Consider the following 72,089-nt stretch of genomic DNA (forward strand, 5'->3'; position numbering starts at 1 on the left):
ATCCCTTTTTATTTCCATGCTTCCACTTTTGAATGAGGATTTTCAAGTTTCAATTAGTCTGTGCAATGAGAGATGAGCACTGATGAATATACAGGTGTCTAGTTTAGCCCTACAAGGAGGAATAACTAAAGTTCAGCCCCTCATTTATTTGTGTGTGCCTGGGAGAAAATTGCTTCTCTGTCACAGTAGCAGCTGTTGAATTGGAGGGAAAGAGGATTAATAGAAAGTGGTACCCAAGAAATTTGAAGAGGATGGACAAAACCATGCAGCATTCAAGGGGAAATGATTCAGAATCGATCCACGGTCTCAAGCTTTGGGGCTGCAGGGAAGAGCAGTTGGAAGAAGCTGGTAAATAGTTAATACATTTTCCCTCTGAGGGGCAGACAATATCACTGGCAGGATAACAGCAGCGTGACGGGAGCTTTGCCATACGTGAGCGCGGTGGCTCATCGCAGCACGGCACGCTGCTTGCCATGTGCCAGACGGGACATCTGCTCTGGTTGGAGAGGAGGCAGAAACTTCTTGCTCCCATCCTTTGTGCTTGGGTTTCCTTTAGGTAAGATTTGCCTTCCCCCAGTTCCTCCAGGGCCTGAGGAAACTACAGGGAAAACAGAGCGAGGCACATCTGGAGCGATGCAGCAGCTGGGAAATGTCTAATGCTGCAGGGGACAGTGGTATCGTGCGGATGGCTGTGACCTTTTCAGTATTCCAGATTTTGATTGATTGGCCATTTCCCCTCTTTCTCAGGCTGTAAACAGGGGAGCAGTGAAATAGGTGGCCAAAATAAACATGGAGTTACGTAGGCTAATGCAAATTTATATTGAATTTATGAGAGATAAAATTTTGCTATCTCGTTCCACCCATAAAAATTATAAAGAGAAAAGAAAGTGACATAAAATCAATCCATTTCCATGACAAAGCTCATTATGAGAAGAGAAAATATAGTGCCATATTAACTTGTTCTCATTACTGTTCTAAGATTTATCATGTCAGGTGCAATGTGCAATGGAGGAAAGGAAAACCTTCCTTGCCCTTACCTTAAAAAAAATCAAACAGACAAAATAAGCCAAATTGTCCTCATCATGTTCAGTGAGCATATATTTTGCCAAGCCTCACAAGGGGCACGATTAACTCGAAAGGCATGACTTTGAGGAGCCCTTCCAGGCTGGATGCTCTGGGACAGGGCAGGTAGCCCTGCCCCAGCTGTCGCTATCAAACCAGCTCTTCCCTCGGTGTCGGTGAAAACTGGCACTCTGGGAGGAAGATGCTACCTGAGGGCTTCACAAGATGAAGGAAACCACTTTGAGTCTCTAACATCATACCTCTTCTAAAGGGTGGCAGGAAGTGCGTCACAGCTATTAAAATGCATGAAGTTTTTTAATACTTAGGAAGAAATAACATTAAAGCAGATAATGTGTTTCCTTTTTTGTGCTACTGCATTTATTCTGAGATGCTTGCCGAATGTAGCGGTTACCTGTTTTCTAGCAATTTACTGTAAATGTAGAAGTAGGGAAACTATAGAGGGCCATGGATGTCTCAAGGGTGCAAATTATTTGGCTTGCAAATATACTAGAAAAGTTTTAATTGGAGGAGCTGCTTGGCAAAGCACGGAGCTTTGTAGCTCCAGCTAAAACCCTGGCTCTGCTCCCATCACCATAGTCAGAGTCGGGTCAGCTCTTGATTGAAACAGCCATGAAATGATGTGTAAACAAGGTTCTTCACACTGCAAAAACTAGCCCAGATTCCCCCACAGGACTAACAGGGTAGCCCAAGTGCCCCTTCAGCCAGCTGACTCCAAATACAGCACAGACCAAGATCCTCTGGATTGCTTATCAGTGGTGGATGAGTTAGGACTGGTCCTTCCAACGTGTTTCCAGTAGCCTGTCAGGAGATGGCTGTCTTCCTTCTGGAGGAGCAGGACCATGGGGATGAGCAGCTGAGCTGGAAAGGCTGATGCACACTGTGTCTCTGAACTTCAGCTGAACTTGACCACCCACTGATGTGGCATGAGGCACCTGTGCAAATAGTTTGGAAAGCTCAGGTGGATAAGCCCCCCTTGTCTCAGAAGCCCAGCAAAGAAGTCATCTGCTCCAGCCAACAGGCAGAGCAAGGGGCTGCTGTAGGTTTAACGTGGAGTGTCTGGTAACACCACCTAGCTGGTGGGGAGCAGGATTTGGAGTAGGAAACAGCTGATGGAAAAATAAGAGCAGTCCCGAGTTGCTCAGAGCCAGGAAAGGGAATGAATTGCCACGCTCAGGCCAGCCCCAAGGTCAGTTATCTTGTCTGACTGCTGTATTTTACCTGCAGTTCTCATTCTCAACTCAGCTTAAGCAGAGCAACAAGTCCTAGGAGAGAAGTCCAAACCTCTCTTTGCAGATGGACTCATTGCTGCATTTGTAATGCAAGTCCACAGCCCTGGCTCAGAGGGGCCGTTTGAGACTCGAGTCTCATCCTCACATGCATTGCTCCTCGTGTACTGCTGAACAGATGCAGTTCATTTTGGAGCTGACATCTGGTGCTGTCAGAGTACATAACTGGTGCTGATTTGCAATGCAAGCTGAATACTCTGACCTTTTCCGTGCATTCATAAGAGATGATAGTCTGTATGCGCTATATAGATAAACTAGTCAGTGTGTGGTATGCGCGTTTGCAAGGATGACAAGGAAAAAGTAAATACACAAAATGAAGCCTGCCAAATTTGGCCAACATAAAGCCTCACTGGTCAGCTGAAGAAGAGATGACAGATAAATCGAGGGTAAAATGTCCTGATAAACACAGACATTGCCTCAAATCAGGATTACAAATGCTGCTTCTCAGTTCAATCAGCCTCCTCCTTACCCGTGCAATTAATGTTCCCAACCCTCTTACCTGACCTGCAGAGGATAGCACAGAAATACTGTGATGCTTTAACAGGATGGTTTCCTTCATCCTTCCAAAATCTGGGAGGGCAATATGAGGTATCACGGAGGCTGGGACAAAGAGAACCACATCAGGAATATCCGTGCTTCACAGCATAAAACGAATTGTGACCTATCCATGAAACCTAACCTAGCACTGACTTGAGTGGGAACTTTTATATCGGGCAACGCAACACCCTGTAGAAAGGGTAGCTCCAGTCTGGAAGTAAGGTCTCTCAGAACAGGCTAGGTTTGCTTTCCCATACGTGGCTCTGGGATTTATACTGTTGTATGGCTGGAATTGCTTGAGGTCTTTGCTCTACCCGTTTTGTCTCCGCTTTGTGGTGTGGCCTTTGAGTATCTCAGTCTTTCACGCATTTACCCCAATATGTCAGATTGGGACCTCGGGAATGCAGAGAGAGGCTCTTTAGGGAGAGGCTTTGCTTTACTTAGCCGTTAGCATCCAGCTGTCATGCACCCCAAAGCCTGTTGGCATGGGGAGATGTAAAGTCATGCAAGGGAGACCCTTAGCTGAGAAGGGCACTTCGTGCGCTTGTGAAGTGTGAAATGAAAAAGGGATAGTCGGAGCGAGGGGGGAGAGAGGCCAGGACCTCTCCTCTGCAGCCTCCTCTGCGAACCCTCACGAAGTCACACCCCGCTGGGAAGGAGACGTGCATCCCCAGCTGTGCTTTGAACTTGCCCTGCGTTTTGAATTGCATCAAGTGGTGGAAACCTGAGTGATCGCAGGGCTTGGCTGTAATGGCAGAGTAGCTTCGATAGTGTCAGTGCAGATAAAAGTGAGATACAAATGTTTATCTGCCAAGAAGCTTGGGCACTAAGTGACATATTTAAGGGAGAATTGAACAGAGCTATCCAAAGCCAAAAGTTAGAGCATCCTTCCTCCATATAAAATCAGGGTCCCATACCTGTCTAAAGACCAACGCATGCCCAATGAAGGGCAAGACTTCACGCTGCCAAGAGAGAGTTGCCTAGGTCTTTGAGCCTAGAAGAGCCACAGTACGCTGACCCCCGGCTTAGTAAATTATAGGATTTCCCTTGGCTCCACCAAAGGTTTGCCCCATTACAGAGATTAAGAATCTAGCTCAAAATCTTCCAGACACCTTTAGGACAGAGGGAAGCAATTTTCTTGTTTTTCTGAAGGCATCATGGGGACAGTCACAAAGGGACATCCTGGGTTCCCAAATTCATGGTAGAGGAGGGACTGCAGCTCTCCCTGGGGCCGGTCTCCCCTGTGAGCTCAAGGGGTGAAACTCCTCCCTGGGCTCCACAGGTTACAGAAAAGGTTTCACAGCCTGCACCTCTCCCGCCGTGTCATCTGCAGAGCTGGCTGTCGGCAATGAGCAGCCTAACAGATTATTGCAATGGCCTTGAGATCTGTGTGTAAAAGTCAGAAGTAAAAAAATTTCTCCTTAAAAAATTTGCTCAGAAAAGTTGAATTTTAAATGAGTAGTTCCTTCAGCAGTGGGACTAATAAAAGCTGATTCCTTACAGGTCTGTACTCTGTAGTTTGATTTTTCTGGTAGTCAGGAAGGGGCAGACTCCAGGTGAATATTTTCCTGGGTTTGGGGTACTGATACCATCTTTCCCCATGTGGACTCTTGCATGGCTGAGTAAGGATGAGGTCTGATTGCAGCCTTTCCACCACCGGGGACAGCAGCCATGTTTTCATGACAGCCAGAGGTTCTCATTTGCTTTTGAAACTGCTGTTCCCTTTCAAATTTGGTGCTGAAAGCCCCATGGATTCAGAAATTACTCGGGGAGAACAGACATAGATACATAGAGGTACATGGAGTATGATTGTGTGAACCTTGCTTGGGAAAATAGGCTAAAAAATAATAAAATGCAGAACCCTTGTTATTATCACAGCTGAACAGTCCTTTCTGACATATTCTATTAAGTCGCTTCTGTTTCACTCAGGTTTTGCATTACTGGCTCTCCTTTCCACGAATGACCTTTTCCATGCCAGGCTTTGTAAAACTATTGCCATTCTTCATTTAGAAATTTGCTAAAGTGTGTTTGCAGAAACGATAGGTTTTTTTCTGATGAATCATTCCTTTTGGGGGAAAGGAACAAAGAATTATGCTGCTGACCTTTCTTTATATTTAACAGAATCTTTTTGCAAGTTGAAAATCTTACCATTGACTCTAAGTAGGAACAGTTTTTCCTATCCTGTGTCAGTGCATTTATTCGACCATTTCTTAAGTACATCAGTAATGGTATTTATAGCACAACGTGTTTTGTGGGGAAACCTCACTTTCTTATTCCACATAAAACATAATTGAGAAACCGAGAGAATATTATTAAAACATGTACGGAGAGAAGGATAGGTTAATAGAGTGACGCACTTAGTGTCCTATATTTTGATGAGAGAGAACAAGACCTATCATTTATTAAGCCATATTTCAGTTGGTTTGCAGCTTTTGGGGTGTATTCAGGCTTCCTATCTCATGCACAGTGCAACCATGTCCCCACAGAGCAGGAGGGAGCAGGGCTCTGATGGCCAGCGGTGATGAATTAATTGAATGTCTTTCCGCTGTATTGCATTGCGCCCTGACAGGTGCCCACACCAGCATGGCCCTACAAGAGAACAGGAGGTGAACAAGATTTAACTTGACCTCCCCAGCTGTATGAAAGGTTTGTTTGACGGCTGCATGTACACAAAATACTTGTTCCGTGCAGTCTTATTGCCTGCTCTGGTAGTGTTACTTATTACTTAGGTCATGAGGACTTTGTTGGTGTAGAATTTTATTTGCTGCATGAAAAAGTTACTAAACATTCACCTTTACCACTAAACTAGTTATTCCAGCCGCTCTGTCGCTTATCCGAGATGTGTTACCCTTGCAATGTAGTACCTAAGCCTTGGTAATATATAACATCACCTGGTGCCCTGAGCAGTGACGCTCATTAGTGATTTGTGATCCCATGGTATGTGCTAAAGGTAGATGAATGAAATCACGCAACTCCACAGAGCTCATCCAGCAGCTCCTGTTCAACCCAAGCACATCCCCTTTGTGCACCTGTCGGGGGTCTACGAGAGCAAAGCTATGGGTTGGTGACTTCGGTCGTTCTGAGATGTCATGTTATAGAGCTAGCGAGGAGCTCATGCCCAGTTACAATTTGCTTCCTTCTTTAAAACCTGGCTCCTGCAAGTCTCCCCAGTTACACCTTGTCACAATCATGTCAGCCATCTCAGGGATTCACTGCTCCTGCTAGCTGTGCGTGGGGTTTGGAAAGATCACTGGTTGTCCCCATAAATCACCAGTTTCCATTCTGTCTGGCTGTATCCATAATGGGTTTTCATTCTGTCAGCATCTGGCTCGTGTCTCACAGCACTGAGCAGACCTCTGAGCTGGGGGACCCTGTGGCATCAGGTTCAGCTATTCAACCTAATATTCTGCTGTTAAATGTGTTTAGGAGAGGAATACCTTGTGCTGCAGCCCCTTCCCATGCCACGATTCCCACCGATTGCCAGGGCTGACTTGCAAAGCAGCCATTGTTGGTGCTACAATTAACCGAGGACTTTTTCTCAGCCAAGGAGCGGAGAAGTGGCACCGAGAAGTCCCATTAACTTCAGCAGCATATAGGTGCACAGAAGGACCGGTTCAGCCTGGGCTGCCAAGCCTCCCAGCTGATTCGAAACAAATCTCTTTTGTTCTCCCTCTTTGTTTGATGCAGTAAATAAAAATGAATCCCCCCAAGGACCAGAGCATTTAGGCTTAGTGTATTTTTGTTTGTTCAGAGCGTATCAGTCTGTTGTTCTTCCTGGCTAATCAGATAGAGCGGAAGCTAAAACAATCTCAATTTGTTGTTCCATTTTATTCTATACATAATCACTGTTTCTCGTCTGCCTCTAAATAGCTGCATAAATACACATTAAATGCAGTGACATCTCTTTTGGGACTCACTCCAGTGTTTCCTGGTTATTTTCTCTCTTTGAAAGAGATTAGGTTCTCAGATATGCCATGTTTCTTCTAAAAACCTCTGTACTGTGCACATGCAGGAATGGATATTATAATGCTGGCCCCATTCTTGTCCCCTGCAGACGTAAGGGGTTTCATGACACTAAATGACTGCATAAGAATAGCATGTGCCCACATACCATGTGTGAAAACAGAAAAAAGTTCTCAGTCTGGGTAGCCGTGAAGGTTATCTTGGAATGACACTTCTTGCCCTGTTCCCTCTTCTCTCAGCTTTCTTTCCTCCTACTCTGTCTCTGACTCTCAAGCTCCCGTCCCAGCTTACAGGGATCACTTTGGGTTGGTGGTTTGTGGTTCCTGCAGAATGGCTGACTTCTCTTTTGGTCTGGTTTCTACCACCCAGGAGACATGTGCTGTCACTTTTGGCTTTTCAGAGAGCCTCCCTGCTCATCACAAGTCTAATGTGTGGATATTAGCACTTTAGACTTTCAAGATTGAGGTAGATACAGGTGTCAGAATCTGAATTTCTGGCTGGCTGATAACTGTCCTTCTAGTACAAAAAGAGACATTTGATGCCATATACACTAACTGCTAGCTCTAGAAAACCGTGAGCAATAAAATCTCTGCAGAATTCATAAATTAATTTTGGCCATCTTCCTGTGCTTTCTGAAATTGTTTCCCAGAGATGGGCAGGAGGAGGAAAGTTCCAAGTGGCTTTCAAATTCACCCATTCAGGTAGTTGCACAGCGTCGTTCCCAGAGCAGCAGTGACCTCAGGCAGGCACGTTCCTCAGGGGCTGCCACATCTGGCCAGCCTAGAGCAGGAGGAGACTGAGCCCACATCTGTCCTCAGCATAAAACACAGTCACATTGTTCATTTTAGCTTTCATTTTCAGTTTGTTCATTTTAGCTGGAAAATCAGGAGAGCAGCTTTGTCAGTTTAAGCCAACCCATAGGTAGGTTTTTGGAGGGTGGCATAATGAGAACTGCTATATATTTTTCCAGAAGAGACTGTAGTTAACTAAAAATATTTATTGCAGGTTAACTATTTCACTCTAATAGTGAGGCAGGCACCCAAAACATATGCATATCATGGGAGATGCACATATGAACATAAATACGTGCATACGCAGGCATGCACATTAACTCTGGTGCTCTTCATTTAGGAAGACAATCCCAGCTATTTGGTAAAGCACTGGGACAAATCCTGAGGGTGAGCACAGTTTTGCCTGAGACAAACTCACAACTGAGGTCCTATAACACAAATGAAGTTGAAGCCCAGTTCGTGGTATTTTGCATCCTTTTGTATTCCACGTTACCCACATCTACGTGACAATTTGTCACGGCTGGTTATGTCGGCACATCATGCTCAATATATTTCCGAGGCGCAAAATGAGAGATGATGAGAGAAGTTCTGAAATATCGGAAACAGGGAAACTCTGAGCTTAATTGCAGCATTAAGCCTGAGTGTGGCACTAAGCAGGAGCTGGAAGAGCTCAGCTCCAGGGGAAGCATCTGCCGAGTCGCTTTGTATGAAGGGCCGCTGCACGCTGCTTTGCCACTTTGGTTATCGAGCGGTGTGATACCGCTGCCCCCAGTATCCCCAGTGCGTAACCGAAGTGGTGTGGGCACGGGACAGGCTGGAGGATGGATGCCCACCAGCCCTGCCCCGAGCATACAGGGTAGTGCTGGGCTTGTCATGCTGCCCGCTGCCTCCAATCTCAGAAAGGGCAGTGGGAATACCCTTGTAGAAAAGCAAAATATCCTTTTCCTTTGTCTGTTTTTATCCCCCCTCCCAGATTTGCATTTATCTAAGAAAGGAAAATGTCAGGCATAGCACTAACACAGTCATCTGACAGCAGATAGGAGTTGGGGGGGAACAAAACTCTAAAAGTTTATAACAGAGTATAGTATAAAAAAACAGCTAAACCAAAGCAGACAGCCTGAGGAAGGAGAGTTCGTTCTGCATTTCTGCTGCAGAGAAATGCACAAAATCTCTCTGCAAGAAAATCTATCTATTGTGCTGTCGGCTAATTAATAATACCCAAGTTGAAAGTGAGGAGGAAAAGCACAGGGGTATCTGAAAACGCACTGGAAAGAACATGCACATTCAAAAGAAGAAAAAAAAAAAAAGTCGGATGTGAAAAGCCAAAGGTCGGGCAAGGACTGAGCAAGCCAAAGGCAACTAAAGAGGTTTTTAGTGCGGTGCCCAAGAGCAGGGCAAGGCTGATCTCTAGCGGCTGCGGGCAAAGCAGCTGCTGGCGGCTGCTGCTTAAATGTTCCCACACCTCTGCTTTTTGGGAGGGGAGGGGTAGCTTTCGGGGGTGTCACTCACAGCACCTTGACCCAGAACAGGGTGAAAATTTGTCCAGATTTTTTTTTTTTCCACCTTTTAGTAATACACCAGAATGTATTTTCTCTTGCAAAGAAGCTGTTTCTGTAGCAGCACTACCATGTGTCTCTTGGAGCAGAGCTCTTTCTCCAGTATTGGGCTTCTAAATAAGAATTGTCTGGATAAAAAAGGTAAACATTGATTTTAGATCTTTCTAGAATTTTTTAGATTCTGTTTCAAAACAATTGTTTCTTTTCTATTCTCTGTTGAATACTTGGTTTCTTTTTACTTTCTCTGTGGTGTCCAATCTTGTTCCTGCTATGACTGATGGAAGGAGAACAGGTGGAAAAAGGAGAGGTAAAAGTCAGATGAGTAGTATTTTTCATTTGTGTGAAATAGTTTCCTTCCTAGTTCTAACAAAAAAATAGAAAAAGCGATGGCGTTTCATGCATAATATTTGCAGTGCTATTAACAAGAGAAACAAAAAGACATTGTTTCTTTGAAATAAAAAAGGATGGTTCCTCTCCAATAGGAAAATGCAACTCCTCACTAAGCAACGTGCACATTAATGCCATCAGCCAGACAGCAAAGCAGTTCTTGCTCAAATGTGCACCAGTCGATTAGCGCCTGGTTCATGTTTTCTGGTTTCTCAGTCAGAATCTCTGAAAGGGCAGTTGGGAAAATCAGATGCCTTTTAGTCACCACTCACAGGAACCAGGAGGAAAGAAGGAATCCAAAACACATTTCAAAATAGCCAGAAATGATGAGCACTGTATACTTTGGAGGACTATATAATATTGGATTTGTCAGGCAAGTCATGTCCCTCTGGGTTGTGCTGCACCACCTAAACCCACTAATTTGTTCTTAAGCTGCAAGACTAATAGTGACAATACTACTGCTTTTTCAGTCACTGTATGTATTTGTGTTCTACATGATGCTCACAAGGCACTGAAACAGAAACCACACATTCAGAGCATCACTTGCGTGATTATATATGTTCATACATCCTTAATGTAAGGGCTTCCTTTTATTAGCTGATAAAACACACAGCACTGCTGTATATTTCTCTATGTTCCATTAGCAGTTGTTGCTTAATAACATTTGCTGATGAACATTGCATAAGTCTAGGGAGAAAAGCCTACAAACTTTAGGAAATTATTTCATCCGTCGCTGTTCTTTGAAGCAGGCGGGTTTTTTTTCCAGATAAAATATTACCTTTCCTTAATTAAAGAAGATATGATTAAGAATACTTCAAATTGATCTAGCACAGTTCATTCAAGGGTGCTTTGCCTATCACATCCTTCCCACCCCGAGCTGTTTTCATTCTGCCCGTACAGCAGCTAACACCCTGTGATCTATTCCCTGGCTGGGTGTCTCACAACAACAGCTAATAATAGCATCACCAAAACCACAGTCACTTCAGGGAAAGACAGAAACACCTAATCAGCCCATAACCATAATGTAGTGGGAAGGAGCCAAGCTGAGGCATATAGGAGTTTATAGAAAGGGCAGGTTTGTTTTTTTTCTTTAAGTGTCCAACACTGGTCTAATTGTCCTCCCACTAAAGGCACTAGTAAGATCCCCTTTTTTAGGTGAGTGCAATCCCTCTGATGTTCCTCACATTTGAAAACCTTGGGAATTAGCATGTCTTAGGGCATCTCTCACTTGGTAGTGGAGCTTGGCCAGGGACAGGGGCTTGCTCTGTGCTCCTCACTGACCTCTGTGCTGCTGTAGTCGATGTCCATATTTTGGCTGGATAGGCGTATGCTCCTCAGATTGTGCTTTCAGCTCAGGGAATCTTTTTTTTTTCCTACCTCTTGCTGAAATCCTTCCTTTTTGGCAAAAGCAGGGCTGTTCCCTGCAGCAATGCCTCAGTAGCGACAAGTGCTTATGGGAAGAAGGAGACCTTGCTCCCCAAGAGAGGGGTGACAAGTCCCATCCATCCCTAAGCCAGGGCAGGTCTCAGCCTTTCCATCTGATGCCTGTGTCCTGAAATTTCCTTAATGTCTATAATGAAAGGATTTACTACAGGGCTTTGGGGGTTTTAATGTCAATTTGGTGTTAAAGGGAGGAAGGTGTGCAGGTCTTGCACAACGTAGTAGTTCATGCCACAAGTTGGTCAGGGCCGGAGGCTATTCCAGGAGGGCACGGCAAATAGTCACGCTCATGCCAGCATAAACTGAGAGCACAAACCTGTGCAGAGGAAGCTCCCCAATTTTGGCACCTTTCCTGCAGTTCCTTGGAGAGCGGTTAGGGTTTTGTTGGGGCAGACGCTTTCCCAGGCTCCTGCCATAGGGGCACTGTGAAAAATCAGGTATTCAGGGCTCACACCCCAACATTTCAAAGCAACCCTGAATGCTTTCTGCTGGCTTCAGAGCCGTTTTTTACATTTTGCTGCTGGCTGTCCTTCTCACAGCTCCGGCAGCCAGCACTGAAAGCATTTGTTGCCCTGTGATGAGGAGCTGCATGACAGCCAATGGGCAATAAAAGTCCTGCAGCAACCCGCTGCCGTCTGTACGGATCCTTAGGCTGATTCATGCCTCTCTCTCCAGCAGCACAGGCCTGACATATCCTGCTCTTTCTGGCGTTAAGGAGAAGCCAGTCAACAGCTTTGCGCTTGGAGGAAGCAGCCTGTAGAAAATGCCTCTCTCTGAGCCTTGCCGAGGAATCCTCCTCGTTTGACCATGCTGGCAACGAGCGGTCCCGGCTACAGAGGCCACGTGTCCATTCGGTGGGCTGTCCTGCACAGGCGGGTGTAAGGGAATAAAAGAATTGCCCTACTTCGATGCTGTTTGAGGCTCTTCCGTAGGAGGAGTGATGTTTCCCATGCAGGGTTTCCTTCCCCGCTCCCTGGCAGTGCAGGCAGGACAGGCTGTGCTCCACCTTGAAAGGGGCACCAAAGGGAGCGGTGGCTCTTTCTCCTCTGACCCCCATCCATGTAAGGCTACTGTACTCCCTCATTTGGAGGTCACAGTGATGGAAGACACACTTAAAAGCCTTCATACTTATATTTATATAGCTGCTACAAGAGCATTGAAGTATTCTTTGTTATGGGCTTCTGCTTTTCTAGGTTTTCCAGCTCATATTAAAGTCTTAATGCCCTGACTTGCATTTAAAGTAGGGTCTCTGGGAAGTGCAGATCATGATCTGTAGATAAGTGTACGATTTCCTATCAGCCTGACAGTCCCAAGTGGTGCTTTGCTGCTCCAGGAGCGTAGAGACACTGGGAGGGTAGGAGCCATCAGCCCAGCTGAGTGTGGGGCTCGTGGATGTGCAGAAAAGCCACAGCTGCTGAAAAGATAATGGCTAATAGAGAAGGACCCAGTGATACCTGAGCAACCCCAGGATGCTTTTAAGCCACTAGGAAGCCCTAGAAACAGCCTGCACAAGTATACATAGGACTATCACATGCATATGGTATCTTTTCTCTGCATGCAATGTGTGCACAGATAAGCATATGTGCAGTGCACAGAGTGCCTGGACACATCTGCACATCTGGATGTTCTTCACATTGGCCAGAATTTTCCTTCTGACTGGATGCTGGGGGCCTGGACTCATGGCTTAAAATAGCATTGGAGTAACAGCCATGAGCTGGTGCAGTTCATGTCCCTGGTGCTACCTCCAGCTGTCCAGCGGCTTTGTCCCCTTCTGCAAAGCCCCTTTGAACTTACACTCACATTTCTATACACATTATGCAAAAGAGGAGCATCTCCAGGAGCAAAGGCCTGCTGCTCTCATCAGTGCTTGCAAACTGTGTGTGTCAAGGGGAAAGCCCTGCTCAGCTTGTGTGCTCGCCGTCATTTCTCACAGGTAATGGTTCCTGCTAAATCAGCCCCCAAACATTTCTCCAAACAGTGCTTAACTGCTTACCTGCTTAGAAGTAAACCACATTTAGCTGCCTTTAACACTTTTCCATCTCTATTTTTATGCATTAAGATCAATTTCATGAAGTTTCCTAGGTAAGATGATTGCCATCAGCAGGAAGAATGTAGTAAATTAATTATAGATGTATGTTAAATTACTTTCATTACCACCCTTAGTTCTGGGAGAGAGTCATGTGAGCAGGATGACTGATGAAACAGTGTTTTTACATATTCCCCCGGTAATGGATATTTTTACTTGGCTGCCAGTGTTGTTTCTCAGCTCAGAGAAGCTGGAATTACACATTTCAGAAAATGGAGGTTCAGTCTAAAATTAACCTCCAGACATTGCCAGACAACTGTAGCTAAGACAGACTTGCTGGAATACAAGCTGTCTCTTCGGGGTCTTCTACTGGCAGCCCTCAGTGATTTACAAAGGTAAACTTTGGGAGGATTTGTCCTCTTAACATCAAGCACATCCAAATACAAGGGAGAGGGAGTCACTTGCATTTGGGGTGTTGTTTCTACGCACTGTCAAAGACGTAACAGACACGACAAAAGTCAACATGAGTGGAAAGTTATTTTCCATATTCACCTTATAACAACCTTGGTGCAGGGTATTTTCTAGGGATTAATGACCGGGCCAGTTTAATGGCTCTCTGCTGAACTTCAGGCTATCAACTTTTCACAGCCTATCATTAATCCCTGGAAAATATCTAGGTTCATGATAGATACGAGTGAAAAATAATACACAGTGTGAAGGTAAGTATATTGCTAGTGTTTCATCATGTACTGGCCCTAATTGCTAACTTCAGATGCACTTCAGAATACAAGTAAATTAGCTACAGCTTAGTTACACTGTAATTACAAAGCTGCTTCACTGCACTTCTATTTATGTAGTGTATAATTACTATCTTCTCTGGCTGAAAGCTGAAATCATGATATTATTGTCCCTCATACTGGAATGTACTACACAGTACTGTATTTTGAAGGATATCTGTAACAGGTAAGTCAGAGGACAAATTAATTCAATGTATTTCTAGGCAGTGCACTCACAATCTTTTTTGTTTAAAAAAAAAAAAAGAGCAGTGGTTTGCTAACAAAAAGGAAAAGAGAAAAAGATAAACCCAAACAGTCAGGCTATTTTCCAAAGCATTGAGCTTAGTGAGAAGGACACCAGCCTTCTGGATATTTGGGACTTTCTAAGCTAGTCCATTGATGGAAGTCTCCAAATGGAGGTTTATCTTTACAGAGGTGATGGTTCCTCCTTGTAGACCTCTGTCTAAATATCATAATACAGATGACATGTTTACGCTCCATGCAGGAGGAGCCCCACATGGCTGTAGCTCATCCTTTGAGCAGCAGAGAAGTTTTACTTCTGGTCTTAATTAATCAGCACAGTTATCTTTATTAACTTCTTGGATGAGATATGAGGACCCATTCGTCTTCCCCATATGAACCGACTAGCACTGTTGTCTGACAGACTTCCTGGAGAACACAACATCTCATGAAGGAGCACGTGTGCTCAAAAAATCTTTCCACATAAATACTCACAATGTTAGGGTTAAGTTGACTTTGGGGAGTAGCACTAAGAGATCTCAAAAAAAAGGAAGTCCAAAGAAATAAGAAATATGAATCATCATACCTCATGTCCCAGGTCATGAGCTGCGAACAGACTTTATTACCTGGGTTGTCCTGCCTGGAAGAGTGGAAAGGAGAGCCCAGCTATGGAGAGCAAGGTGTGCTGCCTCCTCAGTCCCTGGCTGTGGTCTGGGGTCGGGAGTCAGAGCTGGAAGGAGCTCCCTTCTTGTTTCACATTGCGACTGGCACCTGGCTAGGACCGACCCAGCACCATCAAAGATGCTTTGAGGATCCTTCCTGCCACCAGATTTGAGTGACTCGCAGTCTTTTAACGCATCAATCCTGACAGCACCGGGGAATGCAGCCCTCGCGTGCAAAGCTTTAGCTTGTGGATTTTTCCTCCGATGTGTTGGAGTGAAGCTGGGACGTGGGTTCATGCATGTGCACGCAAGGTAGGGACTACCTCGGAAGTCTGAAGCACATCAGAGAGATTTCCTTCCCCACGCTGCCTCTGCAGGAATAGGCCTGCTGTGGTTTCCATTAGACTTGTAGAAGTGCCAACCCCCCCCACCCCCGGTAGTCTGCTGGGAGAATAATTAGACTTGGCAAGTTTGCACAACAAGCACTTATTATACATAGTATTAATGGGTGATAGGTAGAGTCTGTGTTTTTTCCACTTAATAATGCATGGATCCTCCTAGATATCCTAAGGATCTCTCTCTGGAGTTGTGTTTTGTGATCAGATGGCATAACTAATGGCCAGGGCTGATTACATACTGATTAAAAACTACTTAAGAATCTCATCTGTCCAGGAAGGGAATGCCAAGCCCTGCAGTACGAGGGAAGTGCTTGTCCCTATTTCATTTCAGTTACACCAGTTCATCTGTTGCCAGCAGCAGGCACTGAACGACTCTGCTTTGCACATCAAAGGGAATCCAGGATACATAAGGAATCTGATGTGGCTGAGTTTAGCCAGAATTAGACCTTGAAGATGACATCTTTGGTGAATGGGTATCTTCACCTCCTCAGAAGCTGATTTGACCAGGAGAGCATAGAAGCACATTCTTGTGTGGTGCCTATCTGAAACTGCAGCGTTCCCACAGAAGGTGGGAATTTCCTCATGTGACACATTTTGGTGGGACACCTTTGCACTGAGCAGACAGAAGTCTAAAAAAGTCTGGAGAGCCTATGGGAAGGCTGTTTCTCTAGGTTTTTCTTCCCATGGATTTAGTCTGGTGTGAAAAATGACAAATTCATGGGCTGGGGAGTTGGTAGTGAAAAATGGACCATTCAGAGATGATCACGGTGGGATGATGGGCAGTACCATTAGGGCACACCATGGGTGTTTGCACCATTAGGACTGTGGGTTAGTTTGAAGTAGATCCAGACTTTGGCTCCTAAAGGCAAAGTGCAGGATTCTGTCCTGTGTGTGTACTGAGGGACACCCCCATCCTTTCCAGCATAAGATACTTCTTAGCTGCCTTCGTAGTAATAGACATATTTCCTTCTTATCCCTCCTAAAATCTGCTAGGCATGTATGCCTTAATAGGTAAGACATAAACCAGAGCTGCATTCACCAAAAAGCTTTAAACTATATGCTGGCCTGCTGGGACTGCCTCTAGCCTTTCCCACAGCATTGGCTAGGAAAAACTAATTCAGCTAAATGCAAGCTTCTGGTGTGATTTTAATAAGCCTTTGCAGAGAAGCAGTTTCTGCAGTGCTGAACATGCAGTCTCTGAAGAGAGGGTCCTTTGCTGTGTTCAGTTTACAAAAGATAGCTGACCGGGACAGCCTTGGACACTTAAGGCCAAATATCTGTCACTGAATTACCTGTGAATTCAGAGAAATCAAAATGTAAATGCATCTTTCGAACACTGGGAGGGACTGTTACATTTGGAGGGTAGAAACCTCAGTGTCTGTGCTAGACTCCCCCTGAATTGCCGTGTCCCTGCTGCAAGAGGCATGGTGTTGCTCTTTCCCTGTCTGGCTTGCACTGTAACAGGTTTCTTAGGCTGTCCAGCAAAATTGCAACTTGAATTTCTGACTAAAAGATGATCTACAACTCTTCAGTGACTTTGTAGTGTTTCAAGAATGTTGGCATAGGGGAAAACTGCTTTTAAAAAGTATAGAAACAGCACGCTATGACAGCGTTCGGTGTAAAGTTACTGTGTCTGAATAAGGTAGTTTAAAACGAGAAAAGAAAGGGAAGTCATTAGAGGAAGCATTTTCAGTCCAAATTCATCAGTAATACTAAAGTTGAAGAGATGTAGAGTATGTTTCAGAAAGTAGTAACATATAAACAAACAAATAAATACTAAAAAAAGAAAGACTATTTTTAAATAGCATCCAAATTTATGCCTTTTTGGAGTGAGAGGACATACATACAATTTTTCCGTTGCCTAAATATCCTCTCTGACTCTTTGATTGATGGGCTAAGGGCTTGGGTATCTCAAGCCATGTAGGACTGAGTTTGTCTAAGCCTGCGCTGTTGAACATGTGGAGATTCACCCTCTGCTGATACACTGGAGTTGCAGGCACAAATGTCATAGCAGGGTCACACCTTGAGAGGTTGTATGTTTTTTAAAAGGGAATTATATGATGCCGTTACCTGTGATAGCAGGGTCTTGACCGTGGTGACATAGACAATCCCATTTACCTATATATTGTCATTTTTTTGGTGTCAGAATGTAAATGAGCCCCTCTCCAAATACAAACAGAAGCACAGCAATACTTTAGCGAGCGCCAAAGCAGACGGCAAATCAAGTCTTCGCTTCTGAGCCGCACTGCCTTTATGGGAAGCTTTGCTGACAGTTATGAATGTCACTCATCATAGCACCCTCACACGGTTCTGATAAGCCTAAATAGTACTATTTTATAGTCAATGTCACTGTCGCCACAGAGGGCACGAAAGTCGTCTTTTAAATTCATTCCTCAGTGTAATCTGAATGCACCTGTATTGTCTACTAGGTGTTTTCTGAACGCAGCCAAATAAATTTGGCATCAGCTGCCACAGGAACTGTCCTTCTGAATAATGTCTTGTGTTGTCTAAAATGATTGCATATTTCAGACGTATAGGTTGGCACTTCATTTTTTTGTTTGCTTGCTTGCTTGTTTTTAACCCAGTTACTACCAAGTTACCTCTACTCATTCGTGGTTCTAGACTTCTCTGGTCTCCTCATGTCTTTTGCAATTTCTGGACATGGTTCATTCTTTTTATTAAAAGGAGGACAATTATATTTTGCTCTATTGCTGCACATATTGCCAGTGAACGTCCTTCCCCTTCGCGACCATGAGCTCCTCTGTGTGCCAAATGTGGAGGACTGCCCAGAGCAGTGTAAATACGCACCAGTGATGGTTACAAGACTGAAAACTGTAGCCTCCTGCGCTCCCTTAATGAGACAGCCTGGTTTTACACTCTTGGTCCTTAAGCGCTGGGTACTGGCGTCCTCTTGGCTATCACCCCACTGAAAGTTTTCATTTACAGTATAAAATAAAAACCACTAAAGCTCTTCCTTGTGATGAGCTCAAACCTACAGCTGACCTTGCAGAGCTGTGTCCTCCAGCCGTGCTCATCAGCCCTGGTCTCAGGCAGTCCGTGTTGCTTCTTTCCCAGGCCAAGACAACACTATGTGTGGCAAAGCAGCACCTGGCACAATGTGTGATGACAGAAAATGTCCCCTTCTAGTAGTGTGACACTGCACCATGTGGCACAGTCACTGCATTATCATTCTGTCAAAAAAAAGGAGGTAGGAAGGTATACAAATTTTGCCACTTCAGTGTAAGTAAGTGTTGAAATATTTGAATTTCTCCTACATGCCTTTAAATTTGGAAACCTAAATATAGGGAGGGAAAAAGTGAGGGGAACTATAATAAGAAATGAGTACGTGGGACAGATCTAAATCCAATCCACAGTACTTGTTGCATCTCCCCATCAAACACCACTCTTGCCTCAGCAGCAGAACGCGGCTGCAGGGAGTACTGTGCTGCTGCCTCGTCTGTTGGGTTCTTTTCTGGTTGTTGGGAATGATGGTTCAGCATCAAAATCAGGCTCTTATAGAAATTCATGCAACCCTGGAAACAATGGGCAATTGCTTCTAATAAGGTCACAAGCTAATGAAATATAAAAGACGTCTAATAATTGCACTCCAATGAAAGTGTTAGCAATCATCCTTGCATGGCTGATATCTCAAATATGCCCCTTGTGCCTAGTACATATGTTTACGGTACAACACTCAGACCTCTTGACTTCCCTACACAGGTGCTTTCCAGACTTAAGCATGCATGTAAATACGAATATTGCGTTCAATTTGCCACACAAATCACTAAATTAGATGCACAGGCAGCTTCTACTCCTTCACAAGAGGTTTTTCTAATAGATATTTCATATTGCACCAGTCATTTTTAATAACTGAAAATGTTCTTAGGAAAGTTAGTTTGAGAGTTTTCCAAACCTGGATTACAGCTTGAGCCTGCAAGGCATTAAATTCATGGGATTTGATTCAGTGAAGCATTTCTAGGGCTGCTCATGCGCTTAAAAGTACACAGTAACTTGGCATTGCTTTGCTGCATTGATTAGTGAGATGTTGTGATCAGCGGTTTGAACCTACGGTGGGGCAAGATGCAGGCTAACAGGGAAGAGGCAGGCCACCCACCACTGAAAACCAGCCGTAATCGCCAAAATTGTATTAAAATAGTCTGGCTTCCTACGTGATAGAAATAGTGCTGTAATCTTAAAGACGGTATATGTTTCTATGACAGGAGGTTGACTAGGTTAAATGAAGTAGCTGCTTAATGTTAGAAGACTTTAGAAGCCATAAAGAACTACTTATCCAGTGTAGCACTTTTTGCCCTCAGGGACAGGTTAACAAAGGCGTCTCTTTTCCAGAGGATTTTCACAGATAGCTGAACAGAAAGCCTTTTTATTGAAAATGTTATCTGTATTAACAAAGTTTTATGATCTAAAAAGCTTGCTTTGGGTTTCTGCTAGATAAAGAGCCTTAGCATCATCTCCTGCAGTAAGGACAGCTGGGAGTCTGGGTCATTGTTCTTCAAATTAATTGATATGACCTGATAGGAAGGTATGAAAATCACCTTGTCAGATCCTTGCCAGGTCATTCTCTGCTGCTTTCAGACTCATGGGCCCACACAGCTGGAGGTGTGAGTCAGGCTGGCCCAGATCACTGAAAATGTCAAAGAAACTGTGTGGCAAGGAGTTTGCGGTGGTGGTCCTGGAATAAGAGGCTACGACCAAGAGTTGTATTACCATGTGCATGTAGCCAGGACTGGAAACCCTATGAGGATAAATTCCTTAATGAATAGAAAGGCAGCATTACCCTACAGATCACAACGGGCAAATGTAAACTCATTTCATTTTTTAAAAAGAGTTTTATTAAGTATAGGAAAGCTTCCAGAAGGCATATTGGAAAATGTTCAGAACCATCTATCAAGGCCTTTTTTACTGAAATACCATAGATATATTTAACAGCAACAAAGAGTGTTAAAAACACAGCAACAAAAGCCTAAGCATATTGAACAGATTTGTTTTTTCAGAGAAAATACAAGATACTACATAAAGAAAAAATTTAAGTCCTACTGAATTCAATGACCACCTTTATTTATTAGTGGAACAAAAGATTTCACAGAAAAGGTTTTGCACAAGAAGAGAAGAGTGGTCTAAGTTTAAGAGTATACTGTATTTATGAAAGTATTTTTACAAGCCATTCTTCATAGTGTTTACACAAGTGATAATTAAATACAGTTTTTCAGTGACAAAGTCATGAAAAAATACTATCAGATCATGTAAGGGTACCATTGAAGCAAAAAAAAAAAGAGACCTAGCCTTTGGACTGGTGTTAGCTTCAGCTTTGAGCGATCTGCCTGAAAAGTCCTTGTTTTTATCTAGTCACGTGGAGCTAAAGCCACAAAAGGCTGATGGTTCAACTACATGATGCCATGCTCAGCATACATGGCTCTTGGGCAACAGCTGCTTATTGTAAAATACAACAGCGCTTGCTGTTAAAGTCCAGATCCTCCTAGCTCAAAATTATCACCACTGGGTGAGAGCCTCCTATGTAGCCTCAGCTCCAGCTCTGCATCACTGACCTGGGGAAACTTTATTTCATGCAACAGGATGCCATGAAGCCACCAGGTATTGCAGTGCTAGCAACAGAGAGGTGCCTAACCGGGCCCAAACAAGGAGGAGGCAGCTATATTTGGATTCCCTCCAAGATGGATGCAACTTAACCAGGTTAAAAAAATAAGGCACAAGGCCGCAGCTCTACGACAGCGTTTAAAATCATTAATCCTGAGTAGTAGGAAGCACAAAGTAAGCAGGCTGCACTGCAGAGACGGCTGTGGTTTAATGCATGAATATCTGTGGTATTTCCTATTTTCTAGCAGGGGGATACCTGCTCTCAGCAGGGCTTTCAGGTACCTAACTCAGGGCAGTGGATCCCATTTCGGCTCTGGCATGCCTAAGCTTTATTCACTGATGCAGTGATGCCCATAGCTCCTCTGTGCTTCAGCTCTTCATTTGTGCAATTAATTAATAGTAACAATACTTACTGCCTCACCAGGGTGTTGTAAAGAAAAAGCATGCTAAAAATGGTAAAGCACTCAGATATTGGATAATAAGGACTTTGTAACCTCCTAGGGAAAATTTTAAAGAATTGGCACTGTTCAAATGTAGATCAAAGTTTAAGCCTTTTAAGACTAAATTTCCGCCCCGCACAGACAAAGGACCTGGAAGAAGAGTCCTGTAGCACGTCGGCTTTGTGCTGGCCCCGTGTGTAATGTCACCTTTCTCAAGGCATTTTGCTAAAGGCAGAGGTCCCTGAGAAAGTCCTTGGTCGAGCCATGATGAACTGCCCCAAGTCAGTTCCTTCCTCGCATGCTCCGGCCACAAGGACAGGCTGCCTTGCTGCCACTTCATGCATGGGCACGTACTGCCCTTGTTCTCTTCAGGCAGCTCTCTCATGTTGTGTTTAAGATGAGTGTAGGGTCTATTTTACATTTCCATGAGACAGAGGTGCAAGTCACAGTGCAGCTGCTAGTGGAAGGCAGCACCAAATCCCTGGGATAAGTCTGATGCTGCAGTCAAGGAGAGTCAAAGAGTTTTGACCTCATGGTGAGAAGATCCATCCACCACAGTACTCAATGCAAAGCCCGTTCGGGCTGCTGGAAGGGCTCTGCATTGACTCTGATGGCCATTGGCCTTTTCACGGAGTAGAGCTGTAGTACAGGGAATAAAAGTAGGGGGTCAGTTACACCCTTACTCAGCCCCTCTGGGAAATGTCTAAAGAAAAATGTTGCGGGACCTTTGGTATGCAAATGGATACTGCACTGTGTCCCAGCACTTTATAAGAAACTAGACTTGATATGGTTCTAGTCTTCTCCTACAACAAAGAAGAGGATGCACATGGCAGAGCATAGAGCAAAATTTAAAAACCTAGTGTGATTTCACAGCTGGTGTCCACTTAAGCAACCCAGAAGTAATTTCCCATTCAGCCCATGAGAACAGGTTTAAAGTTCATTTGTGCCATTCACTTCCTTCTTTAGTCCTTCTTGTTCCTCTCTCAGAGGTTCCAGCTCAGGCCCATCCTGTGCGGTTTCTCTGTTCCAGTTATTTCTGCCTTCATTTTCTGTCCTTACAGATTTAAGATCCTCTTCTTTTGCCTTTCTTTCCTTCTCCTCCTTGGCAAGCATACGATAATTATAATAATTCATGATGAACAGGAAGGTTCCTGCCAGGACCATCACAGCTCCACATTTGATGAACATATATTTATAGTCCCCAAAGGTATCAATAAGAGTTCCTGTAAAACATATATTAAAAAAAAAAAAAAAGGGGTGAAACTTAGAGATGAAGGCAAGAATATTGTGTTTTCACATCCTAAATATAAAGGGACTTGGCTTTAGGATAAAATAATACATTCTCTGGACTTCTGATCTCTTCCACAAATACTCTGATCCTGCAAATACTACACACGTGTTCCACTATATAGCCTGTGGGTAGTTAACGTTGATATAGGTAACACTACCAATAATTTGTACAGTTAAATAGAAGGAGACAGAGAACCTATATTGCAAAGACTGGACTTTTCAGGCACACCTATTTTTTCCATGTAGAAACTAAGTCCTCTGATCACAGAGTCTGCTGACGGTCTTTCCATTGACTCCAGTGATCACCTACAAGGATGTCCATTTGACTTGGTAGTCCTCAGGCTGCCAACAAAAGCGGCAGCTTTCAGGAAGACCTTCGTGAGATGGCACTGGCCACTGGGTCTTGTCTCAGGCTCTTGACAAAGACCTTCCAATTTATTCTATCACGGGTCGTTCACCAGGATTAGAGGAGACTCAGCTTTTGGTCACAGCTGCCCTTTCTGCATATATATTCATGACCTAAAGATGAAAGGGCACTGCGTGGAACTGGAAAACATTAGTTCCAGGGAAAGCAAAGATGATGCTGTCAATGTCAGATAATTTCAATGCCAAGACAAATGTGACAGGTTCCTCTCAAAGGTTAATGCCTCTGCTACGGAGTTACAGAGTAATTGAAGGGAGATGGCTTAATTGAAATGTCAGTGTTCTCCATTATGTCAAAATGTAACACAAATCTTATTGGGATTATGATCCTGGCATTAATTCCCATTTACTGGTGCAACACAGACCATTCTTAACATCCCAAATCCTAATTAAAGTAAGACCCACTCCTAACCTGGCCTTCACAGTACAGATAGGCCTCCTTGAAACTGGCCCATCATCCATTAGCTCTCTGACTTTTTGGCATATGTTCTCCTTCTTAAAAAGAGGGACCTTTAATTACTTCCTGACTGACCCTTAATGTTGAAAAGCTGATGATTAATTACCCCACTGCATTACACTAACGGGGGATTTTATGGCCACCAGATAAGATTTCTTGATCACAAAAATAAAAATTTTTAACTGGTTTTGGTCAACGGTTCTTCCTGAATCTGGATGTCTCGGTACACCATTTTCAATGCACTGTGATTTTCATGTTACTGGTGAAACATCAACTAAATGCTAATTGCAACAGTTTTTCCTTTTCTGCTAATCAGGATGACCTAGAGGTCTCCTAAATAGGCTTCAATGAGAGTTTTAATGAGTAGAGTATTGGAAAATTCAGCAGTAGGATAGTCTTGCCTCTTTTCCTTTGAGAATAAGATAAAGTCATAAAACACACTGGGAACAATTTACTTAGTTCATTAAAGCAGAACCCTGCAGTAGGTTATTAAAATGCCAAAGAACCAATAAATTTGCTGCTTATTAAAATGGTGGGGAAAACCCTACAAAACTAATATTATTGATTATTACATAGAACTGTTTTAGCCTCATTAGCAGTCTCTGGTCATTAACTTAATCCTCCACACAGAAAATTATGTAATTCAGAAAACGGTCATTTTAAAATTGTATTTTCTTTTGTTTGTCATTAATTAAATAATGACTCTCTAAGACAGCAAGAGGATACAGCTGCTTCTGTCACACTGTCTGAGCTACATGGTAATATGAAGAATTAAATGGCTCTGCAAGATGTGTCATACAATTAGCCAGATCTCAGTTTTGAATCCAGGAAATGGGTTTGAACTGCCTTCTTCCTGTGCATTCTTTAAACTTACTATGATAATGTCATCTCAAAAGAATTAGCAGAGTTTAACTTTTGTACATCCATATACAGATAGCACACACAACCTAATTAAACATTTTAGCATACCTAAAGGTGACCTGTTTCCAAACCAGTTATTCAAGTTTGCATACAGGTGAAATGCAAATTGCAGGACAGGGCACATACATAGGATGGTACCTATACACTGAGAGGATGTCACCTGTAAAGTCATTTAATTCATAGCCAACTCAGGTTTGATAAGGACTGCACTTGAGCCAAATGCCAGACTCAAATACGGTATCTTCCAGACATGGTGTGTTCCTTGTAGAAAAAGAAGTGAGCGTGTGCTATAGAGGGAAAGAAGCGAAGGCTGTTAAAATCACAGGAGATCAGTGCGCCCACTTATCTTCAGATGACTGTAAGCCCTGCTGGAGGTTCAATGTTGTCAGCATGGACCTTTGAGGGTCTTTGCCTTTTGATATTTCAAACCATGCCATCCAAAATAAACCTATTTTTATTTTTGGAACCACCTTAAATCTATCAGATGCACTAAGATGATTGAAATCCATAAGTGGAAATACTCAGAGCCTTAGAGACAAATAGCAAGGCTTAGGTTTGAGTCAACAACAGGATTTCATAGAACTGTTGTGTTTTACTGTGCTTAAATTGTGGTGGCCTCCACCCTTTTGCAACAGGAGGAGTCTCCAGGAAGAATTGTCTGAAGTGCAAGGTTCTTGGTGCTGCAGGAAGTTTTGTTCTGCAAGTTCAGTTCGAGTATTTGAAGGGATCAGGGACTAAAAGATCACTCTCCAAAATGTTGACTTCAACTGGAGGACTACAGAGAAAGGAGTAAAGAGGAAATACTGGAGGAGATACCTAGGACCTGCCTTCCCTGGCCAATTACTAGTGGAAAAACGGTGGGTGGGACGCACTTCTTACAAACTGTGCTTGCAAGAGACTAAATATAAGTGACAACCCCATGGAAGCAGAGGAAGAAAATACACTCACCTCCAATAGGTGGTCCCAGCAATATCGTGCAGCACTCCGCAATGGTGACGAGGCCAACAGCACTTGTGAACCGGGCAGCTCCCACGAGGTCCATGAGCGTTTCAAAGAGCATGGCACAAACCATGCCGAAGGCCAAGCCGAAAAAGATGGAGTAGACGACGAGCCCCGTGTAGCCAGAAGCCAGCGGGCACAGAAGGTGGCAGGTGCCATTGAAAGCAATGGAGAAGCTGAAAAAGTATTGAATCCGCGGCCTCACCCACTTGCTATTTGCAATGATGCCAGTGGTAGGTCGGGCAATCATATCCACGATAGCAAGGATCGAAAGGAGGAAAGCAGCTGAATATTCATCAATGCCGATGTGCTTTGCATAGGGTGCCAGAAAAACAATGGGGGCAAAAAAACCCAGGAACATGAGCACATTTCCAATCAGGTAAATCAAGAACCCTCTGTGCTTAAAGAGAGAAAAATCGAGGTACTGATTGATTTTTTCACAACAGTCCTTTCCTCCTTCCTCTTCCGTTTTGTTCTCCATGGGGACATTTGTGGGACTACTCATTTCCATGGCCTCTTCAGTGACCTCTTTTTTGAGAGCATCCTTCCCTTCCTCAGTCACCTGGGGTTTGACTGAAGCTGGGACTGCCCTGATGGGTCTGAAGAGAGCTCCTGCTACACAGCAGTTCAATAAAATTGCCCCAAGAATTAAAAAGCTGCCCCTCCAGCCAAAATTGTCAAAAAGGAACTGGTTGAGAGGAGCCAGGGTGCACAGCATCACGGGGCTCCCTGCCATAGCAAGGCCATTCGCGATGGGTCTTCTCTTCAAAAAGTATTTCCCTATGATTATCACTGATGGCTGGAGGTTGAGAGCAAGGCCGAATCCTGGAACAGAGAAAAGTAGTTGAGATACACAAAGGAAAATTTGAGACCCATTTATCCTCAGCTCATTGTTTAAGGCAAATTCATGGACAGTTGGTCCACTGGTGGATCTTCAACATGATAGCCTGGATGTAAACTTTGCTCAAGATATCCCTGAGCTTCTGGCTGCCACATTTGGGTAACCAGACCCCCACAAAGACACCTTCTGTCAGAGAACGCCCCTTCCTCTTGCACTGCAGATCTCTTGGGTGGCAAACCTAGCACAAAGAGTTTGCTTCAGAATAAATTGAAACTATACCCTCAGTGAATGTTGGCTGGTTTTGTCCAGACACAACAGCCTTGTTGGAGGAGAGGATGGATCTATTAAAAAAAAAAAAAAAGACAACTCTCGGTTTGAGGAAGGTTGTTCTGGCTTGGATAGTGCTCTAACCACCAAAGCGCATCCTTGTCAAAGTGCAGCTGGGTCTGCCATCCCCTTCCATGGGCAGCGGGCACCCAACACTGCTGTCACGCAACAGGCCTGCACAGAAAATAACCTCATCCTTCTCAGCCGCTAGTAATTTGGTGGGGTGAGCAATTCAGGTCTGATGCAAAAGAATAAGAGGTCTGCAAGTACACAGCAAAACAGCTACTGAGGATGCTAATTAAACAGGACCCTAGGGTGTTTCTTTTAATTAAAATTTATTTTTATTCCATTTAGATATATAAATGGTATTATAAATCTGCATTGCTAATTCAGTTAGCCAGCTTCTCTTGCACAGGTGAAATCTGAAGGCAGAGATAGCAAATGCTGTGGCGATCTCAACTTTCTGTGGTTCTGTTTGAGAGCACTAGCATATAATACTCTCTTCTTTTCAAACATTTCTATGATGTGCAGTATTTCCTTAAAAATTTAAATTTTCAGAACTCCATCAAAATGGCATTTAAAAATCATGCCACATATTTTCCACCCTATCATCCAGGAAAGAATGAGCCACATTAGAACAAAGCAGAAATGTAATCCTTGAAGTGATTATATCAGAGAACATGAATCCTGAAAATAGGGTCATGCAGATTTTTTCTTGTTCATTAGTCTATATAATTAGTTTGTTTAACTGTGCAGTACATAATTAGGCATATTGCTTTACAGAAGAGAATTTAGAAAGGTCAAGGTCCTCAAAATTAATTAAGGAACACTATCATTAGTCGCTGATAGAGTAGAATCCAATTGATGCAGCAGAATTCAACTGATGTTGGATAGCTTTAGTTTGAAGGGGTTTACAAAATTATGATTTTTGCCAAGTCTGAGATTTTTTTTTTTTTTAATTACTTGGAAGTTTAGAACATTAAAAATAAATTGAAATGGCAACATATTAAAATTAATCTTGATATGAAACATTCACAGCATGAACTTTTCTAGATAGTCCCCATATTTGGTAGGGCATGTCTTTGGGAAGTACAGCCTGCTCATAATGCATAAGGGGCCAAATTCATCCCCAAGAGAGGGCTGACCTGAGAACTACAAAGGCAAAACACAGCCTTGGTTAGAGAATACCCTTGACAGTGCTCAGATATACAAATTCATCTTCTTTTACCTGAGAAAATGCAACACAGTGGATTAGAGTTTGCTTTAACTCTGTATTTCCCAGGCTGGTAGGTAAGGGCAGAAATTGAACCATTTCCACAAAATAATTTTTTGGTAGGGACCTACCACATGTCGTGTGGAGAAGGAAAATCAGACTGGATGCCAGCTACCCACTTAAACAATAATCAACTAAAATTTTTTATTATGTGAACATTAATTTGCCAGTCAGACAAATCTAATTTAATATTACCTCATGCTCTTCCCATTAATTAAATTTGGAGAGTTTCAAATTGACTGACTGGAATTTCAATTTACTTTAAGCTTTTGGCTGACTTTAGTTGGAAATATTTATATCCATTTTATTCCAGTTTTCAGAAACTACAGCAGCTTTTCCATGGCTGAAATTGTTACTCAAATAACCACATTTTCTCCCCAGGGATAGGACAGAGAGGCCTATCGGCGTTGCATGAACAGAAGCAAGCCCGTGCCAGAAGGAGCATCCCTCCCTAGATTAAATACATCATCTCCCTCATATTAGAAGGAAATAAGTGGCGCTACAGGAATGAGCTGTGTAGCTATTGATCTTGCTCTTACTTTATTAGCAAGGGAAGACCCCACCAGGTATTTCAATGCTCAACATTTATAGCTGAGGCAAAGACTCTAGTCTCATTAGTCAACATGGTTCACCCTCGATCCCATTTTATTTCATGGCAGTCTAATTGGTACAGATTGAACTAAACCGACCAGTCATTATTGCCTTGTACGTAGCTTCGAAATTTGCTGCTTCTACCTCAGACTTGAAGAAGAGGTTGCATGCCTAACCCCCTATTTAATGCATCCAGGCTGGCATCTATCCAGGCCGACAGCACTATGGGGAAATAAGTGAGGAAGAGAACGTGGGGTTTACAGCGTATGCAGAGCGCCTCGTGCAGCCCACAGCTCGGTGCCATCAAGGACAGAGCTGCTGCTTCAGAGCCGCCTCTGACAGCGGAGCCCGGTCCCTGCTCTGCATGCAAATGGAAAAAGACATAATCAAGAAAGCAATTGAGATTGCCATATCTAATCCCTGCACCGTAAACAGATACTTCCCGCTCTGCTCCTCTGAAAAGATTTCTATTAATATGCCAAAGGCACAGGACGGCAGCAGAGACCTCCTACTACCATCTTGTTTTTATCTCCATTCCTGCAAATTGCATGAACATAGTCTTTTACGTCAGTCTGTTTCCTTCTCAGGCTAGTAGGAAGGAGGCTAGAAAGAGTGTGATGTTTACAGGTTGCTTTGCAGTCACTGCAAATCGCCTTTAAAGAAGTCTCTCGCCTTGTACAGTAACGCTGTCTCACCTGCACGATGACCAGGCAGCTTCATAATTGCCCTTGAACGCTTCCATGTTAGGCCTGAGCAGTGAAAGCACTTCAAGCATAATTAGAGGCATCAAGCATGTTAGCAGGATTACAAGCATCTTCCCTTCTCTGTCAAATTAATATTCCTTCCCCAGCACACACACCATGCCTGGAAATGATGAGTTATTAGCTAAGACCTCATCCATACAGCTGCCCTCATTCAGCAAGCAGGAGGAAAAGATGTACACAACAAAAAATGTGCTTTGCTGTGAGGAGACATCTCAGGATTAAAGGCGAGGAGATACGGGGGCACTTTGCCCCTGTACCCTGTTGCTGGCACAAGGGTTACATGTGTGCATTGAGCACAGCTCGTACTATCAGCTCTCTGGGGTGGGCAGCGGACCAGGTTTGCCGTTATTATTCAGGGACCAAAAAAGAGCAGGGTCTTCATAAATCCATTGGGGGTTAGGCACAAAATTCCCTCCTGGCACGTTTTTAGACAAGTACCTTTGAAAATAGGAGTTGGTGCCTTCCTACAGAACTGTTCCTTGCCTGAGCCCTTCTGCTCACCAAAACGCATCTATTTTTAGCAAAGGATTTATGGTTTCTATGTGCTAATCCAGTGTTAGCCAATTTGCTAGAGGACATTTGTTTAGCAGGGAATGATGCAAGCTCATGCATCAATAAATACTGAATTTATCCATGGGAGACCTTGCTTATTTTTATTTCTCATTGCTTTGTTTCTGGAATCTCTTTCAAGGAATCTGCAAGAGTTATTCATTCAGCAATAACAGTTTCATCTAACTACAGTGACTCTCCTTAGAAAGAGTAAGGTTTAAGAGAGGAAATCCTACATGGAGATTTATTCACTACTGTACAGATTTAATAAAGCAATATTGGTGTAGGAGAAGAGGGTGACAAACTTGCTGTCCCAATTTACTTTGCTAGTGGCTGGTTTTATTGATTTTAAGTGTTGAGTTCGCACTTCTCATATTCGGAAAGCAGCAACACTTAATGCGGCTGCAGAGAGATAGGGAACATTCATTAAAACATACACCTTGCAACCTCAAAAGCCAATTTTGAGCTCATTGTGTCATGTTTTCAGGCAGGTGTCCTAGCTGCACTGGAAGAAACATTGGCTGTACTGTAGCCAAAATAATCAAAGAAAAATGCTTACAATTAAGTATCTATACTCACACAGGTGGAGAACTCACTCCAATCCATCTACCCTTAAAAGCAGTAACCCAGCAACTGCAGGCTTTAAAGATGCTGGACTGAGCCTATGCCTTCTCCTGTTTGAGTTTCCAATATGGAAATTCATATTTCAATACAGACAATTCAAATTGTAACTTCAATAAGGGAATATAGTTTTATATTTTTCTCACTAGGTAGAACATTGCATATTTTCAATCAACCCCAGTAGTTATTATTTTCAGGTAAAGGATCTCCCAACCTCACAAGCAGGCAAAGGGCAAGTAAACTAAAGCAAACCCCTGAAACCTCATTTCATACAGAGAGAAGATAATGCACAGTAATATAGGAACACAGGTGCTTTCTTCATAGTCACACTTGCATCTGGAAGGGCTTGCCTTGCCCAGGGGAGAGCGCAGTCAACCCGCATTCGCTTCAGCGGGAGCTGAGGGCACTGATGGCCATCCTCACCATCGCCTCTGGCCGAGAGCGCTCATCTGCAAAGGGCACATCCCCTGCTAAGATCCCGCACCCGATGCTCAGCCAGGAACGCAGCGCTTAAGCGAGGGATATGCTCTTTGCTAAAGTTCATCTGGAGCAGTTAATAAGCGAGGAGGGCCCTTGTCTCCTGGCTTTTTATCTCACCAGGTTCCCGCTGCGTTTGGCTGAGGTGCCCAAGTGTGGACACCCCAAGTGAACCTCAAGCGCGGGTGGAAAGGAGATGCTTCTTACCTGTAATGAAGCCCACGCAGATGTAGAGCTGCAGGATGCTGGTGCAGAAAGCGGCTGAGATCATCCCAATGCCACACAGCAGGCCTCCGAATATAACCACCGGTCGGCTGCCATAGCGGTTTACTAAAATACTGCTAATGGGACCTGGGGAAAGAGCGCAAAATGGTCCTTGAGGTAGGTATTGTCTGACAGAGGGCATGTTTGACCCAAAACAGGTAAAACTCTGCACTATCAGTGCCCCTGCCGGCTTCTAAGGTGACTTCAGGAAGAAAATGGGAAAAGAGAGAAGGATGATCCGCATTGCGTGGAGATGGCAGCATGTCCCATGCCACACGGTGGCTGTGTACTCCGTGACAGCTCCTGTCCCCAGGACTTTAAAGTGTCATCAGAGAAGGCAAACGGCAATAACAAATCAGGTGAACACATGATCCAAGCATAGGAGCTTCTTGATTTATTATGATGCTAAACCATACACACAAAGCAGTGGTTCATCTTATGAGGCTGATACCATGAATACTGTTGCATTTTTAATGCCTCTATTTAATGCAGTTCCAATACTGCTGACCAGGACTGAAGCTTCAGCAGAACATTTGTTAATTAAATCTTGATAGCAGTCTATGTAGGTAGAAACAGTTTGGGATGATGGATTAGCTGGAGCACAAATGAACCAGTTTGGTCTTGCATTTATGTAAAGAGGTGGTTCAGGAAAGTGCAAAATTATGAAAGAGGGAAATGGCTTAACAAAGACTCTGCACGCTGAAAGGAAGCACTTAAATCCGAGGAAGTGGAACATGCTTTGGGTGGAGGAGGAAAGAAAGGAGGTCTTGTGTACAGTAGTCTCAACCAGCTGGAGGACCAGTAACAATCAGAATCACAGAATAATATATGTCAGAGGGACTTTGAAAGTCTCAGGACCAACCTCCCACTCAAAGCAGAGCCAACTCTGAAGTTAGCTCAGGCTGAGAAGTCAGAACGAGAGAAAGCAAACTGAGCAGGAAAGAGTGGTCCAGAAGTCAAGCTATGAGCTGTAAGAAAAAGATTCCATATTACTCAAAAATCCTGAACCAAAATGCTGCAGAAATGATGCTGGAAATGAGAAAGGAGGATACAGGCAGCATTTAGTAGCTTATCTTACCTGACTATTTCTGGTGCTCCTCAGCACACAGCAATGGTGTTTCGGAGCCCAGCGTGCTGGTTTGCCTTCATTCCTGCTGTTACAAGCAGCCCACACTGTCCACATACAGATTACTGGAAACAGGTATTATAAGCTTACAGGCATCTATGAAGAGTTTGACTGTGGGATCTACCTCACCGCAGAGCCATTTGGTAGGATATTTACCTTTGCTTAAATAGTCTCAGCCAGAAACAGTGCCACAGCTCTTTGCAGACCCTGCAAACCACAGCACACTTGAGCAGAAGAGCTGGACCCAAACCCCCAATATCCCCTCAGCATGGCTGACAGCATCTGAACAAGTTCTCAGCTCTTATAATGTGCAAGAGTAAAAACCAGTAGGTATGACTCATTTAATCTAGGGAATGAAGCCCATTGTTACATCTGTAACATGTAAAATACTTTCCACTAGCTGTCTAAGGTCAAAACACTCATAAATGAAATACACACAAGCACAGACTTAACAGCATCCCTGTAACTGTGTGATCTGTGAGATGGTCCCATCAAATCCACCATTCAGTTAAAATATCCGTAAGTGTATAATTACATGGAGAGTTTTTTTCTCCTAATCCTGTAATTGGATTCACATGCATGCATCCTTTTGCTGCACAGAGCACTACAGAATTCAATGAGAAGTTCTGGGGAAAGAGATACATATAACAGACCAGCACAGGAGGAGAGGGACCCCTTTCTCACTGAATTTCCCCTGGTCAGTGCTTGGACTTGCATCATGCTTGAGCTGGTCTTCGTGAGTCCTGTAATTCAAAAGATCGAGCCAGTGTTCCTCAGAACGGCACCAACATATTCATCTGCAGCCTAAGGGCACGTAACTCTTCCATTTTTCAATTTTCCACATGTCCGCATTTCTCCAGAATCAATCTAATTACTCAACTAAGAAAATGTGGTTTCAATTACCTTTTCCCACTGGAAGAGGGCTTTCACATTAGCCCTAAAAGTATAGGATGTCGTACCATGAAGCACAGCCTTTAAAGCCCACAAGATTCCTGCTAAGGCCCCTCTCCTGCTCTGACTCAGGGCAGCTCCCAGGGAGAGAAGCCCCTGCTATGAGAAGTAAAACAAAATGCTCACATATGTCCCACTCTTGCAGCATCCACCCTGGGAGAAGGGAAATAGGGATCCACGTCCCTCTCACTCCAGTCCATAAGCTGTTGTATTGGCTTCACCCATCAGTAAGGATGGGTTTGGACCATGACAGCAGATGATGAACTGGAAGGGGCTGAGGGTGGGACACATTCTGCTCTGTTTCCCGGACATGGGGACAACCTGGGATAGAGGCTGGAGTAGATGAAAGCAAAAGTTCATATCCCAACCACTGGCTTTACAAATGAGAGCACCCTTCCTGTGACCCTGGGGCACCCTCCATGAATGTACATCATCATCCTCATGAACGTGCATCGTCCTCAACCACATCGCAACTTCCCAGCGATCACTTATTAAGCCACGAGACCGCAACTGCTCCCTGTTCTTGTCTTGTGCAATGCTTTACAGCAGGTCTGCATGACCTTCAGCAAACAGCCTTCATCTGCTGTAACCAGCATTATCAGTTTTAAAGGGGGATAATCAGTCCCGCTTATTTGCCAGTCCGGGTGGGAGAGCTGTGATCTCAAAGGCATTATCTGCCTGGGCTGGGCCAAGCTCATAGGGAACTGTGACAAACTCTCAGAAGCAACATAAGCCTTTCTCCTTCACAGCCTGAAACCTTAAGTCCAGGCCCTGTAAGCCTGCTTTGCTAAAGAAGCCGTTGTACAGGATCACAGCACACAATTGTGAGTGACAGCATTTGATCTCCCTGACCAGCCTCACCCACATAGGACTGAGGGTTGGAGACCTGTAAGGTGCTAAATGCAGCTGATGAGAACGCAGGAGCAGAACATCTAGACTAAACCTTTCCAGCCACTGGAGAATCCACAGCGAAGGCCATGATGAGCACTCAACCTGCAGAGAAAGCATCAGCTAGACCTACACTTTACAAGACACCAGAGAATCCAACCCAAGACCTCAAACAGTTGGAAAACCAAACTTCCCTGAGCTGCTGCTCATAGACCGAAGGTTTTGTAATAGTCCTGAGCAGACCTTTCAAATGCACTGAAGCAAATGCAAAATCACATCCCCAAAATTACTTCCACTTAAGTCATTTGGACCTACAGAAACATCCATAGGCTTTAATGGAGCAGCCTTTCAAAAGCTGTCCCATCTCTCAGCAGAAACTGGTGCACGCAATATGTCACATAGCTGTGCACACTTCAGCACGCAAACCCTGCCAGTTTGGGCAGGCACACGAAGCACAGACACGTGCACCTTCACCCTGCCCAGATGTCTGCAGTGATCAGCATCACACCCAACAGATCTAAGTGCACCTCTCCTGCCCTGCCCTGCCACATGCCACCTGTAGCGTATTTCTCACAGAGGGCTGATGATTAGCCATCAAACATTGGATAACTTTAACAACGGTGTTGTGGGGATCTTCAGAAAACATCAAATAGCTCAAGTCAGGGCAGAGGAATTAAGAAGAGGGAACAACAAAGCCAGCACCGCAGTTGTGGGAAATAGGAAACACGATTACTGCTTTGCTTGCAGCTATTGCAAAAATTAAAAGTGTGACAGCCCCTGGAAACACGGTGGAATTGAAAAGCAGGACCTGTCATTTACCAGTTATTCAGGTAGCATGAAAAGAATAAAGATGCTGTATATTACCACACAGAAACCATTTACAGTAATGGTGCGTGCAGCTTAGATCCCAAGGGACCTTTACTTGCTAATACCTGCCTGGTCAAACATACAGGAACCACAGGCTCCCTGTCCTGGCATCCAAACGAAATCATTCTTCCTTCCTGCGAGCCAAAGACGGGAGAAGCTAACAGGAGTTAGGGTGATTTTTGCCTCTTAATTTACAGAGTCAGGTAAAGACAGGGCAAGAGAAACAGCCGGCAAAGCTCTCAGAAAGCTGCCATTTACCTGGCTCGACAGGTAAAGAAGAAGAAGCCAGATGAATGCTATCTATGTCCCCAAAAAGTCACGGCAAGGACCAAAAGCCATCTCAGGTGCTGAGCGTGTCCCCAGTGCATGGCTACTCAGGGACCGGAGCAGCCAAGGCTAGTGTCACCCAGCCAGTGCTGTCCCCACAACCCCACCACCATGGCAGCACTGCATCTTCTAATGAGGAAATGAGAAGTAAAATTTAATCAGCCCTTCGCACCCCAATACATAACAAGGACAAGGCTGCCGACACGGGGCTGGTAGCAGGCAGTGCTTTGCTGCGGGGAGGGATGGCATTTCCACCCACCCAGCCTTAGGAAACAAGGCAGCCGCTTCCACAACCCAGCAAGTGGCTTCCTCCCTCCTAATGAACTTCCAGCCATGGCCATCATTTATCATCCACCACAAGGGGATGACACGAGACAGCAGAGGACACGGGGGATGCTGAGCTTCATCCTGCCGCTGGCTTCGCTCAGAGCCATGCCCGCGGCTCTGCACCTCCCCTGGCTCGCAGGGCACTGCTGGGGGACACGCTCTCCAGTGGAGCTACCATCGTCCCCCAGGTAAAAGGAAGGAAAACCTGCTCAGAAACGCCTTGCTTTACACCCCAAGCCCTTGCAGAGCAGGGTACACGCAAAGGGGGTTCTGCCTGCAGTAAAACTGCAGTCTGGAGAGTAACAGTTTGCATCAAATATCCCCAAAGGATGCTTCTGGGATCATGGCACTGCTGAAGACTGATGTAATGTAAAGCACTACCCTCAGCCTATATAAATCATGCTGGTTTAGTGCCTGTCCTGTATAAAGCCTCTCTTTTCTCATACCTGTGGCAGATTTCCATTCGTTGTTAGCTGGTACATGAAAGGCCATGTCAAAGAAGCTGATCCTGGTGGCAAGCAAAACACAGGAACTCGCCGGTGGGAAATACAACAAACCCTAACTCATTTGTTAGCTTGTCCAATTACTTTTCACCTTGAGTTTTGTGTTTGCAGAAGTGAAAAGGACCCTGAAGAGGAGATTGTAAAACCATAAAGAAAATGCAAAATACCCTGGACTCTCCTCTCTTCTCCTCCACAAAGCCAGGCCATCTTGTCATTTATTCTTTGAGAGCTGCTGAACTATGATCCAGAGAGGATCATAATGCAGCATTGGCATTTAACAAGAAATATCAATCCAGACTGGCTTAAACTCTTGAAAGTATGACAGTGCTCAAAAAATAGACACCTGAATTGCCTTTCTGTTTTCCTCAAAAGCTTAATGAATTTTTTATGAGCTGCAAAACTTCCCGTGTTGGTGCAAAACACCAATGTTTTTTTAACAAGGACTGAAATATTCTTCTCTCCCATACCTCTGACCATATATAGAGAGACATCTCCCTTATTTGTAAAGTTTGGTTTGACTTTTTTTTTTCTAATTTAACCTAGTACTAACAGAAACACTTTTCCCCCTTTTCGGTGGAACATGGCTTAGATGAATTTCTGCTGAAATATTTCTGTGCAGGGCTCTCAGAGAAGCAGCTAAGAGCGGAGACTCTGAAAGGCTGACCCCGTAACCCAGAGGCCTCCATGCAACGTGAGTTTTTTCCAGGTTTCACAAGACTGACCTTCTGACAGTGTAAAGTGGCACAGAGCCATCGCAAACATGTCTGCTGGTAAGACCATTTGATGGCCATGCAGATGATAAAATAGCAACACTTTAAAATAGTCCACTGCACGGACCCCAGTGCTGGCAGATTTGGGACCACCAGTGTCCCCATCGCTGGGGCTGCAACGTGCAGCTCAGCTTTTCCCACTTTTCCGCAGTGACAAGCAGCTCTAAAGAGCTGTTACTGTACAGGGACATTGGTCAGCACCAAAAGAACTGCCCAGATAGTTAATATTTTTCCAAAGTGCTGTGAAAACACAGATAATACTGAGGAACTCAGCACGACATGACTGGCGTTGACTATGTGGAGTCACTGGGGACGTAAGAAGGAGCGGAGCATACTCAGCTGGGAGGAAAGGGGGGGAAATCATTTATACTAATAAAACAAAGTCTATTATTACACTAGTAGTAAAACAACGACAGGAGCAGGCCTGCAATTTCCTCAGTAATAATCTCATTCCCTCAGTGGAATAACAACACTGCCTTTGGCCTCGTAATTTATCCACCAGGGTACCAGCCTATTGTAACACAGCAACCTCCTCATTACCCCGCAAATGAAAGCAAGTGCCCCCGCATTATTAACACGCTGCCAGAATCCACCAACCTCCCAAGACGGAGGGGATCAGCATCAGCAATCAGCACCCGGTAACGATGCACAGCCCGAAAGGGAGATGGCCTGAGAAAACACCGGGTACAGTCGCAGAGGCAGGGAGAAAGGGATGGGGGGGTTAAAACCTGCAGCCTTTCAGTCTTTTGCCTTGCTAGAAGAGAAGTCCAAGGTCCAGGACCTGGATGGCTCATGCTTTTAAGTGTTTGTCACCTTGGGCTTGGAGAACTGCTGCTCACCAGCTGACCCACGGTAACTGAGCCCTGCACGTGCCTCCTCCAGATCGCCGGAGACGATTTGGTGGTATCTGGTAATAATACAGCGTATTAGTAGTCTGAACTGCTTGGTTCAGATGGTTTAGTTTGCACCTGCGATGGCTGAGGAGCTCAGGCACAACTGGCGCTTCCTCAGGCAGCGCTGCTGGAGACGGGACGGCCGCCCACGCCGGTGCTGGGGGACAAGCAGCAGCGAGCAGACACCCCAAACGCCCCAGGTGACAGCCATGGTATCAAACACCCCTCTGCCAGACCCCGAAGGGCAGCTTCCAAAGACCCGTCCACCCCTAAACTGCCTTGATGCCTTCAGTTAGCATTACTTTGCGCTGCAAACAGTCATTTTTAAATAAGGAGGCTGAAGCATATGCAATAGCAGCTCCAACAGCTAACCAGCCACCAGAAGCTGCCTCTCTTTCGTCCCCATAGGTGAAGAAAATGGTCTGTACATTGAAGGAAGCAATGGCTGCAGTTTCAGCACAACACCTGTAAGACGTATAAGTGAAGCATGGGAGAGACTGCCTGGACGCGCGTTACTCCATCATCAAACTGGTCAGTCCAGGCTCTGTGGTGCTGGGTCTCCGGGGCAGGATTGGCACCGTATCGAGCTGAGAAGGCAGTGGGTATAATGATCTGCTGCAGAAACCAAGCTGCGGCAGCCCTCCCTCCCCTGCACCCACCCAGCACGTCCTTGGGAAGCCAGGGACACTGACCTCCCATCAGAAATACATGCATTTGCCACCGCAGCATCCTGCTGTTAAAAAAAAAAGGAGAAAAACAAAGCAGACGAGGCCCAAGCTTCAGAAAGACAAAGCGTCCTCTTCCTTATCCAGCAATCTTATCTGATCAGTGCTTCGGCATTTCAAATTCCAGATTATAGAGCTGACATGCGCGGCTCCTGCGGCTCACGGAGGAGCCACAGGCCAACAGCTCCAAAACTGGGGCTGGAGCCAAGGTCCTTCGTGTCACTTCATATTTAGGCAATTAAATAACTGCTCCTGCAAGGGGATGGCGTCGCAGGTGCCGAGCACACAGCTGCCTGCGCTCAGTGGTTTCCCCAGGCTGCTGGTTTGGATCTCACCCACACGGCAGATCACAGCCGCTGACCTTCAGAAGGTCATGACTTCATGTTTTTTGAATTTCTTTCCCATGATTTTTTTAGCTAACCTTTTGCTTTGGCAGGACCGCAGACTTCTATCCCTTCCGTCATTTGAAGCCCAGCTGCAGAACATGAGTTCCCTACATGGCCGAAACACCTATTGCCTGAGATCAGCAGCCCTTCGTTACCAGTCTTAACACACCGCTCTACAAGCAAATCAGTCCCTACCTGGCCATGCTTTCCAAAGGGCTTTGCCCACCTTCTGGAAGCCCTCCATAATTTGACCGAGAGACCTGTTAGGCTGCAGAGCCATCCAGGGGCAGAAAAAGCTGCAATGCTGCGGGACAGGTTGGCATCAATGCTTTCGTGCTCCTTCCTATGGCAGCACACAAAACGCATGCTGTACTGACCGGGGAAAGAAGCTTTCACATGTTTGAACCTCACCTGTGGAAGTGGATTATAACTTACTCCTGGACTTAACACCTGCCTGCGAAGCATTAACAACTCCCCAACCAAAACTCTTCGCTTTCTTCTTCCTAGTTCTTACTAATCTCAGGTTTTATTAAGTCTATCACATCTCTATTACTGCTGCCTGGTGACCTTGCTAGCTCCAACGAAGGGCGAAATGATAAAGCTTTGTGGCCAAGTCCACGAACACAGAAATATTTCACCTGAACCTATAGCGCTATTATCGCTCTTAAGTAGAACAAGGCTATTTAAAAAAATAAAAAATATAAGCACATACATGGTGACCTTGCAGGGCTTGTGTGCTCTCTGAGAAGCAGAAGTATATGAATCTGCAGCGCCATCCATTACAGAAATCAAATCATTCCTCATCCGGCTTTCTTAACAAAATCCACCATCATAATGGCACTGCTACCCCAGGGATTGCCCCAGTGTGGGAAGACGTCTCGTTTCAATGACACAGGGAGGCTGATTGACTCTTGGTGGGACTCCAAGAGGTGGTGACAATAAGCAAAAGGAGAAAGTCCAGCACCAGGCAGCTGAGTCGCGGGTATGCAGGGAGCACGTGCCTGGGCTTGAGCAACGATGGCAGGATGCTGGATATCCACTGTGGATAAACAGAGATATTCCTTTTGTTTCAGCCTACACAAAATATCCAGGTGGAAAAGCACACGCCTAGGGAAAACCTAGCAAAAGCCCTACCTGAGAATTTTTTTTTTGTTGAACCAATGCTGTAAGCATGTAAGTAGAGACCTGACACATGATACATTACTGCAAATATCGCCTGTCCTCCTCTCCCTCCCTTCGCTCATAACCCTCACTCAGCGCTAAGGGCTGATGAGGAGGTGCTCGTGTCATTTCAGACACCCTCGGGTAACTGAGGCATCCCACGGGGTGGTCGGACACAACACAGGACCCACAGGACACAGGTGCTGGATTTCCTGGAAAGACCAGCGAGCAGCCGGCTGCGCACCACAGATCCGCACTGCATCCATACGGGCTGAGCATCTCCGAATGCAAACCATGCCCAGGTACTGACCCTTTTATTTCCCTGCTAAGCCCACGTTCTAGAAAGCGATGGGAAGCCCACAGAGCAACCACCCAGGTGTAACACACAAGGATAACCTCTGCTTTTTAGGAGCGAAGCCACTTGTGTGGGAACTCACAGGTTTGGGGCTCTGGGTTTCTTAGAGAACAAGAAAAAGCCCCAGCACATGCTGCGGCAGCTCATTTCTTAGCAGCGGGGGATGAAAACAGCAGCCACAGCATGTCAGCACAGTATCTGCTAAAGGACTCATGCCTTGGAGAGATTATTTCTTAAACCAGATGACAGCCCTGTAGGATGCTCCAAGACCGGCAACCTGCTCTCATGCAAACAGCTCTCTTCCCCGCAGCGAGGGGGATGCCCAGCCATTTCCACACACAGAAAATCCACTCCAAAATGCTGGGCAATGCACAACACACAATTTTGCCAGGTAGCCCCAACACCGAGCTTTTAGCAGGAAACATGGTAGAGCCTCCACCGGTCAAGGCACATCTGCCCCAGCACTTGTGTTCCATCAGGCAACGTCTGAGCCAAAACTGGCTTGCAGAGAGCTTGCATGTCCTGAATCCGGGCCTGGGACTTGCTGCTTGTCCTTAAAAAAAAAACCCCACACACCTCCCTTCCCATGCCTCAGTTTCCCCTTTTAGTGCTGTGGTACTTCACAACTATTTGCAAGCCCTGGGGATGGGTGGAGAGCCCTGGGTGAGGTGTTCTGGAGGCAGAGAAGGTTTTGATGGGAGTTTGGACCAGACCAGGTGAGAACATTGGCAGTTTTGATTAAGTTAAGAACTGCAGAATCAAACTCATTATTAATATAGCTTTACGCCACTGCATGTTGTAAGGTGCTTTCTAAACCTGTCACTGCAATTTATCATGCTAGCACTGTAATAAAATACAGCTATAAAATTTTGGATTAAATGTTCAAGGTCAATGGTCGACTTTCAACTTCCCAGTCTCTTCCTTGCTGCTTTAGCAGATGCTCTATTAAGCAGTTACAAGCTCTGGGAGAAAGTTTCTTTGGAGAAAAGACTCAATTGTGGAGCATCTCCAGAATTAAATCTTCAGACATTTCATCCAATTACAAAGCAATAAATAATAAATAACAAGTAATAAACACTGGCTGACTTGAGGATAAGGCTTTTACTTCAGAAACGCTCTCATTTTTCTTGTGTTTGCAGAAGGTGGCTCTCTGCTTCTGTCTTTGCAAAACAGACACAACGTGATTCCCTAATTTAAATAGAAATTTGGATGTGTGAGAACAGCAGCCTGGAGATTTTGGGGAGAGTATTACAGCAGTGCATAGCAAAACTGAGACCAAGACTCCACTGCACTATATACTGAATAAAAAACAATGTATGGTCCTGATGCAACTTAGCTTTTTATGTATTTACATCTACAAACTGCACACAAACATGCACAAGGCTTAGCTGCATAGCAATTGCAAAAGAAAGAGCGAAATTCTTCAAAATGAGGGAAAAAGAGAGGTCAGATGTCTCCTGCTCCAGCCCCAGCTATTCAAGCTTATCAGCTGAAATGAGGCTGTGTCAGGATCTGATCTCTGAGTTTCACTCAGATGACTTCTGTTGTTTCATTACAATGATGAAAGGAGCATTTTGGCCACAGAGACACCATTAAAAAAAAACCCTGAAAATGCAGATACTGTCCTACGTTAAATTATTCTCTCTATTCTGGCACATGTGCCAGAAAGCTGGCTCATTGTTCAAGCTCTAACAGTTGGCTATAATAAAAGACATTACTTCTTCCCACGACCCTTACCTTGCTTATAGCCCTAGAGGAGACTGTAACAGCTACAAGAACATTGCTGCTGTTAAATTAGCAGCATCAGTATTTCTTATTTTTAGAATGTTTGGCTGCTTCCCCCGATGCTGAATAGGGCAACTAAATTACTAGCAAATTAATACTTCTTATCTTTTCTTTCCTGGGAGCTCAGCTGCCTCCTGCTTTCCCTGGGTCCTGGTTATCTCTGGGGACTCATCTGTGGCCTAGCTTGAAACGTACCACCCTTAAAAATGGGAGAAGTGCAGCTCAGTTTGGTATTGTGAACACGACATGGGCACACAGCCCAAGTCAGGAGGTGTGAAAGCCAAAGGCTTTTGGTTTTGCCGTTGTATTTTTTAATGTTGTCTTCCTGAACAAACCTCATCCCTGTACATGAGGCAAGACATTGGGAACCTTGGTCTTGTGCTGGCCTAGCGAAGTCCAAGGAGGCAGTTTGCAAAAGGAAACCCTGCTGAGGGCATGGGTGCCCTGTGATGCTCCACATTTTGACAGTGTTGGCGTGTCCTCGTCACCCCCAGAGCCTGACAGCTGCGAGCTGAAGTGCAGCTGAAAGCACCTCTAGGGAAGGACGATGGCATCTTCCCTGGTCCCTTATGGACAGATCCTGGTTCCTTTTCTTTCCATCCATCAAAGACTCTGCTCTGTAATACTTTTCTCATTTGGGGTAAGGAATGAGGTCTTCACCCATGGCAAAAAAAAAAAACCCAAACGTTGCAAGACAGAAATCCCTCTTTATCAGATTGATAGGGTTTCACCCTGCAGGATTTGGTCAGAGAAAAGCAGTGTTCCCTAGTGCTCCTCACTCACAAACCTCTCAGTTTTCCCTCCACAGCTGGAAATGTGGAATTGCTGAACATGGACACTGGCAAGAACTACAAGTACCCTATCATAAAGTCCAGGCTATCCACGTTACTGCACACTAATCTGCTTTACTACTTGTATTATAGTGACAGAATTGTTTTCTGCAACCTAGTTCAGATTAAGAAACCGGGGGATAAGACACATTAAAACTTCTGCAATATATATTGCCAGAGCCTTGGCTGGTGTAAAATGGCTTCCTAGGGGAATTAAGCAAAAAGTGAAGGGCAGAAACAGTGTCGGCTGCTGATTTTCAGTTTTAGTCTGAAAAACTGGAACTGCTCTGGTGCTACAAGCCAAAGCCTCAGGTGGTCGCTGTAAATCTGCATCCATTCTGTCCGAGTCAACAGAGCTACTCCAGCGGAGGTTTGGGTTAGTTCATGCGAGTATTTTCAGAAAATACGCTTCATTTGCATTATTTACAAAATGCAAACGTAAGCTCTGTTACACAGTAAGCAGCACAGCCTGAAAACAAGTCCCCACACCAACGAGTGTGCCACAGAAATGAGGGACTGTCTCCAGAGGATGTTTGCGAACAAAAGCTGTTGTCAGTGAGAGCGTCAGACCCTCCGCACCCTGCCAAGGCGCCGGAGGGAGCCGAGCCGGCCGGCCGGGTCGCTCCTCATGGGGCACATCCACGGGGCCCCGAGTCCTGGCTCCGAGAACCACGGCACAGCCCGGAGACGTGGCCGAACACCAGCGAGGGGACAGCAACGCTACGGCCTTTCCCTGAAGCCAGCTGAGCAAACAGCAGAACCTGTGTGCTCTTGAGGAAAGCTTTCGGATCTACGCGGCCAGCTTCCAAATCACGGCCATCTACTGCTGCTGGAGCAGGGGTGGAGGTGAGGCAAGTTTTGGGCTTTCCTTTCGCGGCTGTGAAGCCCACACCTGACACCAAGAAATGCACCATTTGGCCCCTCCAGCCCCCCAGGACACGGGCCTGATGCCTCACATAGGAGATGCTCGGTGCCCCCAACACGGTGCCCATGTGGCTGTAGACTGCACCCCCCTGCCCCTCCACGCAGGCTGCGACAGCTCTGCCTCACCAGTGATTTGGGAAAGGGAGGGAAGGAACGGACAAGTCATGGCAATAATTACCCAGTTTAGCAACTCTACTAGTTACTCAGGACTATGGTGAAAGCTTACTTTGGCATTTTTTAGAATTTCTTTTTTTTTTCAGGAGATTAGCAAAAATCCAGTGTTAAACTATTTTCTAGTTTTCAGCAAAGTAAATCAAGCTTTGCCACACGGGCATCCTAACAGCTCTAACAGGCACCGCAGCAGAGCAAGACTTTGGCAGCTCACAGGAACCAGCACCCCGTTCCTTTAGTGAGAATTTCCAAATCACTGAAGTCGCTCATAAGTCAAACCCGCTCTGGCATTAAATGCCCAGTCAATCAAATTAGATGTGTTAAATACGCTCTTGGGCACGTGTGTTTCATTTGCACCATGTTCTGCAAAGTCCCACCGCAGCCCTGTCTGCAGCCACTGAGCAACTCGGCGTCTCAGCCTGGATTGCTGCAGAGAGAGGGATGATCAAACAGGCATAAATCTTATTTGAGAGGAGAGCAGAGGAGGGGAGGACTATTAAATGGACATAACTGAGCAACTGCAAGGCAAGTGGGAAGGTGCAAAGGTACAATCACCTGCAATTAAGTCTAACAGTTGTATCATCCCCCATATTACCGTATAATAGCATAAGGGAGGGTAAAGTTAAAGCTCCTTGCAAAAAGGCAGAAGACGTTCAGTTAATTGGGATAAAAGTCCACTACAACATCCCAGGTACAGAGCACACAGCACTGGCTTGAATACTTGGAGAGGAAGAGAAGAAAGCGTGTTGGAAAGCCTGCAGACGGGAGAAGGCAAGGGCAAAAGAGCAGCATTTCACTTGCTCCAGCGCCAGCTCATCGGCCGTGACCTGCACCTGGAAAGGCTCAAGCCCCCCCATTCTACACCCCTGTGAGCAACTTCAGGCACTGCCCGGTGCAGCGTTAATCTGCAGAGCATGGTCCTCACTCCGTCATGGTCAGGCACGAACCATCTCTTCCATACCAGAGAGTGGGGGGACACATTTTTATTGGAAGACAAAGCAGAGCTGGCAACAACCCAGAGGCAGTCAGGGAGCCCCCAGCCTACAGGTAACTAGTTTGGCACATTTATTGCAGCGTTACGGGACAGGCAATGAGATACTGCTTCAGCACGTGGCAGTCTGCAGAAGGGACATGATTTTTGGGGCCGCTCCGTCGAGGTCTCCCCCTCATTCTATGGCAGAGCAGGGTTTCCCACTGCTTCACTGTGGATGATGGTGGTTGAAATCGTAAATCATCCTGGTGCAAAGAGCCCCAGAGCCTGAGACTGAGTGCAATGGAAGATACAGCATTTCCCCAGAAAGAAGACTTGCACTGTATGATGCCCTGAGCTACTGGGAATACAGAGAGAAATGTGTTAGGGACCCAGCCGTCAGGGACAGCAGGGGTCCCTGCTCTTCGTGGGACACATTTAGCACACTCACCTATATTAAAACCCCAACCACAGCCTTCCCAACAAGTGATGTCCTAATTTTAGCACCAGACCACAATTTACAGCAGCCTCCACTCATTCGCATACTTTTGGTACCAAATATTAGCCATCTCTCTTTGATTTCCAAACTATGCAGCTTCCTAGACTCTCATCTGTAGGCAACTGAACACACCAAAGGCATGGGCTGCCTACTTTTCCTTTTTTTCCCACCTGACTGCTTCAGAGACATTCCACATAATTTACCCCAGCCCTTTAAAACAGCATTTAAGTAGCATCTAAATGACAAGCAGTCCTTTCGCCTGCCTCCCCACAGCAGTGTTTCCCTCACCCACTGCAACCCACTTGCTCCTGTTCAGCCTACACAGAGCTCGGCTGTTTCCTTTTCACTGCAGACTTCTTAATTATATTGCTGGGGCTGAGGCAAAAGTGCTTTTCTCTGCATTTAATAACAAGCCACAGTGGAAATCTATCCCAAAGCTACAGCGCTCCCCAGGGCTCGGGCTCAGCATCCCAGCAGGGACGCCAAGAGGGTGGCCTGGGACAATAGCACTGGCTTAAGGAGAGGATTTCTTTTTCTAAATCGCTGCTTGGGTTTTGCCCTCGAAGTGCTCCATTTGTGGGTTCTCAGATAGGAACCCGGCCCTTGCAGAGCTGGGACCAAGCCTTTGCAGTGGGTTACAATAGAGCGGATTATGATAGGCTCCGATTCAAGCATCGCTTCCACTTTCCAAACTTTTACAAAGCATCTTTACTTTCATTACCAGCTGCGCTGTCCAAAAAGCACTACAGTGCATTATTAAGGGAAAAAAAAATAATCCCTTTTTTAAAACAAAGAATATTTTCAGAATTGCTTTAATAGCCAGGGTAAATATTGATGAAGTTTCCTGCAATTACAGAGCATGGTTCCTGTCTACCTCCCATTGCAGACTTAATCAAAGGCAGCCCAAGTTTTTCATTGAGTCATGAAAGTGGTATCAAAATCATAAAAAAAGTGCAAAGTTATATGCACTGCTTTGCAACTGATAAGAATGATTGGCGATTTCATTGGTGTAATTATAAGCTGCCACAATAAACAAGCAGCTACTTCGTTTATTGTTCTCCACACTCACCTTTGGCTGAAACCCAGACCCAGCTATTTCACACCAGCATATTCTCAGGGCTTTTTCACTGATGCCCACGGAAAACTTTCGTAGGTAATCTTCTGATTTCAGGGTACGGGACCACCCCTGCTACCCTCAGCAACACACCAGGTCTGGACCATGCTCCTACTTCACAGCCTCCGGGTGCAAAGTTACCAACTTGTGTCAAAGCAAGGCAGGAGGGTGCCAGTGTCTCTTCAAAACAGCTCGCCTGTCCCCTCTCCACTCGGATACAAGGAGCAGGGCTGGTGCTGCCTGCCTTCAGGGGGAACGGAGGGGCTGGGTGACAGGGCCAAGGCCACGTTTTGTTTGCGGTGTCAGAGAAATCGCCCAACACGGCCCGCGGCTGGCAGCGTGGCCGGGGAGGGGGATGCAGCAGTGGGACACATCACGCAGCTCAGCCTCTTGTGCGCAGAGGATACTGCACCCCTTTATAAATGCTTCTGCATAACACAGTGAAATGAGCCCTATTACAAAAAGCAGCAAAGGTGCTGCAAACCCAGCTAGAAATAAAGGGGATGTCAGCACCAAACTGGTCACAGACCACATTTTCAAAGGCATTTGGAGTCCCTCAGATGCCCAAAAGGCACCCAAAGGTGTCAAAAGATGCCTGCACCCACTGAACATATTGACAAATTCGGAAGGCACGAGGCCTGTTTGAAAATCCCAGCCAACACCAATTTACATCTGAAAACCTGCCCCTTAGCCCCTCCAGGCTCCACATATGTCTTGTTTCCCTAAATGACACTGGAAACACGATCAGAAAATAAACCTGTTGACAGTGCCCATGCAGATGGCCACTGCCGCTTTCCCTGTACGCTGGCCCAGAACGGAGATTTCTGATTTATTTTTTGCTTTTACAACACAGCGCGCCGCAGGGGCTGGTGCAGGTTTACTCACCTGCACCGTACGTCGTGGCCAACGTGATGGAGGAAACCCACGCGATCTCGCCATAGGACGTGCCAAAGAAATCCTGGATTTCTTTGAAGAAGATGGCTATGCCTTTGGGGAAGGCGTACGCGAAGCCGATCGAAATGAAAGCGCCGACGACCACCACCCAACCCCAACCGCCGTCCGGTGGACCGGGGGCTCGCCCCACGTTAGCGGGGGGGGACATGGCCGAGCTGGGCAAACGGCTGCCCGGTGTTCCCCAATGTTCCTCGGGAAACCCTGAAACACAAAGTGCAAAGGTGCACGGTCAGCCCCAGAGATGCTGCTCCCCCCAGACCCCCAGTCCGCCGCGACAGCATCGCCCCGACGCAGCTTCGATCTAGTGAGTTATTTCTAACGTCGCGCCCCACCCCTGCCGTTTTGCGTTGCCGTTTAATGCAAAGAATATCAATTATTTGTAATAACCCCTCCTGGCATCCATACTGGGGCAGAGGGGAGAGCAGGAGGGTGCCAGAAATACCCCGTGGAAGTGGGTATAAGATAAGAAACGGCGGCTCCGACCCAGTGCCCAGCGCCCCCCGGTCCCCCTCCGCAAGGCTATAACCCCCGGACACGCGTGGGCCACCCACCCACCCCCCCCTCCCAGGCAGCAGCAGCACCCACCTGCGGGACCGCGGTGCCCCCACGGCCGCCGGGACGGGACGGGAGGAGCGGGAGCGGGGCGGGGGGAGCCGCCCGCACCGCCCCACGCGGGACCGGCCCGCCCCGGCGGACGGGGACACAGACCAAACCTCCTCCGGCTTTTCCCTGCCTTTCTGCTTTGCCCTTTTTTCCCCTCCTTGGTTTTCCTGGACGCCCCCCCACCCCAAGCCGAGGCGCTGCGGGAGGCAGGAGCAGCACCCAGCCGCCCCGCGGGGGTTAATTAAAGCATCCTCAGTTATTTAAATGGCAATTATTTTTTTGCCCCTCCCCCGTGTTTCCACCAGCATCCCAGCTGTTTTCTCCCCATTACAAAGTTACAGGCTGCTCTCCTGTCCCAGTACCACTACACCATTGCAGTCTCGCCCAGCTCTCCACCCGCTGTTAACGTTCACCAATTCGCCGTATATTCTAGTTTTTACATTGAAGTCCATCTAGGGAAACATTAGCAGTGTTCGCTCTTGCTGGAAAGTTGCAGTTTTGCTACCAGACACGCATCTTGCTCAACCTTGCCTCCCCCTGGCTTTAGTAACAGCCCCACAGGTCTTGGAAGAATTCAGCCTCATGCCCTCCTGGCCCAAATTTGGGGGAAATTCATACGGAGGTGGCAGCTGTTGCCTCCTGGGAGAGGGAGATCTTCTTCCCTCCATGTGTAACCATAAAGATTGGGGCATAATCCAGGCAGATTTTATGAATCATTTTGGCAAAAGACATTTTGCCTGCAAATCAATTACCCTACCTGCATTGTATATCTGTCCCTAAGCAGAGCTTCCATTCCCCCTTGGCTTCTCTGTATGCTAAGGCTCAGACCAGCTCTTCCCTAATCTCCTATAAAGCTGTAGTCAGCCTGTTTTCAAAAAAAGACAACCTAACGCTCAAAAACCAAGTCACCCAAGGTGTGTGGAAATCAACTGGTTTTAAAATCTGCATTTAAACACTGCTGCTGATCACGTTTTTCTTTCCTCTTCTTTTTGAGCCAAACACCACCCGTGTAGCGATGTCTCAGGGGGCAGTGGGCTTCCCTGTCCTGCTCTGCCTGAGACAGGAGGTCCCTGCCTGCCCACACTCTCTGCGTGGGAATGCTGGGAGCCCTTCCCAGATAGTCCGGGAAAAAGCAAATCCCTGCGCTCGCGAAGGGCTCTGTAAAGTTTTGCCGTTGTCCCGTCTCACACCCTTCTGGGTCTGTACACAGCTCTCCCCTCCCGGAGGAATGGGGAGACAAAGCTTGCTGCTATGGGCTGGTGTTTCTTCTTTAATTTTGAATTAACAACATAATTTTAACAGCGGTACCACTTTTGGTTCAGGTGCAAATATGTCAGTCTCCTCCCTCTTTCCACCCTCCCTCCAACGCTCCCCAAACAGACCCTGTGTTACTGTAAATCCCATTTTTCTACATATGCAATTAAGCAATAATGGAGAGGGGGGGGAAAAAAAAATATCAGTGCCTTGCTCAGTAATTTTCCTGGTACAGTTAATCTAGACCTTTAACAACACATCTGTAAGATGTTTTATTACTACTGTTTCTTTCTTCCTATAAAACTGAGTAAACTTAAAACCACCAGAAGACCTTTACTCTCAGGTGCAGGGTCACAGCGTGACGACCTGGAGAGTTTGTTTTGGTACAGCCCAGACCCACTTTATGGGCTGTAAGGATACCTGCTTTTACTGCGTCGCTTGTACGATGTACAGTCCTGCGTGCACGAAGGCACAGGGTGCAGTGGCGGGCAGTCTGCCATCGCAGGAGACAATTAAAGTCTCTCCAGTATGAAAATCCTGTCTGCAGCTGAACAAGGGGCTGGCCAAGGGGACATGGCTGTTTTCCGCTGTTTTCCTGCAAAGGGATGAGGGTTTGGATTAGTGGAGTTTTTCTAGTAAATGGGAATGAAGTTTGTTTCAGCAGCTGGCTTCTGTGTTCTGCCAAAAGTAAAAAATTGGAACAAATCTAAATAAACGCACCTGAGGTTGAACTTGGGCACATCCTTAGCAGCAGTGTGGGAGGTGGGGAGGGCAGATGGAAATCTCTGGGAGCAGAGGGATGATGCAGCAGGTACAGCTCCAGCCATGACCTCGGCTGGAAGATGGGAGTTTCCTTTTGCAGAAATCCTAAATTTGGTGTCACGTTAAAGATAGTCCTCCGCAGCAAACCCTGGCATGACACCTTCTGGATAAATGTTCACACAAACTGGTGGCAAACTCAAAACTGGAGCAGGAAGCCAGTTGCAGCAGGAGGTCTTGGTGGCAAACAAATTATTTCTAAAGATGTCTGAAAACAATTAATCTTTGCCCTTGTGTTGCTGCTCTGAAGAGATGCTCACGAGCAAAGCGTGACAGCCTGTGGGCAGAGGGTGGGACTGACAGTAGAAATCCTGGGCTCACTAGGTCAAAAAGGACTTCCTAGCAATTTGGGGAGACTTGGGCTCATCTCACTGCAGCTGTCTCCGTGAGTGTTCCCCCTCCATTTCAGGAGCACAGGTTTCCCCCAGGGCCAGGCTCTGCTTACTCATCCGCAGCCAGCAGACGCTTCCTGGAGGGCAGGTTTTTTAATTTGCTGGCAAGCGGCAGCAAAATTGATTAAAATTGCAAAATACCTTTTCAAATGAGTCATTTCCCTATCGCAGTCCTCCATGTAAATAAGTGACTGCAGTTGTATTCCCAGTGCTCCGGGAGCAAGACAGAATCTGAAACTCTTCCTCTCTCCCCAGAAGGGCCCATTTTCCAATTTTTCCAAAGCTTTCCATGACAGTTCCCATAGATATTTTAAACCATTATTTTTAAATCAAATGAAATAACAACCTTCACTTATTGAAGCCCAAGGTTTGATGGACAATATTTAAAATACAAGGTCACAAAAAAAAGTGACTATTGTTGACAACTTGAATGTTTTTTTCTTTTCCTGAAAAAAAAAAAAAAAAAGGAAAAAAACCTAGGGTCCCCTAAGAATGGAAACCATTTCTATTTATTCTCAGTAGACCACTTTGGTATTTGGAAAGAATTTTGTTCGAAGCCTTTTACGCAAGGCATTTTATTGCAGCCAAAGGTAGGAGCTACAACTCTATAACCCCAACAGTGTTTTTCCTTCATTGAGTCTTTGAAAGTCAATTAAAGGCTTTAGAAATTGCTTCCACATTAAAAAAAAAAATAAAAATCCATACCTAGCTCTGCTGCATGAAAACAGCACCGGGTAAGCGAGCACCTAAAGAGCTAACTGCACTTCTTTAAAGCGTCTGTGATTCTCACTTCCATTTCTCAAAACTATTCCACTGTCATTTTCCATTTGCTCATAAAAAGCATCAGCAGTGAAACCCAATCCATAACCAAGGTTAAAATGGAGCTTCTGAATTAATGAATAAGATTATAAGCCACAATTGTCCGCAAAACCAAAGGGCTGGCCCCGCTGGCCCAGGATGCGATACCGTTACTTTCCTCAGTGCAATCCATCTTAGGGGAAAGATACCCAGTCCTCTGAAAACAGGCGCACACATTTATGTTCCTAATAATATTCTTAACTTTTTTCAAGGGATCAATCCATACTAATATAGATTATTACTTGGGAAAAGGTTTGAATTCAGCAAAATTCTTGGCTCTGGACCCCAACCAGATGCAATCACAAAATGCAAGCCTGGGGACAGATCAATAGTTCCCTGCCCAGCAAATGCAGAATTACCCTTATGCCCCCACGCTCTCCTCACCACTGAGCGTGAGCAGGCTGATACAACACATTCCTCAGTGTTTAGCCACAAGACCTCCAGCATTCAGGGATTTACCACTAGTATTTTCATGCTCGAGGTTTTAATTAAAGGGAACCTAACTCTGCCTGGCGGCTCCTGGGGCACCAAAAAGCAGGGGGGATGCGGGCAGCACCCACACGTGCTCCAAATGGGGCAAGTGGGTCAAGCACGGTCGATCCGCGTGCCTTGACATCCCCATGTCTGTTTTGGGGTGACCTTTAATTTCCATGGAGCCGCCTTGGTGCGGAGCCAAGGGATGTCGGTGCTGGCACTGCTCAGAACCACCCAGGACACCGGCAGAGCCTCGTGGCTCTGCTTTCCATCAAGTAACATTTTACAAGGGGGTCAAGGAGACATCAAAACAGAAAGTAATGAAATGTCAAACTTGCTTTTTTGCTGAACCCCAGTATTAATAGCATGGAGGCCTGGCAGGCAGAGGGATTCATACGACATGAAATAACTCTCTCCGGAGCCAACAGACCTCTTAGATGGCTCCAGCCCTGTGTCTGTGCCGTCAAACCAGCCAGGTGCATGAAGCATCGCTGCTGGTTGTGCTGGTTTCCTGGAGATGATAAAATAAACGGAGCAGTGATATCACTTCTTCTGTTTTTCCCCTGTTGCAGGAGTTTAATCAGCAGCCCAAACCAAAACATTTGTGTTGGTAAAAAGATGGCTACAATTAATCTAAATCTAATAACTGGAATGTTTTCACTGGGGAATTAAAACAAATTATTCCTTTGCTATTGCATCTTTGTCTCATTTACATTTTAATCCCAGTAGAATCTTCCTCTGTTATATTTGGAAAATGACTGCATAGAAAGGGAAAAACAACATGGTTGAAGTACTCAAAGATGCATCAAGAGTTGAGCTATTAACTTTTATGGCAGAAGACTGGCTATGCCAAGCCCTGAATGATTGAAAATTAGAACAAATATTGGGGGTTTTTCCAAACACCACTGAATGCAGAGCCTAGTGGCATTTCAGATTGTGCACACAAACATGGGCAAACAAACAGCTGGGGCATAAGGTTGTGTTGAAGGTGTAATTACACATTAGCCAGAGCAGAGCAGGCCACTCTTTCATTTGTACCAAAAGTAAAGGGGACTTTTTACATCGTCTTCTGCTTTTTTTACATCTTCTGCCGCTTTCAGCCAAATTAGAGTCACTACATCATCCCGGTTTTACCTAAAATAATTATTTTCATGGGATCCTGTGCATCCCTTCACTTAGGAAGGTGTGAAACGATGGTAATGTACTAGAAAGGCAGCAACCACCTAAATCCTTGGAGTTGTTTCCAAGGGCATGAGCCCCTGGGTCTCCTGTGGCTTCTGATGGAAATGTTCTTGTGAGAGTTTCCTTACTCATTTCAGTGAAAAGAAACCAGGTTAGCAAAGATCTGCAGCTCATACTGTCAAAATTCATCCAATGAATTGTGGCTGCAGGGTCCAAATGCATCCAGCCCCTCTACAAGCACCTTCTCCAAGGAATGGCCTTAAGCAGTTGTGACACAGCTGGGGCCAGAAGACCATTCCATCTCCAAGGCTGTCCTGCCCCAAATAAACTCTCAAATAGTTGTCAACAGGACAGAAAGAGGATCACCTGCCTCAGGGCTGCCTGAATAATGCTTCAACAAGGTGAGAGCTTTAGATCTCATTAAACCCTCCTGATGTTCCAGAGAGGAGAGACATTACAGGGCCACCATGAAGAGCAATTCCCACTCCACAGCAGCAAAAAGCTGGAACTGCACAACATTGGCTGAGCCTGAAATCAGGATCAGTGCCTTGGGGACAGGGGGACCTCACACAGGTTTGCAAGTAGTCTCTGGGGCACTGTTGTTTGCAGATCATAGTACTCTGAGCCATTATATGATGCAGGTATTTTCCCCCCAAATTAACCCCACCTCACACAAGTTTTAAGGTGTTAGAGGGATGATGCATTAAAGCTACAGAAGACTATCATAAAGAGGCAGCTGGGGCTTTATTGGGGTTTTCCCCCCCCCCCCCCTCAAATAAAACTGTTGTGACAAGTGATTGTAACTCCATGAGGGCTTCTCTTCTTGATGTGAGTTCTCCCAAGAAATCTTTCTCCAGGACTCTAGCACTCTGGGAGCAGGTACTGCTGTTTGCTGCATGTATGTTGGGTACCTTTGATTTGCTTCAAGGACAAGGATGCCTGGAGCAGAAGCCAATCTCAGCTGCCACCATGCAGCTTTCATCACCAGTGAGGCTGCTAGTCACTGCAAGAGAGTGGGTGGGAAACAGGATCAAGTCGGCAGCCGCTCTGCACATAACCAGCTCCTCTTCACGGGGTGGAGGAAACCCAGCAAGCTCCTTCATTACCTTTTAAATTCAGTTAAATGCTGGGATATGGAAATGAGAAACAGAATCAAACATGGGAAGAGATTAGTTCTGCATCATGTGGTGCGGATAGCTGTGTATAACATCACCTGAGGCTGAGCAGCCCTCTGTGCCCTTAACACAGGGTGATGCAATACACAATATTACTGTAGGTAAACTCAGCTGGGCTCCTGTGCCTGCATTTTCTGTGTTGCTTTGCCCTTCTGACTGACCGTTGTCCAGCAGATCAAGCACGATGCTTTAGTATTAACTTTCAAGGTCTTACACAGATCGTTCTTTAGGAGCTTGTTGAACTTTTGACACTGTACATCCATGTTACCCCACAAGATCAAAAAGAGGAGACTTTTGGTCCAAGTGTAGTATTTGTTCAAGCTTGCTGTAATCCCGGGTTTACAGACTGACCTTCCCAAGAGCCCCCTAAGTGCCACAGAAATGACTTTAAGACAGTCTTCAAAGATCCACCCATTACCTAGGTCATGTTTATAGGGGATTCCATCACTTAACATTCCTAGAGACCTTTGTGAAATGGAGTGTTTTCAGACACAGAATTAATTTCTAAAATTTCATTCAGTTGTCAGCCCCCTTTCCTAAATACCATGCTCGGAGCTGAAATTGTCCAGGCTTCTGGCACTATATATCAGCAGATCAAACTTTGCAGTTGTAAGATGAAATCCTGGCTCCACTAAAGGTGATGGCAAGGTGCCTGCTGACTTCAGCACAGCCAAAGTTTCACCCAGAAATGATATTCAATGTTACTGTTTGTTGAAGCTTTTTTTTTTTTAATTACTCTACTGCAAAGAAACACACACTGTCCTAAAAGACTACTTTGTAAACAGCTAGCTGTAGCATTTCTGAATATTGTAAAAATAAAGTTAGTGTTTAAAGGCATAATTCTCCCTGAAGGGATCCCCTGCCTGCCCTCAACCCCTCTGGGTAGGCTTTGCTGGTGCTTTCCTCCTCTCTCAAAGGCAGCGTGCAGCTTCACTGGATGTCACAGAATTGTTCTAGATTTATGCTGGTATAGCTGAAAGGAAGATCAAACTGAGTATTCAATTAGTTATGCACTCAAAGATATTTATTCCCTGAGATGAAACTCCTAAATCTGTTATTATTGCCATTCCTTTTTTTATTACTATTAACATGCTGCTGCTTTCAGATCTGTGGAGATGTCAGCACCATTTACTGGAAACAACAACTGAAAGATGAGAACATGACAGGGAAATGTTTAGAATTATTAATCATTCGCACAAACAGAGGAGATAATTGATCTTCCTTAATTCTAGAAGAGTCTGTAATCATTACACAGGGATTCTTCCTAAGACTTTTTTTTCAAGATCTTTTTCTTTCATAGTTTTTGTTTTGTTTTAACCCAGATGCTACAATGATTTAAAAACCGAGTGAGGTGAAGAGCAACAGCTACTGCACCACAGGACAGACCCCCAGAGAGAAAAGGTGCTTTTGCAGCAATGAACACAGGTGTTTGTGAAGATGCCAGGAAAGGTGGGACAGGACCCCCTGCCAGCACTCTGTTCTTAGCCCACAGTCTGTGTAAAGGTAAATGCAATGCTGAAAAGTCATCTTGCTTCACAGCATCTCGTATTTTCCTGCTTACACTGACACCCTCCCGTTGTTATATGCGACATCTGGGAAAGTCAGGCGCTTGCACATGCGGCTGTAGTTTATAACGATAGCTCTGCAGCAATAAGATTTCATAAAAGTCTGTATTTAAAGGTGGGAAGGATCAATGATGAAAACCACAGGGTTTATACTGCAACAGCTTCTTTGCCCCGCCAAGATCGCTGACAGCACTTCCCTTCCTGTACTCTTCCTCTGCATCTTCATCCAGGTGCCGAGGGCCCTAGCTCAGGGAAAGTGTAAAAGGAAAAACCAGAAATCTCAACCAGTCTGAGACATGTCTAACGTTCGGTGCTCAGTTTCAGACATCTGATTTTCAGACAGCCCTGAACAGCCACCCTGAGGAAAGGAGCCCTCTAACAGCCCCCACAGCCTGAGTCTCTCTTCAGCCTCTCGCTCAGACTCCGTTAGCCCTTCTTGGCTCCTGACATGAAACCACCAGAGCCAAACAGCGGCCAGAGGATACACATTCATTGTTTCAAGGGGAAATAGGTGCTCAGTATCGCTGCTGATTTAACAACCCTGAAGGCGAACCTTTCCGTCCATCTGCAGCAGAGACCGTAGCCCAAAGAGCCTAACAAAACCTCCTCGCTGTCTGGCCGATCGACTCCAGCCAGACCTGAAAAGGCTCTTTCTGCAAGCAGGGAAGCAACTCATCCCTCACAACTCTCTGGTCATGTACCTCCCAAACCCCGAGCGTTCCAGTCAGCCCCAGTGGGTTAGCGACATCAGTATTTGCCCACGGGGAATGGGCTGAGACCAGCGGCTGGCTCCGTGGCAGTAGGAGCCTTCAGTCTCCCTTGACAAGGGCTGGATTTGAATCAGTAAGTAAAAAGTCGCTTGTTCCCGTGCCAGCTTTCCAAGGCATGCGGTCATCTTGGGAATCGCATCACTTCTGTACACAGGGTGTACCCTGACGTTTGTAGCGTGTGACCCAGGAAGCCTCCAAACTGCACTGTCCTGAAGGCGAGAGGGTACCGAGAAGATCCCTCCACCTATGACTTGTTTGGAATAGTCTTTCCCAATGTCTGTGTCGCTGACTTTGTTTGAGAAAGAATACAGGTTTAGATAGATGTGGGTCAGTGTGGGTATTCTTGTGTTCTTAAGTGTTAATCCTTTTACATTTCACCCTTGCAAAACAAGCTAAGAAGAACCAAAAGTCTGCAAAGAGCCCAGCAATAACCTCCAGCAGCTGCACCTCACAGGCATCAGCAACCTAAAAGCAAGATGATCTTCTACTAACCATTAACGGCAAGATACACACCAGCTTCTCACATCAAAGTGGCAGACTGATACTTGGCATCAATATCTGAGGCAAGCATCCCTCTGAGCATATCCACTTGGAGATTTCATTGTGAGGACAAGCAGTACCTTCCCACAACCTTTGCACAGTGGCAATTTCTGCAGCCCAGGTGCAAGTACTCAATGAACATTTTAACTTGAAGTAACCAGTGGACATATTTGTCCTTTCAGAAAGATTCTGCAGAGAGAAATCTAAAACATCATCCCTTAATAAATGACTTACAGCAAGATTTTAGCAAGAGAATTAGGGAACATTTAAAAACATATTTACATACTATCTCAAGATTTACAGGCATGTATGCCATGCCTGTTCATCAGCAAAACTTCAGGTTTTGAGTTTCCAGCATCTTCTCTACAACCGTGAGTGCAAGAAATACATTTTTTGTTTCAAAAAGAAAGCCAAGAACATGAATAGAATAAAAGACACAATACTAAATATGCTGAAATAACTGTCCGAGACTCAAATTATTCCACTACGGCCAAGCCTCCACCCACACATAGCAAGTTTTCTGATGAAATAACAAGAATTAGTGACATCATATATGCTGTCAATAAAATACTCAGCAGTACCCATTTTCTCTGTTTTGCCAACGTACATAATCAGAAAATAGAGTGCCAAAATTGCCGTTAGATCTTTCTGAGAACTTTCTCAAAGAAACACATTCTCCCCTCCCCTTTTGTTGTAGAAATCAGACCTCCTCTTCTCCAAAGAAAGATACAGTCTTGCTTCACTTACCTCCTCCATAGGTGGTAGCACACATGATGGATGTTATCCAGGCAATCTGGCTGTAGGAGATGCTGTAAACAGCCTGGAGCTCTTTAAAGTAGATTGTGAAAGCTTTAGGAAAGGTATATGCAAACCCAACTGAGACGGAGGCTCCGAACACCACTGCCCACCCCCATCCACCATCGGGGGGTACGTAGCCCAGGTCTGAAGGGACCGGAGGAGACATGGTCAATCCAGATTTCAGAGCAAAAACCACTTCCCGGTGTCCTGCAGAGCAAAAGATACATGTGTTTTACAGAATATGCATTTTGTGTAATCAGGCATGATTTTAAAATGTAGTAAAGTAATTTAGAGGTACATAGAATCACCCACTCTTGAAGCCTTGACCTTTTGCTGGCTATTAAGAGTTTTATTGTTCAATTCTAACACAACCAAAATCACCTTTCTCTCCAACAACCCTATCCAGCCCTTCCACCTGTATTTTAAATACACACCCTCAAAATACTCCTACGGCTTCTGTGTTCAGGGATGGACCTCATTCAGAACAGAAGTTAATGCCTCTGTTTTCTCTTCCACATCCAGCCGGTAGCTCGGTGTCTCACCTCGTGAGATGGCTTCTGTTGGTTGTCCCTGTCACAGTTGCTCAGCCTGTCCCTCCGGAGAGTAGCAGATGCCACAGTTGTACCGTTTTTTGGGTAAACGTTTCATTGTGTACTTTTCAGATGTGGGTGGGAAACCTTATGATTTCCCATTATCCCTGCTTGAAAGAATAATTCCCATTACGTGAGCAGCAGGTGATCGGCCCCACGGTGTGTCCAGCTCCCCCGTTCTGCCGGAGGACGAGGCTTTTTTGGCCACTTGCTTCCCCCGAGCCAACTGTGAGCAACTGCTTGCAAAGTGGCTGAAGTTTCTGCCTACTTAGGGGCAGCAATTCCTCTTGTGCCTGGCGCCTGCCAGGTTAGCAGATTATGCTCAGGAGCAACACAAATCAAAGAGGGCATTCACGCATTTGCATTCTTCCCATTTTCCCTGGCCATTAAAATAAAAGAAGGGTAAAAAAAAAAAAAAAAGTAAAACGTACATGCTTCTCAGGAGTTAATCTACAAGTCTCCTTTCAAGGTCAAGACATTAAACCAGAGGGAAGAGGAGTAGGTCCCACAGCAAAGGGTGCCAGGTAGGTGCACCTGCATCTTTGTGGATAAAAGGTGGTTTATTGCCTTTATATATTCCAAACTCAGAAGCAAGTGAACCTGATAGGAAAGGGCATCATCAGAGCTAATGGGAAGGAGCAGGCCCAGATATCAGCTGGACACATTTTGCTGAACATCAGAGGCAGTAGTCAGCTAACTGGGGAGAGAGCAACCTTTGCCTATCTTGCAAAAAATTTTTTAAAAAAACCACCTTAGGAAAAGTATAGTGTAATTTGCATCTATTTGAGAGTCCATTGCCTCTCCAGAGATGCAGTTTGGATTCAAACTGTAAGTAGGAGGACACTACTGGAACAGTAGAGAAAAAACTATTATTTTAAGCTAGTGATGTGCTTACAGATATACTCCTGAATTAATGCTTTTTTTCATCTACTTTTAGTGTTATCACTTAACAGCTGTAATATGGGGCCCTTACGCTACAGGCTTCAAGCTCCCCCTATGTTTGGACAACTGTTGCACACGCAGTAGGCAGAGACATGTTATCTCCTCTCCAACCACAGCAGCAAGCTGGGGCACCCCCAGATTGTGAATTGAACTTGCAGCATTAAGACAAGTGGCTGAAAGACAGTTCAAGAACACTGTATAAATATAATGAGAGCCGGTTCGTAAACTCTCAACCTGCCGTAAGCATTTATTCCCTGCTCCTCCTATGAAGACGTTGTCCCAGAGCCTCCCACTTCTTGTTAATCACTTACCATCTAACTCAACTTTATCCACTTCTGTTTTATAATGGCTTTGTGCTGATGGTGTTATACAGCTCAAAGGCTTTCTTCTCTTCCCTGGTGTTATCCCCTGATGGTTTTACTGAGAGCAGTCATATCCCTTTTAGCCTTTACTTCACCCAGGTGAAAAAGCTGTATTTTTCCTCTCTCCTTAACAAGGACCATGGGAACAGAGAACCCACCTTCCTCTGGTTACCCATATCCACGCTGCCCATCATTTTAGTGGCAGCTGAAGGTTGCAGAAAGGAAAATAGCCCCAACCAAGGAGAATACCACATTGCTTTTGGACGAGATTTCCAGGCACATCAGGAAATACAGAGACAAGTTTAGGAATCCCTTTGCAAAATAGTCTTCATCAGACCTCCATTCAAAGTTTTCAATCCACCCCCTGAAAGATAATTATTGCTTTTTTCTATTGTTAACTTTTCTTCACTGTCTTTTTTGCTGGAGACTGAGACTGTTCAGCTTCATTCACATTTTATTTAAGGAAATTTATGTAAATCCATGCTCAGTGTCGCAAAGGTATCACTGCTGGTTCTGGAGGCCCTCAAAGGGTGAGAGGTTACACTGGAGAAGGATCACCACACGCCACTCTCATTTTTGCCCTCATCCCTTGGCATCCACTACGAGCTACTGTGGGCAAAAAGGACTTGTGGTCAGGTCCAGTCTACAGCACATAGAGATTGCACTGCACGTGTGGCTACAAGCTTTGCTCCACTGAGACCCATGTGAGGATTCATTGCCATTTACAGCCCGGGATCTTCACTGGAAGACGAGAGGAAGGTCTGGTGGAAGAAGTCCTTGTGCTTAATCGGCCTTTAAATTAAAGCCAGTTTATTCCATTGCTTGTCCAGGATTATCACAGGTATATCTGCACAGACAAGTCCAAGCAGGCATGACTACCGCTCACGTTTCGAGGTGACCACATGCCTGCAAGTCTGGGACAGGAGCTGTGCAGCCACGAGAGCCGTGCTGTGCTCTGGGGAGCAAACCTGTCTGGTGTGCACGGAAACGGGCAGGTAGAGAAACCCATGTCAGTCTGTACCCTCACTCAAAAGCACTCTTTAAATGGGCCAAGAGCTGCTGCACTCTTCACTTAGTTGCTCCGAGGGCCACCTGGCAAATGCACACGTAAAAACTACTCGACTCAACATAAAGGAAAACCTATACAGCCCTAGAACTCTGTCCAAGGCAGATGAGCAAAACCTGATTGTAAATGGAGGAAACATAGTCCAAAATGCTAATATTTAATAAATCCAGCCTTTAAGAACTCCAATTTCTACCTGGGTAACATCCAGGGTGGCAAGTTGTTGGGTTTCCTGAGGTTTCATTGCTATATCAGGAGAGGTCCAACTAAGAAGGCTTTTACAACAACAAAATAATAAATAATAATGAAAATGTCCTGTTACAATATGAGGGATGCTATGTTATAATTTCAGCAGCAAGGAAGATTGTACTTGCAAAGTTTCTCCTGTTCTGATATTAAGTAATAAAACGGTCTGATAGAAATTCGTGGAACATTATTTTTCCATTACAGGCATCCAGAGTATATGGATCAACTTATTCTGATGCAGAATCTTTATCCCCTATCATCTAAGTTTTTCCATAGAAAAAAATAATTGTCTTTTAGCATTATATTAACTATACTTCCTTACTGTAGGGTGGCATTTTAAAAGAAAATCCAAGTTAAAGAGTAATACCGGTGATGTTGAAATGATTGTCCATTGACAGGATGTTTAAGAGCTTTTATTACTTATCAAGTATGCATTTCATTGCACTGTTTCCATTTATGGTTATTCTACCCAATTTAGGCCATTCAAATATTATGGAGAATACCAAGCTCCCAAAAATATTGACATATCCTAGAGATTCTGAAATTAGACAACATAAAATTGATTAAGGGGCGAGGACACATTTCCTTATTTAACATTATGTTTGGTATTCACAATCTACCAAAGTTTAGGATACGCAAAAATTCTCAGGCCCCTCAAATTAAAATCTTTTTTGGCAGTCCTTTAAAAAGGTTGAGACTGAACTTTAAATATATTTTCAGGGATTAACAAGAAAGGTTATTTTTATTACCACCAATTCATTCTGCTTGTAAAACTGTGACTAATTGTACACCACCTTTAAAAGTCTCACATTATGAATATATTTGTTCATTTCATTTAATTTTCTGTTTAACGGGAGATTTATTGAGAAGACATTAGCATAAAATCAGATTATGGTATCAGCTCCATTGTCCAGCTTTTCTATATCAAGTCTAATTCTTACATAACACACAAAAAATCAAAGAGAGGAACTGAACTTAAATGAAAATGTAGTGCACACTAAAAAATAAAAATCACATCAGTTGACTCTTACTTCCCTGACTGTAAAACAAGGCTTCCAGAGGCTGACGTGGAGGAACTGAACTTTAGGGATTGTTTTAACAGAGTTTAGTAGCCTGGGCAATGAACAGACAGTAACGGGATACATTTACATTCTCCCCTCATTTCTCCTGTGGCACTCCCATGGTTTGTGGGGACACCGGCACTAACAAGGGCCCAGGACCATTCTCTCATGGGGCTAATATTACCCCTTCCATTACCACTCTCTTAGCCATGCCTTTGTCACCTTAAAGTTTCTCTGTACCAGCCCCCCATCTTCTACAGGTTTGCTCTTAACTTCCATGTGGCACCATAGCAGTTCCTTCTCCACTATCCACTTCAAGGAAATCTTCTATGTTTGGATTTTCCTTTTTAATAACTGTTCTCTAAACTGTTTGATGTCCTCTGGGAAGCCCTTGTTTTGTTATGTCAATGCCCATTTACCTCCAGGACCACGCTGGGTTTTTCCCCTCAATATTTTTCAGGCCCTGCCACACCACTGAAGTAAAATTACAGACCTATAATTTTCTGGGCTGTATTTAAATGAATGGAAACATTCCATTTCATTTGTTGTTCTCCAGTTGCATTGTGCATGGAATTTAATTTGTCAGCTCTTTGAGATAATCACATCTCACCCCATCCTTGACAGGTTTTATCTTTGCTTTACTCAGAGAGCATTGAAACCTCCCCCCCTTTATTCACTTGTTATTGTAGCAGAGGAAAATCATGAGAGTTGCCTTTGTATAGCCATGGTCTGACTCAAATTCACTTGTAGGCTCTCATTTTACCCCTATTTCCTTTTTGTGAAGTTATACATGTCTGGACTTCCCGCTTCTCCATCCACCATTCCCTATAGGATTCCTACTTTATTCCTGTTACTTTTTTAGAGTTAGTTATTCATTGGTCAATCCGGATCTTCTTTATCCACTGTTCTTCCCACCTCTTTAGGAAACTGGCTGTGGCTACTATCAACAACTTCAGAATACAGAAATTCCAGGTCTTTTGCACAGTCATCACCCTTACGTCTCAATCCAGTTGATATTACTGTCTTCTTTCCTTAATTTATTGAACTTTTGTCTTTTGGAACCAGCATATACAATCACAGTCCTCCATTCTGTAAGCCAAACCAACTGGGGACCATTCTTGGACTATACAATTATTTTCTACAACATTTGTTCTATCTGGTCGGAGGTTTTTTTGTTGTTAAATGAGAGCGCTATGACAAATCAAAACCAAGCCTAATGCAGCTTCACCTGTTGATCCAGGGACTCCCTGGTACCAAGTTTCCCTCAACCCAAGCAAGCCACCACGCACCAGACATACGAACTCACTAACCGCCATTCAGTGGGGCTGCTCTCCCTTCAGCAGAGGTGGGTACCACTTGGACTCCCCTCCCTGTAGCACTCCGGTTGCTGGCTGCCCTGGCAGCGACCTACTCAGCTTTTAAAGCCATGTGCTGAACTCTTCCCCCACCCCAGATGCAGCTGAGATCAAAGGTTGAGATCAGAGGCTGTATCCTCAGATGCAAGACCTTTCTGTAACTTGCAACACCCTTTGCCACCCGACCCCTCAAATTACATCGAAAGGCAACCACATCCCACATTAACTAACCTTTCACGAACAGGGATGGTCCTTTGCCCACCAGGGACAAATTCAGGACAAACTCCCCATTTGCAGTGCTCAGAGTGCTGGCCTCTGTCAGATCTCTGTGGATGTTAATAAATTATTTGTCAGATATCCATTTTCCTTCCTCCCTCTCTTCCCTGTACATATTAACTTATTCTTTCTTCACGACACATTTCTGCAGGCTCTGCTCCCGCTGTCCTCCGGGGGAATTGGCATACGGAAAGCGTCTATCTTTGCCCATCCTGCTATAGCAATTTTAACCTGGCTGAAATTCTTTTGCATGACCTCTAGGTCACCTAAAATCCTGCATCAGACTTAGTTTGTTCACTCAAGAACAAATGAAGGGATTCACAGGCCATGGAAACACTTATCAAGGGGTGAATTTCACCCTGGAGTGGGGGCAGGGGGTACAGAAACTTCCTGAATTTCTTGCCAGTAGCCGAGCAGTTGACTTGGACTAGTGAGAGAGCAATGTCCACAACACGAGTCCGTGCTTTGCAGAGGTTTATATAACCCAAATTCAGTAAGAATGTTTCTACAAGACTTATGTTGCAAATCCCCGTTTGGGGGATTTAAAACATTCCCCTGCTGTGTTTATAATCCAGACGCTGCAACACACTACTTAAGTGCAAGAAAAAAAAAAAAACCACAGAAAAAAGCTGACTGTAGGTGGGCCAGGGTAATGTTCTCATCCAATCTGAGTAGAAAACTCAACAGAAAGGTAAACACAGACAAAGAGAAAAATGATTCATCCAAGCTAACTTTGCAAGTCAGCATCTACTGTAACCTGTATTTCCTGCCTTGTAGCCAGCCACATGCAGTCATCCATGCTATTTCATATTGTCCCAGCAAAAATATCTTCCTTGCAAGGACACAATGAATGCTTAAAACCATGCCCTAGCTCCCAGTTTACATTAATAAGAAAGGCCGCCACCAGTGCTATCGCAGACAGCTCAGATGTTCTTCTCACAAATACAGGACATAAACCACACAATAGTAACAGCATGCTAAAAAAGTCTCCAATGGTCAAAAGACAGCAAGACAAATTCTTGGGAGAAATCCATCGAGGGATGGATACATACAAAGATGCCATCTCTGGCACTGCAGATTGCAAATTGCTGGAGACTGGGGAGTATTGACAGCTAGCTCCATTCTTGTCTCCCCAGGTATCCAGCATTAATTCACTGTCAGGGAAAGAATACCCATTGGACATACCTTGCTCGGCTCTTTCTACCTCACTGGTCATGGCTTCTACCAGTTATTCTATCTAAAAATGTTTTACAGCCTGAAATATAACAAGCATATCTGGTGGTTTTCTGTCTTCTAAAAGGAATAAATCCTTAAATGAGAATTCATTACAGATTGTTCGAGATGCATGTGGTCCTCTGTGCTCTGTCCCATAGGAGGTCATCAGATGCTGCCTATTGAAGAGGCTGCAATCACACCAGACCTGGAGTTCATGGGAATCATTTCTTTCAACACTACACCTTTAGGAATGTTATTGTAAAAACTTAATGGCATTGCAAAAGGTGAAATTCCTTTAGACTTTCAGAATTAAGTAGCTTCTACGCTGCTAGTCTTTTTCTTCCAAAAATGTTCTTTCTCCTTTGCTTGCAGAGACTTGCTAGTTCCCTTGGCTCTGAGCCATTTTAGACTGATGCTTTCCCATATCAAAACAAGAATTTGCCTTTATGAAATTATATTGTCCCTCCTTCCACCTCTGTGTTAATAGCAATTGCCTAAATTATAACGGTTTTCTGCTGATAGTTATTGGGCTGTGACCATTTGCATGCACTTCAGATGCAACAGCAATTCAAACTGTTGAGAATACTTTTCAAAATCACTTTGGAAAACCTTGGTCACCTCCATCGGTGGTCGAGATAGACAAAAGCAGCAGAAACTCTCCTTTACTATTTCATTGGCCTATGAAAAATTGAAATTTGAATGACTAATCAGATGGCTCTTTCTTCTCAACACTTGCTCTCCATATACTAGTTTTGATGTAAAATGTGGTACATGCTTTCTTTCTTTCGTTTAAGAAAAACAAAATGCAAAATTGCAGAGTAAATACAATTTAAGCACTTCATTTATTGGCTGTGGGAGGTTAATTTGATGTTTACCAAATATCCCTGCCCCGAACTTTTCAGAATGTTTGGAGAAATCTGTTACTGAAGGAATATGAACAGAATCAAACTGGAAGGGTATAAACTAATTCGAGATTTATCTGCAAATATTTTTCTGCAGCTGATGTATCACATGTCATCTTGACTTCAAATTAATTAGTCTAATTAAATTTAGAACTGAGCTTACAGATAATAAAAAACTATATATGCATCATTAAAAAGAGAGAATCAAGAGCTGGCACAAACCGAGCATACAGTTCATACCTCTTACATTCAGACTGGAGGTTGCCAGCTTTCTGTGACAGTAAAAGCTGCAGAACAGAGGTCATGTGCAGGTCTAAGGAGACAGGGGAAAACAGAGAGCATTCCTTTAAATGGATTTATCTGGTACTATTTTGGTTGATGTTTTACAGGTATGTTACCATTGCTGGTACTTAGTGACACTTAAAGATCTATATAAGCACATACTGTCTTTTAACAGGTCAGACTCCACACTTTAAAGACAGTAACAGGCTGTCAGGGCACACAGCCTCCTGTTCTGTCAAGCTGTTGTGGCTGTGGGGCCAGGCTCTGTCCTGGTCCACAGCCACAGAAAGCGGTAGGACATAGGAGAAACCTGCGATCCATTTCTATAGAATGCATGCAGCAATGGTCCTTCCATGCTGGGAAGGCCTCACCATCACTCAGGTACTATGAAGAGTAGGACATCATGCTTTATCTACTCACCTTTTGTTCCTCTTCAGGCAAACGTATGCCTTCTTTACTCAAAGCTTATGACATGCAAGAAGCTTCTGTAGCCCTTCCAAAACAGTCAAACCCAGCCACATGTTCTCCAAGTGGGGATTTTTAGCATTTTTTCCATGAGGAAACACAGTATTTAGGGGTTTGTACATGTGCTCAGTCACTCTATCTGCTACCACACACACCTCAACTTTTGAGATGGCATCTGGTTTAAATTACATTTTGTGGAGGGTCAAAGCTTTCAGAGATGTAGAGTCTGTACAGGTTTTGTGTGCAATTAGTTGGCTAATAAGGAAAGAGATCCCACTGCCACCTCCCCTAAAGGAAAGCTGAAAAACACAACCTCTGTTACGCTTCAGAAAATCCACTATGGAGAGATACATTAGAAATCAGTTAGCTTTGTCACTCCTGAAACAACTTGTTAAACTGTAGCTTGATCACATAAACTGAGCTTAAGTTAATAAATAGCTGCCTTTTACAGTGGATATTTGCATTATTATTTGTGTGAAGTACAGAAACACATAAACCAGCAGTGAGGCACATGGGACCTTAACTAGATGTTAAGAAAGGGGGGAGATTCAAGCTTTGTCGGTCTAACTTTTCCCCCTTCGAGAGGCAGAGAGGGGAGTACATGTTGCAAAGAGATAAAGAGAAAGCAACGGCTGGGTGTTTTTTTCTCCACCTATTGACTGCACATGAGTGCCCAACTGTGAGATATTCCCTTGCACGCAGCATACGTGAGTATACTTCTTCATGGCTTTGGGTCTATGAAGAACCAAAGCATGGATTCATGAAAGTGGACTGCCATGGAACAAAGCTGGTGGATTATTTCATTTAAGTAATGCTACTTTATTTTTGGGGGGTGGGGGTGGGTGTTCCATTCCTCCAGCAAATGCTTCCAAAATAACATGCCTTGCTTCTCAAAAGATGTCTGAAAGGAAAAACAACATGGCCAGAAAAGAATTCCACCCTTCTCAGGACAAAAACAGTCTCTCAAGTGCCCATCTATTTCTCTCTTCAAAAAATACATCACAATTTACTTCAGTGTCCAAAGAAGGAAAATCTTCTTTGAGGCTTAGAGAGTATAATCATCTGCAAACTGTGGCAAAACTGTTCCCTTAGTTAGCTGTTAGCCCTCCTCATACCCAAAAAGGTTAACCTGCCCACGCAAAGTTATCTCAGCCGTTGCTGTGCATTATTTCACATTCTAATGCATGCCAAGCGTTAAGAGGATTTCACAAGAGCTACTAGGAAATTTGGGGCACAGGGAGCCAATTCATTTATCTATTTTTTTGCCATGAGAGCAAATGAGAAATTAGAGAATCAAAGAACATGGTCGAACTACTCCTGTCCCAGTTTTGGCTCTGATCCCCCTTCCTGGCCATTACAAACCCAGAGTGCCTTCCAGATATGACTTTGATGACTTAGCTGAAAGTTTGCAGGTATCTCCATAAACATATTTTATAAACCAGATAACAGCTACTACTTAACTCATAGATACACTGACGTGTTTTTGAAAGAGCCATGAGCACTGCAGTGAAGCACAAGAACCATTCAGATGTACCTGAAGAGTGAGGCGCTCACCGAGGCCTCTGCTACAACTGCTCGGTTCAGTTTCTTTCCCCCTCTGGTTAAAAAAAAAAAGAGAAAAAGAAAAAGAAAAAACCCACAAACTTATAAGGAGATAATTCCAGTTAGCTTCTGAAACTTTAGCTTTGTCCAAACTGTGGACCCCAAGTTATTTGATTTGTCCTCAGGAAGCCAGTGCAATTTGGTTATCTTTTTCTTGCAGTCTCTTGTTATTTTGCTTTGATATAACTTTTTCCCTTGGGGATCGCAGAGGGAGGTCTCTTTTTTGTTCTTGTCAGCTTCAGCTCTTTCTTGATTTCTTCAAGTCCCAACAGTTCATTACATACTAGCGTGTTGCCATCACATGGCACTAGAGGATTTTCCCTTATAAGTCCTTAGAGTTTTGGACAGAGCAAAGGTGCTCCAAAGGAGACAGCAGACAGGGAGACTCAGGTTAGGATGCTTTTACCATTCAAGTATTTGGTAACTACAACTGCAACTCCATACTGGGGATGGACAATTTGGACTCTCACTCACTATTTTATTAGCAAACTCCAGAGACAGCACGGAAGTACAGCCAAATCTAGTTAGACCTGTCTGCCTAAGAGCAGCCATTAGCATTTCATGGCCGCAGCTGAGTCCTTGGATGTGGAAGCAAGTAGAGAATGCATACAGTTTAGTGTGCATTGTTGATTTATTCAGCCCACTAAAGTAAGTTAAACAGCAAGCCTACCTCCTCTGTGCTGGCTTCATCGCTTTTTTTGCTAGGTCTTCAAGAGGACACATCCGTGGTTTTTAACAGAGCGGCTGCAGATCTGGACACGAATGCAGGAAGGCAAGCAGTGCCTTTGTGCTGCTGGCTAACTTCTCTAGCAGGGAAAGCTGCAAACAGAAAAGATATCAAAATTATCCACTCCATGTTGTCCTAGGTTGGAGGAAAGGAGCTCAGCTATATGAGGGACGATGCTGTGATCACACAAAATAAACCAGTGATAATACAAAGAGGCTAGGACCCCTGGGTGCTGTAACTGGAGAGCTGCAGGCTGCTATTCAGTCTGACTGGAGGGAGTGTACCATTCTGAACCAGTGACCAGAAGCATGGATCTGTTCGCACAAACTCACCCAAGGTTAGGATCATCATGCAGCAGCCTCCAGAAAGGTGGGTACCGCACTGCGTAGCTCACGAGCAGTCTGCCACATCAGCCTGCTGCACGGACAGCCTAGGCAGCCAACCCAGTCTGACTTACTGATCGCATGTGGCAGAGTTCATCTGAAGATACACAACCACCACTAGCCCAGACTCCCAAATTGCTTCTGCTGTGACCAAACTGCCAGGTGAACAGTCTTCAAATCACACCCAGACAAGTTTACAGGCAGGGGCTGAGGGGGTGAGAGGGCGGAAATAATGCCTGCAAGAACCTGACAATAGGAGCGCCTTCCCAAACGAGAGAACTTCATGTTGTTTTCCTGGGCAGCAATGACTTAGCATCACCGCTACAGTCGTTAGACAGTCTCTGAAAGGGAATAAAGGTTCTCAAATAAAAAGCATAATTTACAAGCAGATGCGCTAAGCTCTATCACTACATCAGAAGCCACGTATAATGCTGGTGTTTTGCTTAAACAGCTAGGGGAGAGGAGGCCTCTCATTCTCAGCTCTGCAGCAGGCTTCTTTGCAACCAGCACCACTGTGCTCTCTCCATCCCCTTTACCACCTGGGAATTAACTTCCCTACTAAGTAAGGATGCTGGGAAACTCAGTAAGAAGCATTTCAGGGTTTTCCAATATAAAGTATTATCAGACTGGAAAGCCCAACTTGACATTCCTGCTGGGATGCCAGCTGCAGCCAAAGGCAGGGAAGAAGGGAAGGGAAAAGACTATGTCACCTGTGTGTAAGCAAATTAGAAGTTAGACCCGAATAGCCACAAGGAATGAGACAAAAAAGCAGAACGAAGCAACTTCCAACTTAAGCAACAGCACAGTACTGCCTTAAAAAAAAAAAAAAAAAAAAAGGTGACATTACATATGGCTGAGACACACAAGCGCAGAAATAGAAGAACTGAACAAGCATCAAAAAGATATCTCATTGGGTTAATTTTCAGAAACTTACTAAAATGCATGCAAGAGATTCATCACAAAACCAGCTGAACTCCATTGTATTTCAACAATAGGTTTATTTTAAGAAACATAACATGACATTAAGTAAAAATGCAAAATTGTGCAATTATGGCAAAATGTTTAAAAATCCACACATTTGCCCTCATAGGACTACAGTACTTCTTACTAACATACCTGAGCACTGAATGTTGGATGCCACTTCTAAACAGCCTTATGAACAGGGAGCTCTTCGATTTCTTGTAGAACATACATACACTGCATGTTTGGTGCACCAAAACTGCTTTTAGTTATTCTAAATTTTACTGATGGAATCAAGTGGAAATTACAAAATGTCTCCTTCTAAAGTAACTAATAATTTTGGAAAAAGAGATTTACACTCACGTAAGTCCTTACAATGCTAGAAATTCATTTAATAAAGGGAAAAATGAATGCAGAAAAGAAACACCACGTGGGGAAAAATGTACAGATTACTGTTTAAATATTATCAGTACCTTTGGTGCATTATTTTTTTTTTTTGTGCTGTGCAAGTTTACTTAAGCCTGACTCTAAAGCAAAACTTTACCAGGAATCTGACTTTCAGCAAAATGTAGAAGCATCTAAGAATTGGCAAAATGTCACAGCAACATTACTGTCTCAACAAACTCCTCATGCACAAGATTTAGTATATTCTACTCCCACGGCAAGTTCCAGGATTTAGCTTTTAAACACATTACAGACTTGGATCACACCCTCAGTTTGAATGGTTAAACAGAATGGAGATCTTCGTACTTTAGTGCAGATAAACAAAATTAACAAACCTACTGCAGAATTAACCACAGCATATTGTACTTCTATACATCACATGACCAGTCAATTGCTAACTCAATTCTATTTCATAGTTTCAAGTAATATATTGAAATTTGTTCTACTAAATAAATATAGAAGATTGTCAAAAAGCAGCAAGAAGTCTTGTAAATATTCAACCAAGCTTAAAAAAAAAACAAAAAAACAAGAAAAAAGTTACATAACACTTTGCAAAAAAAAAAAAAGGTTTTACACACAAATGCAACACTGTTAGGGAGGGTGCTTCAGAAAGCTTGCAGCTAGAGGCCTACAACAGCGCAAAGAGAGCTAGCCAAGGACTAAGGATAATTCTAAAAATGAAATTAGTTGTACTTTAAAAAAAAAACAAACTCTTATTCTTGGCTATGGAGATATATATATATATATAAAAAACGGTATCCAGAAGAAAACTAAACAAAGAAACAACACACCTCAACACTGCTGGAAAATGCAGTTTTAGCAAGAACTGTCAACTTCAACTTCAGAAAAAAAATTCACGCGCTCGCATTTTAAAGAAGCGGTTTGGTGAATCTCTGGAAGATGAGGTATGTAATGCAAAGAGGCTTTTTTTTTTTTTTCCTTTTCATTTCACAGTTTTTTTGTTTGTTTTTGCCTTTTAAACATTTTGTGCAAGAATTAAGAAATAGAACCAGGCGAGTATTTTCATGTATTAGAAAGATTCCATTTGGGAACAGTAAGACCACATAGTAAACAAACATTATCCAAATCCTCAGCCATGCCAGGGGGATAAACAATGAGCTAAATATTTGGCTTACTGAAATATCAGCTGTTAAGCCAGATAATGGTAAGCACTTACAGCCAGTGATGGCCACTGCCATTTCAAGTTAACTGCTTCACTTAAGTCAATTTGAGAAAATAGGGAAGAGTAAGATAACATACTCA

At 44.6% G+C, this 72,089-nt stretch overlaps 2 protein-coding genes across 2 annotated transcripts in view; both read right to left on the reverse strand.

Annotated features, from left to right (window-relative positions):
- Window positions 1–22,128: 22,128 nt before the first annotated feature.
- Window positions 22,129–47,669, reverse strand: LOC104833861 (monocarboxylate transporter 2-like). Its single transcript, XM_010570826.1, has 4 exons — window positions 47,453–47,669; window positions 30,939–31,082; window positions 25,238–26,113; window positions 22,129–22,421 (listed from the first exon to the last, which is right to left on the reverse strand). The coding sequence occupies exons 1-4, from the start codon at window positions 47,667–47,669 to the stop codon at window positions 22,129–22,131; spliced, it is 1,530 nt and encodes a 509-aa protein (XP_010569128.1).
- Window positions 47,670–70,400: 22,731 nt separating this feature from the next.
- Window positions 70,401–72,089, reverse strand: part of KBTBD8 (kelch repeat and BTB (POZ) domain containing 8) — a 10,626-nt gene continuing 8,937 nt past the window's right edge. Inside the window, exon 4 of the mRNA XM_010570839.1 lies at window positions 70,401–72,089. This exon is cut by the window's right edge and continues 1,994 nt beyond it. The gene's annotated coding sequence lies outside the window, so the exon portion shown is untranslated.

Source organism: Haliaeetus leucocephalus, unplaced genomic scaffold (assembly GCF_000737465.1).
Source record: "Haliaeetus leucocephalus isolate CR32 unplaced genomic scaffold, Haliaeetus_leucocephalus-4.0 Scaffold2, whole genome shotgun sequence".
Classification (NCBI taxonomy): domain Eukaryota; kingdom Metazoa; phylum Chordata; class Aves; order Accipitriformes; family Accipitridae; genus Haliaeetus; species Haliaeetus leucocephalus.

Coding starts and splice junctions, on each gene's coding strand:
- LOC104833861 (XM_010570826.1), bottom strand. CDS start 47,669: ATGTCCCCCCCCGCTAACGTGGGGCGAGCCCCCGGTCCACCGGACGGC. Junction 31,083..47,452: donor GGCCACGACGTACGGTGCAG/GTGAGTAAACCT, acceptor CTCTTTCCCCAG/GTCCCATTAGCAGTATTTTA. Junction 26,114..30,938: donor CTGCGTGGGCTTCATTACAG/GTAAGAAGCATC, acceptor TCTCTGTTCCAG/GATTCGGCCTTGCTCTCAAC.